Raw genomic sequence first — 72089 nt, 5'->3', positions numbered from 1 at the left:
CTGGGAAGAGTTCAGGGAGACTGGTTGTAAGACTAGGTTACGGCGGGATATTGGGGCTGAACTGGCAAAAGTGTAACTAGTTCACTAATGTCCTTTTTAGTAATGGAAACCTGCCGTCCTTATCTGATCTAAGCCTATATGTGACTCCAGTCACACACACCAACTTAACTGCCCCTCTGAAGTTGCCTCTCCGCTTGTATCAAATCCGCTACATAAGAAGTAGGAGCCGGCCATTCGGCCCCTCGAGCCTGCTCCGCCATTCAATGGCTGATCTTCTACCTCAAGTCCACTTTCCTGCACTATTCCCATATCCCCAGATTCCCTTTGTGGCCAAAAATCTATCGATCCCTGTCTTGAAAATCTCAATGACTGAGCCTCCACAGCCCTCTGGGGTAGAGAATTACGAAGATTCACCCCCCCCTCTGAGTGAAGAAATTCCTCTTCATCTCAGTCCTCAATGGCCGACCCCTTATCCTGAGACTGTGTGACCCCTGGTTCTAGACTCCCCAGCCCCGGGGGGGGGGAAACATCCTCCCCGCATCTACCCAGTCAATCCTTGTGAGAATGTTGCATGTTTCAATGAGACCACCTCGCATTCTTCTAAACACTAGAGAATATCGGCCTAGTCTGCTCAATCCGTCCTCATCGGACAATCCCCCCCCCCCCCCCATCCCAGGAATCAGTCTGGTGAACCTTTGCTGAACTTCCTCTTGTGGCAAGTATATCCTTCCTTAGGTAAGGAGACCCAAACTGTGCACAATACTCCAGGTGTGGGCACACCAGGGCCCGATATAATCAGCGGTTGAAAAGCAAGGCTTAGCGCCACCTTCTCAAGGGGCGACGAGGGGATAGGCAATAAATGCCAACCTCACCCGCGTCCCCACATCTCGACAATGAATTAAAAAAAAAATTCCCCACCTAATGATGGCAGGGTTGATGAGCTGCGAGTGGTTTTGATTGACATAACGTGATGTGACTTGTTCTGCTAGGAAACACACATTCCGAGTACATTGTGAATGGCTGTGGAAATTGTTTCGGACTCATCTCCTTCAACAGCGGACAATTCACTCAATTTCAGCACAGCAAGTGTTGCAGCTCAGACTTATGTAACGATGAGGTTGAACCAGGTAAGCCAGCAATCTGCACTAATACGGGGAGGGGTGGGGGTGTGGAAGAGCAGCGACAGGGATCTCCATTTGCCCATCGCCCTCTATTTCAGTTATCCTTCCTTTGAACCATTCGCAACAGCCAGAATCCCAAGTTGAAAGGATGGACTTGCATTTCTATAGCACCTGTCACGACCTCAGTGCAGCCCACGGCTCTTGATGGCCAATGAAGCATCGTTTCTGGAAGTGTGGCCACTGTTGTACTGTAAGAAACCTGGCAGCTTCCACACAGAGCAAGATCCCACAACCAGCAAGTGATATTGGTTGAGGGATAAATATTGGGCCAGAACCCCAGGGAGAACTGTCCTGCTCTTCCAACTTCTAGAGAACTAGTGGGCGGGGGTTCTGTTATGTCCACCTGAGCGGGCAGACAGGGCTCTCGGTTTCACATTTCATCTGAAAGACGGCACCTCTGACAGTGCGGCGCTCCCTCAGTACTGCCCCTCCGACAGTGCGGCGCTCCCTCAGTACTGCCCCTCCGACAGTGCGGCGCTCCCTCAGTACTGCCCCTCCGACAGTGCGGCGCTCCCTCAGTACTGCCCCTCCGACAGTGCAGTGCTCTCTCAGTACTGGCCCTCCGACAGTGCGGCGCTCCCTCAGTACTGCCCCTCCGACATTGCGGTGCTCTCTCAGTACTGCCCCTCCGACAGTCCGGTACTCTCTCAGTACTGTCCCTCCGGCAGTGCGGTGCTCCCTCAGTACTGCCCCTCCGACAGTGCGGCGCTCCCTCAGTACTGGCCCTCCGACAGTGCGGCGCTCCCTCAGTACTGCCCCTCCGACAGTGCGGCGCTCCCTCAGTACTGCCCCTCCGACAGTGCGGCGCTCCCTCAGTACTGCCCCTCCGACAGTGCGGCGCTCCCTCAGTACTGCCCCTCCGACAGTGCGGCACTCCCTCAGTACTGCCCCTCCGACATTGCGGTGCTCTCTCAGTACTGCCCCTCCGACAGTCCGGTACTCTCTCAGTACTGTCCCTCCGGCAGTGCGGTGCTCCCTCAGTACTGCCCCTCCGACAGTGCGGTGCTCCCTCAGTACTGCCCCTCCCGACAGTGCGGCACTCCCTCAGTACTGCCCCTCCCGACAGTGCGGCGCTCCCTCGGTACTTGGACAGTGCGGCACTCCCTCCGCACTGGCACTGAGAGTGCTGGCCTGGATGTTTTGAGCTCAAGTCTCTGGAGTGGGACTATGAACCCACAACCTTCTGACTCTGAGGTGAGAGTGCGAGCCATTGAGCCACGGCTGACTCCAGTTATTTTTGTTTCCTTTTCCTTTTACCTTTGTAGAATATCATTCCCTCACAAAGATGTTGACTGCGCTCCAAACTGTTGTTCGCCTGCCTGATTCCTCCTTTCCCTCTCGCCTTTGTTTAGCCTCTGAAGAGTTCGGCCTATCCCCTGGGCTCCCGTAGAAAGTGCCCGGAAAGCACCGTTGTTTGGGTGAGCAGAGCAGAGAATCTCTTTCCGGTGCTAACCCCAGCAGGAGGCCGAAGATTACGCCAGAAGCATTGCTGTGGCATTCCCGGGCAACATAGTGTTGGGTCATTTGGTGACGTGGTCATTTGGGTCTTGCTGTCGAGTTCGCTGATGGTCCTGGTAGGGTTGGAGCCTTGTGCGTTGCTGGTTCTTGTGCGGGGACCACAATTGGGTGACAGACCACCTTCGCTGCCTGCCATAGCTGCACGGATCTTTCACCCAGATGGTTGCTGGATGGAGGTCTGTCCTCCACCGTGGTGCTGGAGGAGGAGGGTTATAGGGGAGGTACCGTTTTATACCTAGCAGTGACCGTGCAGAGACAGTTCACTCCCTGATTTGTTTTCATATTTCAAAATATACTTTATTCATATAAAAATTTGCACGATACATTGGAAAGCAGTTCAGTATATTTGGATGCTGACGGCAGTTCCGTTCAATACATTTGCTTGCTTTACATTTCAAGGTACATTTCAGTACAATCCAGGATACACAGTAATACATTCATCAAATTACGTTACATGTGGCACTATACGGTACACGGAATGGGTGAGGTACAGTTACATTTCTTTGCAACACGCATTACTAAACATACCTTGCATTATACATGGCACTACATAGGTGTTTACAGAACATGGTGCTCTATGTATACAAAAAATTTACAAGTGCAGCCTGAGGGGAGTTTTGTACAGATTCCAGCCCCTGGGTTTTCCGTGGTGGAAGGGCTTTAAACTGTGGCCCTTCCCCACCGTGCCTTTGCGGTGACTGCACCAATTTTTAGTGCGTCCCTCAGCACGTACTCCTGGATCTTGGATTGCGCCAGTCTGCAACACGCAGACGTGGACATCTCCTTGCTCTGGAAGACCAGCAAGTTTCAGCAAGACCAAAGAGCGTCTTTGACCGAGTTGATGGCCCTCCAGCAGCTGGTGATGTCTGTCTCGGTGTGTGTCCCTGGGAACAGCCCGCAGAGCACAGAGTCCTGTGTTAGGGAGCTGCTCGGGATGAACCTCGACAGCAACCACTGCATCTCTTTCCAGACCTGCCTTGCGAAGGGGCAATCCCGAAGGAGGTGGGTGACAGTCTCGTCCGCCCCGCAGCCGGCCCGGGGGCACCGTGCCGTGTCTCTGAAACCCCGGCTGTGCATGAAGGATCTGATGGGTGGGACCCTCCTCACCACCAACCAAGCTACGTCTTGGTGCTTGTGTGAAAGCTCTGGCGATGAGACGTTTTGCCAAATAAGTTCGACAGTCCGCTCAGGAACCACCCGACAGGGTCCACCATCTCCTTCTTTTGTAGGGCGTCCAGGACCTTACGTGCTGACCACTGCTTTATGGTCTTGTGGTCAAAGGGTTTTTTTTCTGAAAAACTTTCCCACGAAGGACAGGTGGACAGGCATGGTCCAACTGGTGGGGGCGTTTCGCGGCAGCGTGGCCAGACCCATCCTTCGCAACAATGGGGACAGGTAGAACCTCAGCACGTAGTGACACTTGGTTATTGCGTACCGGGGGTCTGTGCACAGCTTGATGCAGCCGCACACAAAGGTGGCCCTCAGGATGAAGGCCACGTTCGGAACGTCCTTTCCTCCACTGTCCAGAGATTTGTACATCGTGTCTCTGCAGACACGGTCCATTTTGGACCTCCAGACAAAGTGGAAGACGGCCCGGGTGACTGCCGCGGCACAGGAGCGAGAGATGGGCCAGACCTGTGCCACGTGTAGCAACACCGAGAGCACCTCACTCCTGATGACCAGGTTCTTTCCTGCCATGGAGAGGAAGCGCATCTTCCACCATCCCAGTTTTTGTTTCACTTTGACAATATGCTCTTCCAGTTTTTGGCGCACACCCCGTCCGCTCCGACCATATTCCCAACACCTTCAGGTAATCTGGCTTAACGGTGAAGGGTATAAAGGATCGGTCAGTCCAGTTGCCAAAGAACATGGCCTCGCTCTTGCTGCGATTGACCTTTGCTCCCGAGGCCAGTTCAAACTGGTTGCAGATTGTGAGCAATCTGCGGACCGACTGCGGATCTGAGCAAAAGATGGCGACATCGTCCATGTACAGGGAGGTCTTGACCTGAGCGCCTCCGCTGCCTGGGATCGTCACCCCTCTAATGCCCGCATCCTTACTGATGGACCCGGCAAAGGGCTCGATACAACACACAAACAAGACAGAGGAGAGGGGTCAGCCTTGCCTGACTCCAGATCTGATCGGAAAGCTTTCAGTTTCCCACCCGTTGATTAGAACTGTGCTACTAATGTCTGCGTAGAGCAGTTGGATCCAATTGCGGATACCCTCCTCAAACTCCATTTTGGAGAGGAGGGTACATGTGCGATATCCTGTCAAAGGCCTTCTCCTGGTCTAAGCTGATTAAGCAGGTGTCCACCCCCCTGTCCCGCACATAGGCGATCGTATCTCTGAGTAGCGCGAGGCTATCAGAGACCTTCCTGCCAGGTACAGCGCAGGTCTGGTCCGGGTGAATCACCAGCTCCAGAGCAGACTAGACCCTGTTGGCGATGACCTTTGATAGGAACTTGTCGTCCACATTGAGCAGCGAAATGGGCCGCCAGTTTTTGATTTCCTCCCTCTCCCCCTTCTGCTTGTAGATGAGGGTGATGATGCCTTTCCTCATCGATTCTGACATGCTGCCGGCCAGAAACATACCTCCGTACATTTCCAGCAGGTCTGGGCCTATCCAGTCCCACAGAGCCGAATACAACTCGACCGGTAAGCCGTCGCTTCCGGGAGTTTTACTCGTCGCAAGGGACCGGACGGTCTTTGTCAGCTCGTCCAGAGTTAGCGGGTGGTCCAGACTCTCTCGCTCGCTGTCGTCTAAGACCTCCGAGATAGACGACAGGAAAGACTGGGAGGCCGCTCGGTCTGTGGGCTTGACGTCATACAGCCTGGCATAGAAGGATTCGCTGATCCTCTGCATGTCAGGCTGTGAAGACGACACAGAACCGTCTTCTTCCTTTAGGCTGGTGATCACAGAGCTCCCCCTGTGTACCTTCTGGAAGAAGAAATGCGAACATGTCTCATCCTGCTCGACGGAGCGGACTCTGGATCGGAAGATGATTTTGGAGGACTCTGAGACAAAGAGCGAGGCTTGCTGGCCCTTCACCTCTTCGAGTTCCTCCGCGACATCGACCCCCATCGACTGCAGCAGGAGCAGGTTTTGCATATTCGTCTGGAGTTGGGACAATTCCCTCTGTCTCCCTCTCGCCTCCTGAACATCTTTGAGGATGAAGAACCTCTTGATGTTCATCTTAATTGTTTCCCACCAGTGCATCGGGGAATTGCAGAGGGGTTTTACGGTTCTCCAACCTTTGTAATCCCTCTTGAGTTCCTCAACGTTTCCAGAGTCAACAGTTTCACGTTCAGCTTCCATATCCCTCTGCCAACTTTCTGGTTTTCCTGTGGGCGACAGACGGCCAGTAGGAGGCAGTGGTCAGAGAAATCAAAAACTAGCGGCCCATTTCGCTGCTCAATGTGGACTATAAGATCCTCTCAAAGGTCATCGTGGCTTTCAAAAGGGAGTTGGGTAAGTCCCTGAAGGAGAGAGATTTGCAGGGCTCCGGGGAAAGGGCGGGGGGGAGTGGGACTGGCTGAGGTGCTCTTGCAGAGAGCCGGCACGGGCGGAGGGGCAGAATGGGCTCCACCTGTGCTGTGACCGTGCTGTGATTCTAAAACTCTGTGCGGTGGACTCATTAATGTTGGTGTCCATTCACATTACAGAGAAAGAAGACCCCACACTTAATGGCCTGGAATGCAAGGGATGTTTCACGTTAACTGAGGCCGGTTGTATGAAGACGATGACCACAGTGAAATGTCGGGGACAACAAGACCACTGTATCCACACCTCAGGCTCACTCCGATGGGGTAGGTTCAAGTCTTGACTCAGCAGCTCATTGAAGCACATTGAAAAACTGACATAAATGAGATATTACGGGCCCACCGCTCTGTGCCGGGATTTATGCTTCACACAAGCCCCCTCCCACCCCTCTTCATCTCACCCCATCACCCTATCCTTCTATTCCTTTCTCCGTCATATGATTATCCAGCTTCCTCTTAAATATATCTCTGCTCCTCGCCTCAACCCCTCCCTGTGGGAGCGAGTTCCATATTCTCACCCCTCTCTGGGTGAAGACGTTTTACAAAAAAAAGAATTTGCAGGGTTGGTAACCAGAACTGAGAGGCGATACCTATCAGCAAAGACTGAACAGGCTGGGCCCTTTTCTCTTGAAAAGGGATGAATCTGTAAGATTATGAAAGGGCTTGAAAGGGTAGGTGTAGAAAAGATGTTTCCACTTGTGGGGGGAGACCAGTACTAAGGGGCCAATGGGGAATTCAGAGAAACCTCTTTATCCAGAGAGTGGTAAGACTGTGGAACTCGCTCCCACAGGGAGGGGTCAAGGCGAGGAGCAGAGATACATTTAAGGAGAAGCTGGATAAACACATGAGGGAGAAAGGAATAGAAGGATATGGTGAGGGGGTGAGATGGAGAGGGGTGGGAGGGGGCTGGTGTGGAGCATAAACACCGGCACGGAGCGCTGGGGGCCAATGGCCTGTTCCTGTAATGTGAATTGTATGTAATTCTATGAAGAGTAACTCAATATCATTCGGAGTTTGTAGATGGTGAAAGGTTAGACTGATATAGGACCCAAATTATACAGAAAACAATTGGAGGTGGATGTCATGTATCTTACATTATTATATATAACTGTATCCTAACATGCTATACACGTCTGTAATAAGATATGACCTGTAACCACCAGCATACCTTTCCACCGGGGATGCACTTGCAAGAGACAGGTATATAAGGACAGGTCTCAGGCAAGTGCAGCATTCCAGAGCTGTGAAATAAAGGTGCAGGTCCAGAGTGACCTTGACTTCACTACATGCCTCGTGTGAATCTGTACTGAGGGGACAGGACTTTACAGTGGCGACGAGTTACGGGATTACAGAATCCACAGAATGGCGAACAACGGATCAGATGAAAAGTACAATGCGGGAGATAATTGGGAGGACTTTATAGAAAGGCTCCAGCAAAGCTTTGTAACCAAAGACTGGTTAGGCGACAATAAGGCAGACAAGAGAAGAGCCCATTTCTTGACCAGCTGTGGCTCGAAAACATACGCTTTAATGAAGGATCTGTTGGCACGTGAGAAACCAGCAAGCAAGTCGTTTGAAGAATTGAGCACATTGGTAAGAGACCACCTGAAGCCAGCGAGCAGCCTACACATGGCCAGACACAGGTTCTACAACTACAGACGCTATGTGGGCCAGAGCATACCCGACTTCGTGGCGGAACTTCGGAGGTTGGCTAGTTTATGTGAGTTCTCCGATGAACTGAGGAGAGAAATGCTGAGAGACTTTTTCATTGAAGGAATAGGCCACGCAGGCATATTCCAAAAACTCATAGAGACCAAGAACCTGACCTTAGAGGCAGCAGCACTGGTTGCACAGACATTCTTGGTAGGGGAAGAAGAAACGAGGTTGATTTACAATGCAGGTACGACAACTAACGAAATAATGGAACAAGGAGTTCACAGCATTAGAAAAGCTGCTACCCCCACACACAGACAAAATCAGGAGAACAGGCTCTCGACAGCAAGCAGTGGCAACAGAAGCCATCAAGGGCCACAGAAACGGCCGTTCACAACTCATCAACCCACAATGCGAGCAATCAACTACAAACTGAGAGAAGCTCAAGAGAGATCAGCCAGACTCATTCTTTGCAAGCAGTCTGTGCTGGAGGTGTGGGAGTGGGCACTCGTCAAGGGAATGTTGATTTCAGCAGGCTGTTTGCAGGAACTGTGAATATACAGGGCATTTGGCCCGCATGTGCAAAAAAACGGCAGCTCGGCTGGTATACGAATTGGATGGGTCGGAAAGCGGACCAGAAGATGGTGGGAACAGTACCCGGTACAGCGGGTCAATACGATCAATGGCCGCTGCTCCTACGACAGGACGCCTCCTATAATGATGAGGGTCCGACTCAACGGGATATCTGTCAACATGGAGTTGGATACGGGAGCGAGTCAATTTCTCATGGGCGCTCAATAATTTGAACAACTGTGGCCGCATAAAAGAGACAGACCAAAACTCACAAGGGTCAACACCAAACTAAGGACCTGTACCAAAGAAATCGTACCAGTCCTCGGCAGCGCCATGCTCTCTGTCACACACAAAGGGACAGTGAACCGACTTCCCCTGTGGATTGTCCCCGGAGATCCCCCCAGCACTGCTGGGGAGAAGCTGGCTGGCAAAACTAAACTGGAAATGGGATGATGTCCATGCCATGTCATGAGAGGAACGGACCTCCTGCTCAACAGTTATAAAGCGATTTGAACATCTCTTTCAGCCAGGTGTGGGCACTTTCAAAGGGGCCAAAGTCAAAATCTACATCACACAGGATGCTAGACCGGTCCATCACAAGGCCAGAGCTGTATCCTATGTGATGAGGGAAAAGATTGAACACGAACTAGACAGGCTTCTGCGGGAAGGCATTTTATCACCTGTGGAATTTAGCGACTGGGCAAGTCCCATCGTCCCAGTCATGAAGCCTGATGGATCTGTACGAATCTGTGGGGACTACAAATCTACCATAAACAGAGTCTCCCTACAGGACCAGTACCCGGTGCCCAGAGCGGAGGACTTATTTGTCACATTGGCTGGAGGAAAACTTTTCTCAAAATTAGACTTCACATCTGCGTATATGACGCAAGAATTGACCGAGGAATCCAAGCTACTCACCACCATCAACACACATCGAGGCTTTTTCATGTACAATCGATGCCCATTCGGCATCAGGTCGGCAGCTGCCATATTCCAGCGCAACATGGAGAGTCTGCTCAAGTCCATCCCGGGGACGGTTGTATTTCAAGACGACATACTTATCACGGGCAGGGACACCGACTCCCATCTCCGTAATTTGGAGGAAGTACTAAAGCGGTTGGATCGGGTAGGCCCACCAGTCAAGAAATGTCCGAGGCTGAATTTTTGGGCAGAAGGATTGCCGCTGATGGAATCCGCCCAACAGAGTCCAAAACAGAAGCAATTCGCCTGGCACCCAGGCCCCGAAATGTCTCAGAACTGCGCGCCTTTCTCGGGCTACTCAATTACTTTGGGAACTTTGTGCAGACCTTAAGCACGCTGCTGGAGCCTCTCCACGTGCTACTCAGGAAGGGGTGCGATTGGTTTTGGGGGGACGCCCAGGAACGCGCCTTCAATAAGGCACGCAACCTTCTGTGTTCCAACAGTGTTTTGACTTTCTTTGACCCAGGTAAAAAGCTAGTTCTTACATGTGATGCGTCAGCGTATGGAGTCGGGTGCGTTTTGCAACATGTCAATAGTGCGGGCAAATTACAACCCATAGCTTATGCCTCCAGGTCACTTTCGCGGGCGGAGCGCGGGTACGGAATGGTAGAGAAGGAGGCGCTTGCGTGCGTGTACGGTGTCAAAAAGATGCACCAATACCTTTTCGGGGCCAAGTTTGCATTAGAAACCGACCACAAGCCCCTCACGTCCCTCCTATCCGAGAGCAAGGCAATAAACGCCAACGCCTCGGTGCAAATTCAACGGTGGGCACTCATGCTGGCGTCCTACGACTATACCATAAGGCACAGACCAGGCACAGACAACTGGCCGACGTGCTCAGCAGGCTACCCCTGGCGACCACGGAAGGGTCTGACGAACAGGACTGTGAGATAGTCATGGCAATCAATGCCTTTGAGTCCACAGGTTCGCCCATGACGGCTCGACAAATCAGAGCCTGGACGGCCAGCGACCCCACGTTATCCTTAGTAAAAATATGTGTCCCAACCGGTGATTGGGCAGATGCTCGCGATGCCTGCCCCGAGGAAATAAAACCCTTTCACAGGCGCATGCATGAGCTATCACTACAAGCAGGCAGAGAGGCATTTGTCCAGGAGCTCCACCGCGAGCACCTGGGGATCATTCTCATGAAGGCCATAGCCAGATCCCACGTCTGGTGGCCTGGTATTGACGCGGACTTGGAGCTCCGCGACCGATGGTGCACCATTTGTGCCCAACTCAGCAATGCCCCCAGGGAGGCTCCACTGAGCCCCTGGCCCTGGCCTACCAAACCGTGGTCGCGGGTGCACGAAGATTATGTGGGCCCATTCATGGGCAAAATGTTCCTCGTAGTTGTAGATGCATTTTCAAAGTGGATCGAATGCACCATTTTAAACTCGAGCACAACCTCCACCACTGTGGAGAGCCTCGCAACCATGTTTGCAACGCACGGAATCCCTGACATATTAGTCAGTGACAATGGTCCGTGCTTCACCAGCGCAGAATTCCAAGACTTTATAATTGACCACGGCATAAATCACGTCAAGACGGCACCGTTCAAGCCGGCTGCCAATGGCCAGATGGAGAGAGCAGTGCAAATCATTAAACAAGGCATGTTTAAAATCCAAGGTCCCACGCTGCAGGGTCGCCTGTCGCGACTGCTGCTGGCATACAGATCTCGTCCGCACTCATTGACTGGGATCCCCCCCGCGCAACTGTTGATGAAAAGGACTTTAAAAACAAGGCTCTCATTAATCCTCCCAGACGTGCACGAAATCGTTGAGGCAATGCGCCGTAAGCTGACTGAGTACCATGACAGAAATTCGAGGGGGAGATGGAATGAGATAGGGGACAAAGTGTTTGTACTAAACTATGGCAGGGGTCCCAAATGGCTTGCAGGGACAGTAACGGGCAAGGAAGGAAACAGGCTACTGGTAGTACAAATGGACAATGGCAAAACCTGCCGGAGGCATGTAGACCAAGTCAAAAGCAGATTTACCAACAACACTGCGGAACCAGAGGCAGACTACAATGTGGAACTCGCACCACACCTGGTGGACAGACAGAGGGAACAACCTGAGGAAAGGGCAATCCCAACAGACAGCCCAGGCGAGTCAACAACAATCACACCAATCGAAACAGACAGCCCAGGCGAGATACCAGCAACCACACCCAAAGAGAAACAGACACCAAGGCAAACAACTGAACCACAACTCAGACGCTCCACGCGAGAATGTAGACCACCTGAGAGACTGAACCTATAAAGACAATAAGACCTTGGGGGAGGGTGATGTCATGTATCTTACATTATTATATATAACTGTATCCTAACATGCTATACATGACTGTAATGAAATATGACCTGTAACCACCAGCATACCGTACCACCGGGGGTGCACTTGCAAGAGACAGGTAGATAAGGACAGGTCTCAGGCAAGTGCAGCATTCCAGAGCTGTGAAATAAAAGGTGCCGGTCTAGAGTGACCTTGACTTCACTACATGCCTCGTGTGAATCTGTACTGAGGGGACAGGACTTTACAGAGGACAAGTTGTAGGAAAGGGTAGATGAATCCGCACAGTGCAGCACTCTCTCAGTATTACCCCTCCCACAGTGCAGCGTTCCCTCAGTACTGGCACTGGGAGTGTTGGCTTGGATTATGGTCTCACATTCCTATGGTAACAGGGTCGAGGGGCTGAACAGCCTTCTCCTGTTCCAGTGTAACAGGCTCGAGGGGCTGAATGGGCCTCCTCCTGTTCCAGTGTAACAGGCTCGAGGGGTTGAATGGGTCTCCTCCTGTTCCAGTGTAACAGGTTCGAGGGGCTGAATGGGCCTCCTCCTGTTCCTGTGTAACAGGCTCGAGGGGCTGAATGGGCCTTCTCCTGTTCCAGTGTAACAGGCTCGAGGGGATGAATGGGCCTCCTCCTGTTCCTGTGTAACAGGCTCGAGGGGCTGAATGGGCCCCCTCCTGTTCCTGTGTAACAGGCTCGAGGGGCTGAATGGGCCTCCTCCTGTTCCTGTGTAACAGGCTCGAGGGGCTGAACAGCCTCCTCATGTTCCTGTGTAACAGGCTCGAGGGGCTGAATGGGCCTCCTCCTGTTCCTGTGTAACAGGCTCGAGGGACTGAATGGGCCTCCTCCTGTTCCTGTGTAACAGGCTCGAGGGGCTGAATGGGTCTCCTCCTGTTCCTATGGTAACAGGCTCGAGGAGCTGAACAGCCTTCTCCTGTTCCTGTGTAACAGGCTCGAGGGACTGAATGGGCCTCATCCTGTTCCTGTGTAACAGACTCGAGGGGCTGAATGGGCATCCTCCTGTTCCAGTGTAACAGGCTTGAGGGGCTGAATGGGCCTCCTCCTGTTCCAGTGTAACAGGCTCGAGGGGTTGAATGGGTCTCCTTCTGTTCCTGTGTAACAGGCTCGAGGGGCTGAATGGGCCTTCTCCTGTTCCAGTGTAACAGGCTCGAGGGGTTGAATGGGCCTCCTCCTGTTCCTGTGTAACAGGCTCGAGGGGCTGACCAGCCTTCTCCTGTTCCTGTGTAACAGGCCCGAGGGGCTGAATGGGCCTCCTCCTGTTCCTGTGTAACAGGCTCGAGGGGCTGAACAGCCTCCTCATGTTCCTGTGTAACAGGCTCGAGGGGTTGAATGGGCCTCCTCCTGTTCCTGTGTAACAGGCTCGAGGGGCTGAATGGGCCTCCTCCTGTTCCTGTGTAACAGGCTCGAGGGGCTGAATGGGCCTCCTCCTGTTCCTGTGTAACAGGCTCGAGGGACTGAATGGGCCTCCTCCTGTTCCTATATAACAGGCTCGAGGGGCTGAATGGGCCTCCTCCTGTTCCTGTGTAACAGGCTCGAGGGACTGAATGGCCTCCTCTTGTTCCTGTGTAACAGGCTCGAGGGGTTAAATGGGCCTCCTCCTATTATGATGAAAGAAGCCTGAGGTGCTGAATGGGCCTCCTCCTGTTCATATGAAACTGGCCTGAGGGACTGAATGGGCCTCCTCCTGTTCCTGTGTAACAGGATCGAGTGGCTGAATGGGCCTCCTCCTGTTCCTGTGCAACAGGCTCGAGGGGTTGAATGGGCCTCCTCCTATTCCTGTGTAACAGGCTCGAGGGGTTGAATGGGCCTCCTCCTGTTATTATGAAACAGGCCTGAGGGACTGAATGGGCCTCCTACTGTTCCTGTGTAACATGCTCGAGGGGTTGACTGGGCCTCCTCCTGTTTCTGCGTAACAGGCTCGAGAGGCTGAAAAGCCTCCTCCTGTTCCTGTGTAACAGGCTCGAGGGGCTGTATGGGCATCCTCCTGTTCCTGTGTATCTGGCTCGAGGGGCTGAATGGGCCTCCTCCTGTTCGTGTGTAACAGGCTCGAGGGGTTGAATGGGCCTCCTCCTGTTCCTGTGTAACAGGCTCGAGGGGTTGAATGGGCCTCCTCCTGTTTCTGTGTAACAGGCTCGAGGGGCTGAATGGGCCTCCTCCTGTTCCTGTGTAACAGGCTCGAGGGGCTGAATGGGCCTCCTCCTGTTCCTGTGTAACAGGCTCGAGGGGCTGAATGGGCCTCCTCCTGTTCCTGTGTAACAGGCTCGAGGGGCTGAATGGGCCTCCTCCTGTTCCTGTGTAACAGGCTCGAGGGGCTGAATGGGCCCCCTCCTGTTCCTGTGTAACAGGCTCGAGGGGCTGAATGGGCCTCCTCCTGTTCCTGTGTAACAGGCTCGAGGGGCTGAATGGGCCTCCTCCTGTTCCTGTGTAACAGGCTCGAGGGGCTGAATGGGCCTCCTCCTGTTCCTGTGTAACAGGCTCGAGGGGCTGAATGGGCCTCCTCCTGTCCCTGTGTAACAGGCTCGAGGGGCTGAATGGGCCTCCTCCTGTTCCTGTGTGGTCACCTGTACAGTTGAGATGATGAGAAAGGTTAATCTGCTAAATTAGAAAATGATGTCACATTGGATTTGGTGGACAATGCAATCGAGATGATGATGTCAAAATGACAAATTTTTTTCACATTTCAACAGCGGACAGTTCAACGTACGTCTTCAAAGGCTGTGCTTCTGATTTCGTCTGCCAAGAAACAGGTACTTTCGAAGTCTACGGCCTCTATCCGACCAACGCCTACTACTGCTGCAAGGACAACATATGCAACTTGGAGTCACGGAATTTCACCCGCTCCACCACACCGCTCCCTGCAACCACCAACAACGCGGACATTACCACCCCGCTCAGTGCCTCCATTGGCACCACCCTCTTGCTGGTCTTTCTAAAAGTGGTGCTGTAAAGGGAACGCATCATCTCACCAGCTCTCCTTGACAGTTGCGCGGTGCGGGCATTGCTGGGAGAGAGAGAATCAAAGCTTGCACGCATTGTTGGTTTTAGGGACTCACTCACTCTCCTGCAGCCAGCATTTCTTCACCCCATTCCGCTCCCCAACCGCTGCCCCACCTCACCCCAGTTGTACCCCAGCTGTGTCAATGCAAATGGATTCCAGCACCAGACGGAGGCCATTCGGCCCATCGTGTCTGTGTCGGCTTTGTCCGAGCAAGGCCAAACCTAATCCCACTGCCCCCCTCTCTCCCCATAGTCCTGTATCAATCCGCAAACTAATCCCACTGCCCCGCCCTCTCCCCATAGTCCTGTATCAATCCGCAAACTAATCCCACTGCCCCGCCCTCTCCCCATAGCCCTGTATCAATCCGCAAACTAATCCCACTGCCCCGCCCTCTCCCCATAGTCCTGTATCAATCCGCAAACTAATCCCACTGCCCCGCTCTCTCCCCATAGCCCTGTATCAATCCCCAACTAATCCCACTGCCCCGCTCTCTCCCCATAGTCCTGTATCAATCCCAAACTAATCCCACTGCCCCGCCCTCTCCCCATAGTCCTGTATCAATCCGCAAACTAATCCCACTGCCCCGCTCTCTCCCCATAGCCCTGTATCAATCCCCAAACTAATCCCACTGCCCCGCTCTCTCCCCATAGCCCTGTATCAATCCCAAACTAATCCCACTGCCCTGCTCTCGCCACATAGCCCTGTATCAATCCCAAACTAATCCCACTGCCCCGCTCTCTCCCCATAGCCCTGTATCAATCCCCAAACTAATCCCACTGCCCCGCTCTCTCCCCATAGCCCTGTATCAATCCCAAACTAATCCCACTGCCCCGCTCTCTCCCCATAGCCCTGTATCAATCCCAAACTAATCCCACTGCCCTGCTCTCTCCACACAGCCCTGTACCAATCCCAAACTAATCCCACCGTCCCACTTGTTCTTTGCAGGGAGAAATATATTAACACCTCAATGAAAGGCTGTAGGCAGCCATTGTTTAATAATTCATTTCTTATGTTTCTCTGATTACAAATTCAGAGCTGCTGCTGGTGTCTGATATCTATCTTAACTCTTTAAATAGACCTACTGTACATGGATTTCTTCAGAAGAATATTTCCTGATTCACAGTCCCATTGTTGTGGGATTGAATGTCGTCAGTTGCACGGCTCTCTATTTCCCTCTGCTGGTATCTCTCTGTATCACAGGACACGGTATTTGTTGAGCCGAAATGACACATCCATGCAAGTATCATCAGAGTCAATAAAAAATATAAAACAGTCCTCACATAATTAAAATTAATTGAAATTAAAGCTAATAACTGTCTTCGAAAAAAACAATATTTTTCCGATATTTTGTAATTCGGGTTAAAAATAAACTTACCTTAGTGGGCAGAGATTTTAACAATAAAATGTGTTTATTTAATTTAATTATATTTGTCTATGTTTTTAAACACTTTACACCTGTAAAAGCAGGCTATGCACCTGCTTTTTCAGGCGCAAGTATTTTGAGGACATTTGCTGGGCAAGATCCCGCAATCCTGCCCAAGCAAATGTCCTCGCTCCCGAGATGCGGATCATTTTGTCAGGCTCCAGCTTGACAGATCGGAAAAGCCGGTTTTCAGCCAATGTGCATTGTGCGCTGAAAACCGACTTTTCCGATGTCTTCCCGGGTCCGTAGAAACTTTGTACGGACCTGGGTAGGCCGCGATTTCTGGGCCTATGTGTATATGGGCAGGTTCGAGTAAAAATAATGGGGCAGATGTTGGACAAGCAGCATGGAACTGGCACTATCGCATTGACCCATTGTGGAAACGAGTATCGACTGGGGCGTATAATAGGCAGGGATATAATGGGCAAGGTAAATAATGGGCGGCGTGGAGTCGAAGGGGTGGGGAGGGGTGTAATGGGCAGCTTCACGATGCCTCCACAGTCGAATTTCCGCCCCGATTTCGGCGCCTATCGGGGTCTGTGCTTTTTATCGATCCCGAACGCAATAATTCCTGGTTGTGGGAAAGCCTCGGGAGCGAATCGAGACTGGGGAAAGCAGCAACGCTGCAAAGTGGGACCGGAGGCTGGATGCAGCCAAAGGACCAGGTTAGCAGAGGGAAACCCACCCAGAACAAACCGGGCCAGCGGCCTCTTAACGCAGAGGGCCGTACGGACTGCCGCGTTCACAGAACATGAGCCAACACTACCGACCTGCCTCAGTACCTGTGATGGCTACAGACTGACGTCTGACAGCCACAGCTGACCGAACTGACGACTGCTTTATAAAGACTTACGCCCACAGTTAAAGGACCACGGGCTTTGGTGGTGCATGTGCATTCATTCTCAGATCTTAATAGTTTCTCGATTATAATAAATTGAAAAGAACTTCAAAACCGACGTCTTTCTTTCTGCGTACCTCGGGCGTTAGATTACTGCTGTTAACCCGATTAAAATACGCCGCACTGTCAGAGGGGCAGTACTGAGGGAGCGCCGCACTGTCGGAGGGGCAGTACTGAGGGAGTGCCGCACTGTCGGAGGGGCAGTACTGAGGGAGTGCCGCACTGTCAGAGGGGCAGTACTGAGGGAGCGCCGCACTGTCGGAGGGGCAGTACTGAGGAAGTGCCGTCATGTCGGAGGGGCAGTACGGAGGGAGCGCCCCACTGTCGGAGGGACAGTACTGAGGGAGTGCCGCACTGTCGGAGAGGCAGTACTGAGGGAGTGCCGCACTGTCGGAGGGGCAGTACGGAGGGAGCGCCGCACTGTCGGAGAGGCAGTACTGAGGGAGTGCCGCACTGTTGGAGGGGCAGTACTGAGGGAGCGCCGCACTGTCGGAGGGGCAGTACTGAGGGAGTGCCGCCCTGTCAGAGGAGCAGTACTTCTCCATGCACTATCAGAGGGGCAGTAAAGAGGGAGTGCACAACATGACTAGCGGCCATGAAACCACCCTATGTCAGCGATTGCACAGCGATGCGACTCTGGCCCCAGGAGATAGAATGCTCTCCCGGCCACTGTGCATGTTCGGATAAGATCCATTTTGAAAATATATAGACTTGCGACAAATGGACAGCCCGTAAGGTGTGGGCAATTTGCAGTTTTAACTGCATTATTGCACAACAGCTGAAGGTTCCGTTCTGAGTTCTGGTTGACGGAACTTATGTAACAGGATTTATCGGTCTCGGTCTCTGCCATTTCCTGCCTCGTGCAATTTCCATTGTTAGGCAGCCTAGGGAGTTCAGAGAACACACAACACACACTCCCGAGTTCAGAGAACACACAGCGCTCACACTCCCTAGTTCAGAGAACACACAGCACTCACACTCCCGAGTTAACACACAGTGCTCACACTCCCGAGTTCAGGGAACACACAGCGCTCACACTTCCCAGTTCAGAGAACACACAGCGCTCACACTCCCGAGTTAACACACAGCGCTCACACTCCCGAGTTCAGGGAACACACAGCGCTCACACTTCCCAGTTCAGAGAACACACAGCGCTCACACTCCCGAGTTCAGGGAACACACAGCGCTCACACTCCCGAGTTCAGAGAACACACAGCGCTCACACTCCCGAGTTCAGGAAACACACAGTGCTCACACTCCCGGGTTTAGGGAACACACAGCTCTCACACTCCCGAGTTCAGGGAACACACAGCTCTCACACTCCCGAGTTCAGGGAACAGACAGCGCTCACACTCCCGAGTTCAGGAAACACACAGTGCTCACACTCCCGAGTTCAGGAAACACACAGTGCTCACACTCCCGGGTTTAGGGAACACACAGCTCTCACACTCCCGAGTTCAGGGAACACACAGCTCTCACACTCCCGAGTTCAGGGAACAGACAGCGCTCACACTCCCGAGTTCAGAGAACACACAGCACTCACACTCCCGAGGTCACACAACGCACAGCGCTCACACTCCCGAGTTCAGAGAACACACAGCGCTCACACTCCCGAGTTCAGAGAACATACAGCGCTCACACTCCCGAGTTCAGAGAACACACAGCGCTCACACTCCCAGGTTCAGACAACATACAGCGCTCACACTCCCGAGTTCAGGGAACACACAGTGCCCACACTCCCCAGTTCACACAGCGCTCACGCTCCCTGTAAAGTCCTTACTCTGCAGCATGAAACCACACGAGGTACATTCTGGGGACAAGGCCACTCTGTGACCTGCTCTTTATGTACAGGACTCCAAAAGTGATGATCCTGCGTGGGACCTCCCTTTATAATACCTGGAAGGACAGGTATGGGCCGTCTCCCACAAGTTCAACCCTTGTGGTCAAGGTGTGCATCTAGGTTGAGTATATACAATAATACAGTGGTGTTACATTGTGGTTACATACATGACATCACCTTCCCCCCAAAGTCTTATTAGGATCATAGGTTTGGTCTTTCAGGTGGTCTACGCTCCCTCGTGGAGTGCCGCAGTTGGGGGACATGAGTGTTGTCACCTGTGGTGATGCCTGTCCGGGCTGACCGCAGGGACTGTGCATTCTTATGATTGCTCCTGTTGCTCATTCACTGGCGGTGGTGTGAGCTTCATCTCACGGTCTTCTTCAGGTTCCTCCGTATCAATGCTGAAACTTTTGAAAAAAAAATTTGGTCCAGATGCTTGCGGCATATCTGACCATTGTTGAGTTTTACCACGATGACCCTATTCCCCTCTTTGTCAATTATGGTACCCTCAGGCCATTTAGGCCTCATGGCGTGATTGAGGACAAATACAGGATCATTTAACTCTATACATCTCCCCCTCGAATTACGATCATGGTACTCGTTTTGGGACCGGCGCTTGCCCTCAACTATGTCGGTCAGGACTGGGTGAATGAGGGACAGCCGAGTTTTGAGTGTCCGTTTCATTAGTTGCTCTGCAGGCGGGACCCCCGTAAGCAAGTGCGGTCAGGATCTATAGGCCAGCAGGAGGCGCGATAGGCAGCATTGTAGGGAGGGTCCTTGGATCCTGAGCATGCCTTGCTTAATGATTTGGACCGCACGTTCCGCCTGACCATTGGAGGCCGGCTTGAATGGCGCTGTCCTGACGTGGTTGATGCCATTACCCAACATAAACTCCTGGAATTCGTAGCTTGTGAAACATGGGCCATTATCACTGACCATTATGTCCGGCAAGCCATGGGTTGCAAAGATCGCACGTAGGCTTTCCACAGTGGTGGATGTCGTGCATGAATTTAGAATGATGCACTCGATCCATTTCGAGTACGCATCCACTACAATAAGGAACATCTTTCCCATGAACGGGCCCGCGTAGTCTACATGGTGGGCCAGGGCCACGGGCTGAGCGGGGCCTCCCTGGGGGCATTACCCAGTTGGGCACATGTCGTGCACCTGTGAACACAGTGTTCCAGGTCTGAATCAATTCCAGGCCCCTCGTGCGACCGGGCAATGGCCTTCATCAGCACGATACCTGGGTGCTCGCTGTGGAGTTGCCTGATAAATGCCTCCTTGCCCTTCTGGGGCATAACTACCCAGCTGACCCATAGTAGGCAGTCAGCTTGGATGGGGGGCTCATCCATCTGCCTGTGAAACGGTCTGACCTCCTCAGGTCATGCTCCGTGTGTGGGCACCCAATCCCCAGTCAGGACACATTTCTTAATCAGGGATAGTAGGAGGGGATTTCTGTTTGTCCAGATTTTGATCTGGCGGGCTGTGATGGGAGAGCCGGCACTGTCAAAGGCATTGACGGCCATGACCATCTCAGCGCTTTGCTCCGCTGCCCCCTCAGTGGTGGCCAGTGGAAGCCTGCTGAGCGCTTTAGCACAATTCTCAGTGTTGGGCCGGTGCCAGATGGAGTAGTCATAAGCAGCCAGTGTGAGAGCCCATCGCTGTATGCGAGCTGATGCGTTGGCATTGACAGCCTTGCTGTCTGACAACAGGGATGTTAAGGGCTTGTGGTCCGTCTCTATTCGAACTTCCTACCAAAGAGGTACTGATGCATTTTTTTTACACCATAGACACATACAAGGGTTTCTTTCTCGACCATCCCATATCCCCGTTCAGCTTGGTAGAATGACCTGGAGGCATAAGCCACAGGTTGTAGTTGACCCTCAGCATTGCCCTGCTGCAACACGCACCCAACCCCATAGGATGATGCATCACATGTCAGAACCAATTTTTTTACAGGGGTTGTACAGGGTCAACAACTTGTTTGAACAAACTAGGTTCAGCGCCCGATCAAAAGCCCATTCCTGACAGTCCCCCCAAAACCAATCGCAACCCTTACGCAGGAGCACGTGTAGCGGCTCCAACAACGTGCTCAAGTTCAGCAGAAAGTTCCCGAAGTAGTTCAACAGTCCCAGGAATGAACGCTGCTCCGATGTGTTGCCGGGCCTGGGTGCTCGACAAATCACCTCTGTTTTGGATTCGGTGGGCCGAATCCCATCTGCAGCAATGCTCCTGCCCAGAAACTCAACCTCAGGAGCGAAGACCAAACATTTAGACTTCTTGAGTCACAGGCCTACCCAGTCTAGTCGACATAGCACCTTCTCCAGGTTGTGGAGGTGTTCCTCGGTGTCTCGACTCGTGATGAGGATGTCGTCCTGGAATACAATCGTTCCAGGAATGGATTTGAGCAAGTTTTCCATGTTTCATTGAATAATCGCGGCCGCTGATTGAATGCCAAACGGGCACCTGTTATAAACGATCAGTCCCTTGTGTATGGTGATGGTGGTCAGTAGTTTAGATTTGTCGGCCAGTTCCTGGGTCATATAGGCTGAAGTGAGGTCCAACTTGGTGAACAGCTTGCCGCCTGCCAGTGTCCTCCGCTCTCGGGAGCGGGTATTGATCTTGTAGGGACACCCGATTGATGGTGGCCATGTAGTTGCCACAGATCCTGACAGAGCCATCCGCTTTTAGGACAGGGACGATGGGGCTCGCCCAGTCGCTTAATTCAACAGGCGAGATGATGCCCTCTCTCAACAGCCGGTCCAATTCGCTCTCGATTTTTTCTCGCATCACATACGGCACCGCTCTGGCTTTGTGGTGCACTGGCCTGGCGTCCGGGGTGATGTGTATCACTACTTTAGTGCCTTTGAAAATCCCGACGCCAGGTAGGAATAGAGAATCGAATTGTTGTGGGACTTGTGAGCACGAACTTCATTCCACAGATGACATTGCGGGAACATCCCCCCATTTCCAGTTCATCTCGGCTAACCAGCTCCTCCCCAACAGTGCGGGACCATTGCCCGGAACAATCCAGAGCGGCAGCCGATTCACTAGCCCATTGTGTGTGACAGCCAACATTGCACTGCCCAGCACCGGAATGATTTCTTTAGTGTAAGTCCATAATTGTGTCTCAATATGTTCTAATTTGGGTCTGTTAGCTTTAAGTGGCCATAGCTTCTCAAATTGCTGAACGCCCATGAGTGACTGACTAGCCCCCGTGTCCAGCTCCATGTGTACTGGGATACCGTTCAATAAAACCCTCATCATCATTGGTGGCGTTTTGGTGTATGAACTGTGAATGTTCGCCACATGGACCCGCTGAACCTCAGCATCCATCGATTTGCCCCAGAAGCCTTCCTGCCCCAAAGAACCCTCTTCTGGTCCATCCGCTTCATATAATAGTCTGGTTGCAGGCTTCCGGCACATGCAAGCTCAATGGCCACTGAGATTGCAGTTTCTGCAGACAAACTGTTGAAATCTGCAAGATCTAGCAGAGTGTTTTCCCCCACACCTCCAGCATGAGTTAAAGTTTCCATTGTTTGGAACAAAAGGACTATGGCCAGGCATTCCGTGCTGACTGTCCCTTTGACTACTCTTACATAAGAACATAAGAATTTGGAACAGGAGTAGGCCATCTAGCCCCTCGAGCCTGCTCCGCCACTCAACAAGATCATGGCTGATCTTGAGTACTCTATTAGTGGGTGTCAATGGCCCCATCCCGGGCCTCATTGTCCACTGTGATGGTGTAAATGTCCGTTCAGCCTGCCATTGTCTCTGTTGAAGTCTTACTCTGAGGGCTATTGCTGCCTGGGGAGTGTCGGACTGCCCCTGCCTGCCTGCGGGGCTCTGAGTCGCATTAATGATATTGACTCCCTGATCCATCGCCGCATTGGAGGCAGACTTGCGCGCATATATATTATTTTCATCTCTTCCTCCCCCGCCATGAACGTTTAAACTAACAACGCTGCTGCTTCCAAGATCAAATCCTTGGTCTCCATTAATTTACGAAAAATTCAGGCATGACCGATGCCCTCGATAAAGAAGTCCCTTAGCATCTCCCCCCTGCAGGCGTCTGTGAACTTACAGAGGCTGGCCAAACGCCGGAGGTCCACTACAAAGTCCTGTATGCTCTGTCCTTCACGACGCCAGTGGGTGTAGAACCTGTGTCGGGCCATATGTATGCTGCTCGCTGGTTTGAGGTGCTCCCCGATCAGTTTGCTAAGTTCCTCAAAGGTTTTGTCCGCCAGCTTTTCAGGTGCTAGGAGGTCCTTCATGAGCGCGTAAGTCTTTGGTCGTAGCTGGTCAAGCAATGAGCCCTTCGCTTGTCGGCCACTGCATCCCCCAGCCATCCTTTCGTAACGAAGCTTTGCTGAAGCCTCTCGATGAAATCGTCCCAGTCTTCCCCAACACAGTACCGTTCCTCTGTGCTACCGGTGGCCATTCTCGTGTGTCGTGTAGTCCCGTTTCTCGTCGCCAATTTAAAGTCCTTACTCTACAGCATGAAACCACATGAGGCACATTCTGGGGACAAGACAACTCTGTGACCTGCTCTTTATTTACAGGACTCCAAAAGTGATGACCCTGCGCGGGACCTCCCTTTATATACCTGGAAGGACAGGTATGGGCAGTCCCCCGCAAGTTCACCCCTTGTGGTCAAGGTGTGCATCTAGGTTGAGTGTATACAATAATACAGTGGTGTTATTTTGTGGTTACATACATGACACTCCCGAGTTCAGAGAACGCACAGCGCTCACACTGCCAGGTTCAGACAACACACAGCGCTCACACTCCCGAGTTCAGAGAACACACAGCGCTCACACTCCCGAGTTCAGGGAACACCCAGTGCTCACACTCCCGAGTTCAGAGCACTCACAGCTCTCACACTCCCGAGTTCAGGGAACACACAGCGCTCACACTCCCGAGTTCAGAGAACACACAGCGCTCACACTCCCGAGTTCAGGGAGCACACAGCGCTCACACTCCCGAGTTCAGAGAACACACAAAGCTCACACTCCCGAGTTCAGAGAACACACAGCGCTCACACTCCCGAGTTCAGGGAACACACAGCGCTCACACTCCCGAGTTCAGGGAACACACAGCGCTCACACTCCCGAGTTCAGGGAACACACAGTGCTAACACTCCCGAGTTCAGAGAACACACAAAGCTCACACTCCCGAGTTCAGAGAACACACAGCGCTCACACTCCCGAGTTCAGGGAACACCCAGTGCTCACACTCCCGAGTTCAGAGAACACACAAAGCTCACACTCCCGAGTTCAGAGAACACACAGCGCTCACACTCCCGAGTTCAGAGAACACACAGCGCTCACACTCTCGAGTTCAGAGAACACACAGCGCTCACACTCCCGAGTTCAGAGAACACACAGCGCTCACACTCCCGAGTTCAGAGAACACACAGCGCTCACACTCCCGAGTTCAGAGAACACACAGCGCTCACACTCTCGAGTTCAGAGAACACACAGCGCTCACACTCCCGAGTTCAGAGAACACACAGCGCTCACACTCTCGAGTTCAGAGAACACACAGCGCTCACACTCCCGAGTTCAGAGAACACACAGCGCTCACACTCCCGAGTTCAGGGAACACCCAGTGCTCACACTCCCGAGTTCAGAGCACTCACAGCTCTCACACTCCCGAGTTCAGGGAACACACAGCGCTCACACTCCCGAGTTCAGAGAACACACAGAGCTCACACTCCCGAGTTCAGGGAGCACACAGCGCTCACACTCCCGAGTTCAGAGAACACACAAAGCTCACACTCCCGAGTTCAGAGAACACACAGCGCTCACACTCCCGAGTTCAGGGAACACACAGCGCTCACACTCCCGAGTTCAGGGAACACACAGTGCTAACACTCCCGAGTTCAGAGAACACACAAAGCTCACACTCCCGAGTTCAGAGAACACACAGCGCTCACACTCCCGAGTTCAGGGAACACCCAGTGCTCACACTCCCGAGTTCAGGGAACACACAGCGCTCACACTCCTGAGTTCAGGGAACACACAGCGCTCACACTCCCGAGTTCAGGGAACACACAGGGCTCACATTCCCGAGTTCAGGGAACACACAGTGCTAACACACTGGAGTTCAGAGAACCTTATTTCAGGGAACACAGAGCGCTCACACTACTGATTCCAGAAAATGCGCGGCACAATTCAGTGCTTGCATCGTACAGAAGCTAAGTGGGAGAAATTGGAGTAGCTTGCACCTCTGTCAGTGCCCCCAGGGACCCAAATGACTTTTCACCCGGGCATGTCGCCGCTGACGACTCCTGCTAAATTTGGCGGGAGTTTAGTGCCGGCGGTAGCGGTTAGCGCCCCGCTCCGCCAGCAATGACGATGCCATTACTGTGCGCAGTGCCCCGGACCCTAAATTGGGTTATCGGCCCCTGAAGCTGCGCGGGGCGATGCCAGCGACAGCCTCAGGAGACGCATAGCGGGCGGCCGGCCGCTCACAGGGGGAAGCTTAAAGGGACGGTGTGCTGCGGTAAAAATAAAAACGGTCCGGTTTTGTCCTGCGTCCCATCGCCACTTCGAACGCGGGGTCCATGCCGCGATCGGACGGCCCGGCGCTCTGCTGGTGTGGCGGACTGATGCCACAGCGCCCCCCGTAGCCCTGAGCCCCTCTCCCGGATCGTCCGCTCCACTACTCCCACCCCCCGCCCCCACCAGAAAGGAAGTGGAGCGCCGGATTCAGTGTGCTCCGTTTCCTTCCGGGGGGGCAGTAACCCCAATTTCCTGGACGACGCGAGATTTCTGCGTCTGCCGCTAAACCAAGTGTTGGAGACGCTATCCAATTTTTCCCTGTGTCTTTCACGGTAACCCGCGGTGCGTGCATTCTCCTGGGTTTTGGTCACCTAGTGGGGTCCTTTACCTGTTTTGTTGCCTCTCCCAGGAGCGGGTGGGCGGGGTGGGGTGTGCACGGAGCGGGGGGGAGTCGGAGAAGGTGCATTAAGCCGTCATGGACAAGCCCTGTGTGGGGCTAGGTTTGAAGGATAAGCTGGCCTTTCCCTGCCCGTCATTTTCGTACATTGGCTGTAAGGGCCAGAAGGAACCTTGCGTCAAGGGGTTAATTAGCCCTGACAGAGCATGAAATGCTGAAGTACAAAACACAGCGGAAGTGCGATGATTCATCATGTTCGAGGTAACTTTGGGCGGGGTTACTTGTCAACAGGGAAGTGTCTCAGAGCACACAGTGAGACCTGGTCTCATCGCTGAGGACTATGCCATGGGGAAAGGAGGAAACGTTCTTTGCAATCTTCACTTTCTGCATGATGCTTGCTGAAGGTACAATTATCTGTAGTTCACAAACATTTTATGTTGTCAATCGGGAAAGTTAATTAGACACCGGCTGAACTCCTGTAACATTACACAGTGTTACAGAAGAGCGGGGGAGTTCTCCTCTGGAGTCCTGGGCCAATATTTATGACTCAAAGCAACATCACTAAAAACAGATGAAGCGATCTTGTTGTTAGTGGGAGCTTGCTGTGCGCAATATGGCTGCTGTGCCTTCTCCATTTCAACAGTGACCACACTTCAAAAGTAGTCCATTGGCTGTGAGGCGCTTTGGGAAATCATGAGGTGGTGAAAGGCGCTATAGAAATGCAGGTCTTTCTCTCGTGCTTAACACAGAGTTTTACAGCACAGATACAGGCCACTTGGCCTGAATGGCCCCTGCCACTGTTTATGCTCCACACGAGCCTCCTCCCGCCCAACTTCACTTCACCCCATCACCTTTTCTTCCCTCCCTTATGTTCTGATCACTTCATGTGGCTCGCTGTGTGAATGGCCTCCTTCTGTGCAGTACGAGCCTAGCCCCCATGGGAGCAGAGATTGGAGAGTCTTGGGAGGAGGAATTTGGTAACGCCCTGCTTGGGGCGTTGTGAACATACCGAATTGGGTGTTAGTGCCCCAGGAAGGATGTGGAGCGCTAAATCAAGCACGAATGATCTTAGTGGGGCACTATAGGGGTGCTACCAGCAAAGCGATAATAAATTTCAGGTGCAACGTCTTCACACTGGTTCCGTTCAGCTCTGAAAGGGGAGGTTGTGTCATGCGCAGATGCTCATTTTCAGCACTGGTGGCTCTGAAGATGACATGCGAGCAACTGAATCCCCTGATGGCAATGGCTGATCCCACTCCCAGAGAGAGAGCTCGTCAGTTCACAGACGCGGCATCGGAGGCATTGGTGGCTGCAGTGAAGCGAAGGAGGGCAGTGCTGGTCCCGGCCACTGTAAAGAGGCCATTTCCCCAGGCAATGTGGGGGGGACAGGGCCCAGGAGGCCTCGGCCAGTAGTGTGGTGCAACAAAGCCTGACACAATGCTGGAGAAATTCAACGACCTCAAGGAGCATGGAGGAGTCACTCTGCAGAGGATGGTGGACTCCCAGGGAGATGGTGCAGTTCCAGACCACATGATGCATGTCCCGGCCGATGTGGCAGCTTCCATTGCAGCACAGGCAGAAGCCACACACCGTCTTAGTGCTGTGATGCAGACAATGGTTGCTGGCATCAAATCTCAGACTGCCATCGTGCAATCTTAGCTGGATGCCACGCAAGCTCTGACCGCTGCCATCATCGCTGGGTCCACCACAGCCCACTGGGGATCTCACGGTGTCGCACAGGCCACCAATCTGTGCTCCAGCAGATTGATAGGGATGCTGAGGTGCTGCCCCGGGGGAGTGGCAGTGGGTCAGTGGAACAGGAACCCGCTGTCCTCTCTCAGGATGTTAGCATTCCTGATCCCACCACTGCCACTCCGCCATTGCACTTGTCACTGCTTGTCATCCAGCCAACCCCCGACTGCTGCTGCCCAGCCTGAGATGGTGCAGTCTACAGCCGGGCCTTCCAGGCCCAGAGCTGGTCGAGGGCCTCCTGCAAGGCCATCTGTAGTCTCTGGCCCTGACACTCAACAGCCTTCCATCAGCCTTTCTGCAGCCACAGGGGAGACACTATGTAGGAGCAGTAAAGTCAGAAAGGGCACTGTGAATAGGGGAGGTAAGGGTATTCAGATACAAACATAGAAAATAGGAGCAGTAGTCGGTCATTCGGCCCCTCGAGTCTGCACCACCATTCAATATGATCGTGGCTGATCCTCTATCTCAACACCATATTCCCGTTTTTTCCCCATACTCCTCGATGTCTTTTGTTTCTAGAAATCTATCTATCTCCCTCTTAAATATATTCAATGATTTGGCCTCCACAGCCTTCTGTGGTAGAGAATTCCACAGGTTCACCACCCTCTGAGTGAAAACATTTCTCCTCCTCTCGGTCCTACATTTCCTACCCCGTATCCTGAGACTGTGTGACCCCTTGTTCTAGACTTCCCAGCCCGGGGAAACATCCTCCCCACATCCAGTCTGTCCAACCCCGTCAGAACTTAATACGTTTCAATGAGATCCCCTCTCATTCTTCTAAACTCTAGTGAATGCAGGTCTAAACAACCCAATCTCTCCACAATCTCTCCTGGTGAACCTTCGCTGCACTCCCTCTATGGCAAGTATACCCTTTCTTCGGTAAGGAGACCAAAACTACACACAATACTCGAGGTGCGGCCTCACCAAGGCCCTGTATAACTAGAGTAAGACATCCTTGCTCCTGTACTCAAATCCTCTTGCAATGAAGGCCAACAGACCATTTGCCTTCCGAACTGCTCGCTGCACTGGCATGTTTGCTTTCAGTGACTGGTGTACAAGGTCACCCAGATCCCTCTGTACATCGACACTTCCCAAGATATCACCATTTAAATAATACTTTGTCCTTATGTTTACATTTATCTTTACATTTATCCACATTATACTGCATCTGCCATGTGTTTGCCCACTCACTCAACCTATCTAAATCGCCTTGCAGTGTCTTTGCATCCTCCTCACAACTCACAATCCCACCGAGTTTTGTGTCATAGCAAACTAGGAAATATTACATTTTGTTCCCTCATTCAAATCATTTATATATATATTGTGAATAGCTGGGGCCCAAGCACTGATCCCTGTGGTACCCCACTAGTCACTGCCCGCCACCCCGAGGGTGATTAGTCAATATTGTTTTTGTGTATATATGTGGTTAATGTTTTTTGATAAATTTATTTCTGGCATGTTGCACATTTGGTGCTGTCTCTCATTTCAGTTTTGGGGTGTGTTATGGGATGACAAATTGATGCAATGCTGGGGATGTGCCGAACAAGTGGGAAGTGACCTGGAATTCACTGGAACCAAAGTTTGATGAGGCGGTGACGGACTGCCCTTCCACAAGGCCGATTGAGTGGCTGCCTCCTCCATCGCTGCTGTTCCTGCTCCTGTTCCTCCTCCTCCACCTTCTGAGGTGATGGAGCTCTGCCTGATGGCAATGGCTGCGCCCTCAGGATGGCCAAGGTGTGCAGCATGTAGCAGACGACAACAAAAAGTTTCAAATCTCCCCTCAATGAAACTCAAGAACCTTTGTGAGCCAGAACACTCGTTAAATTTCAAAACGATCAAATCGGTCAAAGGGCCTGTTTCCCGATGCGAAAGCAACAATGCAGCACTGCTGGCCGACCAAAACCAAATCGGATGTTGACGCCATTAAACAGCGCTCGGCCAGCCGATATCCGACTGAAAGCGTCCTCCTCTACCTGTCGTTGTTAACAGCAGGCGCACAAGCCGGGGGCGAGAGGGAATTTAGCTTCCGGGGTGCTACCGGGGAGCTGCGTTCAGCAATGACGTCAAGATCTCCGGGCGCAGGAGATCAGGGTGCAACGTCTTATAGCCGCAGCAAAACTCCCGCCGAATTCAGCGGGAGCCGCTGATCTCGCCGCGCATGGTTGAGCCCCAGTTATCGACCCCCAGAAGTGTAAACGGGAGGCGCAAAGCAGCCCGATTTCATCCCCTTGGTTCTCTACATGATCCTGGGGCCGGAGGGCTGGACCGAGAGGCTTATGTTGCTGACCTCAGCTGAGAATTCTTAACGTGACTCAACGCGGTTCATTGTTTTTCTCTCCGCAGTGCGACCTCTGACCTGTTACCAATGTACCGCCCCTTCTGGTCACTGTGATCCACAAGAAGTGATCTGCCTATCAGCCATCACCACCTGCAGGACCATTTCAACCACGCAAGTCACAGGTAACAGTCCCTCGTTTTTCTCCAACATTTTCTATTTCATCCTTCCTTTCTCGCTTTTTTTTCTCTCTTTCTTTCTCTCTTTCCTTATATCTTTCTCTCCCTTTCCTTCCTTGTTATCACGAAAAAATGTTAAAAATCAGCTCTGACCTGTGATTGTTTTCAGAGCGAGTGAGCAGCAGTCGGATTATTAATTCCTGTGGGTCGTGCTCTGATCCCTTATCTTTCAGCACTGGAGTTGTGTCCATCTCCCAGGCCAGCACATGCTGTGACTCTGATCTCTGCAATAAACAGACGGTTGCTGGTAAGCTTACAGAGCGTGATAATCCGATTCGAATCCAGTAGATTCATTTGATAATAAGTCTGTCCCATTCAATTATGATGCGATTGAGCATCATTGATCCACACCCCCATCGCCACCCCCCCTCCCCCCCGATGCTTTCTCAACACTGTCCCATCAAACACTCCCAGGCAGGTACAGCACGGGGTTAGATACAGAGTAAAGCTCCCTCTACACTGTCCCATCAAACACTCCCAGGGCAGGTACAGTGTGGGGTTAGATACAGAGTAAAGCTCCCTCTACACTGTCAGATCAAACACTCTCAGGACAGGTACAGGGGGTTAGATCCAGAGTAACGCTCCCTCTGTACTGTCCCATCAAACACTCCCAGGGCAGGTACAGTGTGGGGTTAGATACAGAGTAAAGCTCCCTCTACACTGACCCATCAAACACTCCCAGGGCAGGTACAGTGTGGGGTTAGATACAGAGTAAAGCTCCCTCTATACTGTCAAATCAAACACTCTCAGGACAGGTACAGGGGGTTAGATACAGAGTAAAGCTCCCTCTGTACTGTCCCATCAAACACTCCCAGGGCAGGTACAGGGGGTTAGATACAGAGTATAGCTCCCTCTACACTGTCCCATCAAACACTCTCAGGACAGGTACAGGGGGTTAGATACAGAGTAAAGCTCCCTCTGTACTGTCCCATCAAACACTCCCAGGGCAGGTACAGGGGGTTAGATACAGAGTAAAGCTCCCTCTACACTGTCCCATCAAACACTCCCAGGGCAGGTACAGTGTGGGGTTAGATACAGAGTAAAGCTCCGTCTACACTGTCCCATCAAACATTCCCAGGGCAGGTACAGTGTGGGGTTAAATACAGAGTAAAGCTCCCTCTACACTGACCCATCAAACACTCCCAGGGCAGGTACAGTGTGGGGTTAGATACAGAGTAAAGCTCCCTCTATACTGTCAAATCAAACACTCTCAGGACAGGTACAGGGGGTTAGATACAGAGTAAAGCTCCCTCTGTACTGTCCCATCAAACACTCCCAGGGCAGGTACAGGGGGTTAGATACGGAGTAAAGCTCCCTCTACACTGTCCCATCAAACACTCTCAGGACAGGTACAGGGGGTTAGATACAGAGTAAAGCTCCCTCTGTACTGTCCCATCAAACACTCCCAGGGCAGGTACAGGGGGTTAGATACAGAGTAAAGCTCCCTCTACACTGTCCCATCAAACACTCCCAGGGCAGGTACAGTGTGGGGTTAGATACAGAGTAAAGCTCCCTCTACACTGTCCCATCAAACACTCCCAGGGCAGGTACAGGGGGTTAGATACAGAGTAAAGCTCCCTCTACACTGTCCCATCAAACACTCCCAGGGCAGGTACAGTGTGGGGTTAGATACAGAGTAAAGCTCCCTCTACACTGTCAAATCAAACACTCTCAGGACAGGTACAGGGGGTTAGATACAGAGTAAAGCTCCCTCTGTACTGTCCCATCAAAGACTCCCAGGGCAGGTACAGGGGGTTAGATACAGAGTAAAGCTCCCTCTATACTGTCCCATCAAACACTCCCAGGGCAGCTACAGTGTGGGGTTAGATACAGAGTAAAGCTCCCTCTACACTGTCAAATCAAACACTCTCAGGACAGGTAGAGGGGGTTAGATACAGATTAAAGCTCCCTCTACACTGTCCCATCAAACACTCCCAGGGCAGGTACAGCACGGGGTTAGATACAGAGTAAAGCTCCCTCGACACTGTCCCATCAAACACTCCCAGGGCAGGTACAGGAGGTTAGATACAGAGTAAAGTTCCCTCAACACTGTCCCATCAAACACTCCCAGGGCAGGTACAGCACGGGGTTAGATACAGAGTAAAGCTCCCTCGACACTGTCCCATCAAACACTCTCAGGGCAGGTACAGGGGGTTAGATACAGAGTAAAGCTCCCTCTACACTGTCCCATCAAACACTCCCAGGGCGGGTACAGGAGGTTAGATACAGAGTAAAGCTCCCTCTGCACTGTCCCATCAAACACTCCCAGGGCAGGTACAGCACAGGGTTAGATACAGAGTAAAGCTCCCTCTACACTGTCCCATCAAACACTCACAGGGCAGGTACAGCACGGGGTGAGATGCAGAGTAAAGCTCCCTCTACACTGTCCCATCAAACACTCCCAGGGCAGGTCCAGGAGGTTAGATACCAGAGTAAAGCTCCCTCTACACTGTCCCATCAAACACTCCCCAGGGCAGGTACAGCACGGGGTTAGATACAGAGTAAAGCTCCCTCTACACTGTCCCATCAAACACTCACAGGGCAGGTACAGCACGGGGTTAGATGCAGAGTAAAGCTCCCTCTACACTGTCCCATCAAACACTCCCAGGGCAGGTACAGCACGGGGTTAGATACAGAGTAAAGCTCCCTCTACACTGTCCCATCAAACACTCCCAGGGCGGGTACAGGGGGTTAGATACAGAGTAAAGCTCCCTCTATACTGTCCCATCAAACACTCCCAGGGCAGGTACAGGGGGTTAGATACAGAGTAAAGCTCCCTCTACACTGTCTCATCAAACACTCCCAGGGCAGGTCCAGCACGGGGTTAGATACAGAGTAAAGCTCCCTCTACACTGTCCCATCAAACACTCCCAGGGCAGGTACAGGAGGTTAGATACAGAGTAAAGCTCCCTCTGCACTGTCCCATCAAACACTCCCAGGGCAGGTACAGGGGGTTAGATACAGAGTAAAGCTCCCTCTGCACTGTCCCATCAAACACTCCCAGGGCAGGTACAGGGGGTTAGATACAGAGTAAAGCTCCCTCTACACTGTCCCATCAAACACTCCCAGGGCAGGTACAGTGTGGGGTTAGATACAGAGTAAAGCTCCCTCTACACTGTCAAATCAAACACTCTCAGGACAGGTACAGGGGGTTAGATACAGAGTAAAGCTACCTCTACACTGTCCCATCAAACACTCCCAGGGCAGGTACAGGGGGTTACATACAGAGTAAAGCTCCCTCTACACTGTCCCATCAAACACTCCCAGGGCAGCTACAGTGTGGGGTTAGAGACAGAGTAAAGCTCCCTCTACACTGTCAAATGAAACACTCTCAGGACAGGTACAGGGGGTTAGATACAGAGTAAAGCTCCCTCTACACTGTCCCATCAAACACTCCCAGGGCAGGTACAGCACGGGGTTAGATACAGAGTAAAGCTCCCTCTACACTGTCCCATCAAACACTCCCAGGGCAGGTACAGCATGGGGTTAGATACAGAGTAAAGCTCCGTCGACACTGTCCCATCAAACACTCCCAAGGCAGGTACAGGGGGTTAGATACAGAGTAAAGCTCCCTCTACACTGTCCCATCAAACACTCCCAGGGCAGGTACAGGAGCTTAGATATAGAGTAAATCTCCCTCTACACTGTCCCATCAAACACTCCCAGGGCAGGTACAGCACAGGGTTAGATACAGAGTAAAACTCCCTCTACACTGTCCCATCAAACACTCCCAAGGCAGGTACAGGGGGTTAGATACAGAGTAAAGCTCCCTCTACACTGTCCCATCAAACACTCCCAGGGCAGGTACAGGAGCTTAGATATAGAGTAAAGCTCCCTCTACACTGTCCCATCAAACACTCCCAGGGCAGGTACAGCACAGGGTTAGATGCAGAGTAAAGCTCCCTCTACACTGTCCCATCAAACACTCACAGGGCAGGTACAGGAGGTTAGATACAGAGTAAAGCTCCCTCTACACTGTCCCATCAAACACTCCCAGGGCAGGTACAGCACGGGGTTAGATACAGAGTAAAGCTCCCTCTACACTGTCCCATCAAACACTCACAGGGCAGGTACAGCACGGGGTTAGATGCAGAGTAAAGCTCCCTCTGCACTGTCCCATCAAACACTCCCAGGGCAGGTACAGCACGGGGTTAGATACAGAGTAAAGCTCCCTTTACACTGTCCCATCAAACACTCCCAGGGCGGGTACAGGGGGTTAGATACAGAGTAAAGCTCCCTCTACACTGTCCCATCAAACACTCCCAGGGCAGGTACAGGGGGTTAGATACAAAGTAAAGCTCCCTCTACACTGTCTCATCAAACACTCCCAGGGCAGGTCCAGCACGGGGTTAGATACAGAGTAAAGCTCCCTCTACACTCTCCCATCAAACACTCCCAGGGCAGGTACAGCACGGGGTTAGATACAGGGTAAAGCTCCCTATACACTGTCCCATCAAACAGTCCCAGGGCAGGTACAGGAGGTTAGATACAGAGTAAAGCTCCCTCTACACTGTCCCATCAAACACTCCCAGGGCAGGTACAGCACGGGGTTAGATACAGAGTAAAGCTCCCTCTGCACTGTCCCATCAAACACTCCCAGGGCAGGTACAGGGGGTTAGATACAGAGTAATGCTCCCTCTACACTGTCCCATCAAACACTCCCAGGGCAGGTACAGGGGGTTAGATACGGAGTAAAGCTCCCTCTACACTGTCCCATCAAACACTCTCAGGACAGGTACAGGGGGTTAGATACAAAGTAAAGCTCCCTCTACACTGTCCCATCAAACACTCCCAGGGCAGGTACAGTGTGGGGTTAGATACAGAGTAAAGCTCCCTCTACACTGTCAAATCAAACACTCTCAGGACAGGTACAGGGGGTTAGATACAGAGTAAAGCTCCCTCTACACTGTCCCATCAAACACTCTCAGGACAGGTACAGGGGGTTAGATACAGAGTAAAGCTCCCTCTGTACTGTCCCATCAAACACTCCCAGGGCAGGTACAGGGGGTTAGATACGGAGTAAAGCTCCCTCTACACTGTCCCATCAAACACTCTCAGGACAGGTACAGGGGGTTAGATACAGAGTAAAGCTACCTCTACACTGTCCCATCAAACACTCCCAGGGCAGGTACAGGGGGTTAGATACAGAGTAAAGCTCCCTCTACACTGTCCCATCAAACACTCCCAGGGCAGGTACAGTGTGGGGTTAGATACAGAGTAAAGCTCCCTCTACACTGTCAAATCAAACACTCTCAGGACAGGTACAGGGGGTTAGATACAGAGTAAAGCTCCCTCTGTACTGTCCCATCAAAGACTCCCAGGGCAGGTACAGGGGGTTAGATACAGAGTAAAGCTCCCTCTATACTGTCCCATCAAACACTCCCAGGGCAGCTACAGTGTGGGGTTAGATACAGAGTAAAGCTCCCTCTACACTGTCAAATCAAACACTCTCAGGACAGGTAGAGGGGGTTAGATACAGATTAAAGCTCCCTCTACACTGTCCCATCAAACACTCCCAGGGCAGGTACAGCACGGGGTTAGATACAGAGTAAAGCTCCCTCGACACTGTCCCATCAAACACTCCCAGGGCAGGTACAGGAGGTTAGATACAGAGTAAAGTTCCCTCAACACTGTCCCATCAAACACTCCCAGGGCAGGTACAGCACGGGGTTAGATACAGAGTAAAGCTCCCTCGACACTGTCCCATCAAACACTCTCAGGGCAGGTACAGGGGGTTAGATACAGAGTAAAGCTCCCTCTACACTGTCCCATCAAACACTCCCAGGGCGGGTACAGGAGGTTAGATACAGAGTAAAGCTCCCTCTGCACTGTCCCATCAAACACTCCCAGGGCAGGTACAGCACAGGGTTAGATACAGAGTAAAGCTCCCTCTACACTGTCCCATCAAACACTCACAGGGCAGGTACAGCACGGGGTGAGATGCAGAGTAAAGCTCCCTCTACACTGTCCCATCAAACACTCCCAGGGCAGGTCCAGGAGGTTAGATACCAGAGTAAAGCTCCCTCTACACTGTCCCATCAAACACTCCCCAGGGCAGGTACAGCACGGGGTTAGATACAGAGTAAAGCTCCCTCTACACTGTCCCATCAAACACTCACAGGGCAGGTACAGCACGGGGTTAGATGCAGAGTAAAGCTCCCTCTACACTGTCCCATCAAACACTCCCAGGGCAGGTACAGCACGGGGTGAGATGCAGAGTAAAGCTCCCTCTACACTGTCCCATCAAACACTCCCAGGGCAGGTCCAGGAGGTTAGATACCAGAGTAAAGCTCCCTCTACACTGTCCCATCAAACACTCCCCAGGGCAGGTACAGCACGGGGTTAGATACAGAGTAAAGCTCCCTCTACACTGTCCCATCAAACACTCCCAGGGCAGGTACAGCACGGGGTTAGATACAGAGTAAAGCTCCCTCTACACTGTCCCATCAAACACTCCCAGGGCGGGTACAGGGGGTTAGATACAGAGTAAAGCTCCCTCTATACTGTCCCATCAAACACTCCCAGGGCAGGTACAGGGGGTTAGATACAGAGTAAAGCTCCCTCTACACTGTCTCATCAAACACTCCCAGGGCAGGTCCAGCACGGGGTTAGATACAGAGTAAAGCTCCCTCTACACTGTCCCATCAAACACTCCCAGGGCAGGTACAGGAGGTTAGATACAGAGTAAAGCTCCCTCTGCACTGTCCCATCAAACACTCCCAGGGCAGGTACAGGGGGTTAGATACAGAGTAAAGCTCCCTCTGCACTGTCCCATCAAACACTCCCAGGGCAGGTACAGGGGGTTAGATACAGAGTAAAGCTCCCTCTACACTGTCCCATCAAACACTCCCAGGGCAGGTACAGTGTGGGGTTAGATACAGAGTAAAGCTCCCTCTACACTGTCAAATCAAACACTCTCAGGACAGGTACAGGGGGTTAGATACAGAGTAAAGCTACCTCTACACTGTCCCATCAAACACTCCCAGGGCAGGTACAGGGGGTTACATACAGAGTAAAGCTCCCTCTACACTGTCCCATCAAACACTCCCAGGGCAGCTACAGTGTGGGGTTAGAGACAGAGTAAAGCTCCCTCTACACTGTCAAATGAAACACTCTCAGGACAGGTACAGGGGGTTAGATACAGAGTAAAGCTCCCTCTACACTGTCCCATCAAACACTCCCAGGGCAGGTACAGCACGGGGTTAGATACAGAGTAAAGCTCCCTCTACACTGTCCCATCAAACACTCCCAGGGCAGGTACAGCACGGGGTTAGATACAGAGTAAAGCTCCGTCGACACTGTCCCATCAAACACTCCCAAGGCAGGTACAGGGGGTTAGATACAGAGTAAAGCTCCCTCTACACTGTCCCATCAAACACTCCCAGGGCAGGTACAGGAGCTTAGATATAGAGTAAATCTCCCTCTACACTGTCCCATCAAACACTCCCAGGGCAGGTACAGCACAGGGTTAGATACAGAGTAAAACTCCCTCTACACTGTCCCATCAAACACTCCCAAGGCAGGTACAGGGGGTTAGATACAGAGTAAAGCTCCCTCTACACTGTCCCATCAAACACTCCCAGGGCAGGTACAGGAGCTTAGATATAGAGTAAAGCTCCCTCTACACTGTCCCATCAAACACTCCCAGGGCAGGTACAGCACAGGGTTAGATGCAGAGTAAAGCTCCCTCTACACTGTCCCATCAAACACTCACAGGGCAGGTACAGGAGGTTAGATACAGAGTAAAGCTCCCTCTACACTGTCCCATCAAACACTCCCAGGGCAGGTACAGCACGGGGTTAGATACAGAGTAAAGCTCCCTCTACACTGTCCCATCAAACACTCACAGGGCAGGTACAGCACGGGGTTAGATGCAGAGTAAAGCTCCCTCTGCACTGTCCCATCAAACACTCCCAGGGCAGGTACAGCACGGGGTTAGATACAGAGTAAAGCTCCCTTTACACTGTCCCATCAAACACTCCCAGGGCGGGTACAGGGGGTTAGATACAGAGTAAAGCTCCCTCTACACTGTCCCATCAAACACTCCCAGGGCAGGTACAGGGGGTTAGATACAAAGTAAAGCTCCCTCTACACTGTCTCATCAAACACTCCCAGGGCAGGTCCAGCACGGGGTTAGATACAGAGTAAAGCTCCCTCTACACTCTCCCATCAAACACTCCCAGGGCAGGTACAGCACGGGGTTAGATACAGGGTAAAGCTCCCTATACACTGTCCCATCAAACAGTCCCAGGGCAGGTACAGGAGGTTAGATACAGAGTAAAGCTCCCTCTACACTGTCCCATCAAACACTCCCAGGGCAGGTACAGCACGGGGTTAGATACAGAGTAAAGCTCCCTCTGCACTGTCCCATCAAACACTCCCAGGGCAGGTACAGGGGGTTAGATACAGAGTAATGCTCCCTCTACACTGTCCCATCAAACACTCCCAGGGCAGGTACAGGGGGTTAGATACGGAGTAAAGCTCCCTCTACACTGTCCCATCAAACACTCTCAGGACAGGTACAGGGGGTTAGATACAAAGTAAAGCTCCCTCTACACTGTCCCATCAAACACTCCCAGGGCAGGTACAGTGTGGGGTTAGATACAGAGTAAAGCTCCCTCTACACTGTCAAATCAAACACTCTCAGGACAGGTACAGGGGGTTAGATACAGAGTAAAGCTCCCTCTACACTGTCCCATCAAACACTCCCAGGGCAGGTACAGCACAGGGTTAGATACAAAGTAAAGCTCCCTCCACACTGTCCCATCAAACACTCCCAGGGCAGGTACAGGTACAGCACGGGGTTAGATACAGAGTAAAGCTCCCTCCACACTGTCCCATCAAACACTCCCAGGGCAGGCACAGCACAGGGTTAGATACAGAGTAAAGCACCCTCTACGTTATTTCATTTGGTTCGAGAACAAGACGATGCTCAGATAAGTGGAGCTGTGAAAACTGAGAATGACAGATTGTTGCTGGGTAAGGTTGACAAGGGACATGGAGCTAAGGCGGGATAAAATGGAATACATCTGCCATGATTTAACTGAATGGTGGAACAGGCTCGAGGGGCTGAATGGCCTCCTCCTGTCGCTATGCAGACAATCAAAGGTCATGTGGCAGAATGCAGGGCTGGTTTCTAACCAAGACAATGAACCAATTCAAAAATACCCAGCCCGTGTTTCTCCTTAAGGTGAAAAGAATCTCACTTTGTGTTTTCCATTTCAGAGCCGCCGAACACCACCCAGAATGGAATGGAATGCAGAGGGTGTTTCAGTAGCTCATCCACTTCCTGCAGTGATAATGAACAAACAGTGAAGTGCGTTGGGCCGGAGACCCGCTGCATGAATGTCTCAGGCAAACAGGCTGTGTGTACGTTGAATCTTCTGTAATCTTCGGGTGTCAGCTGTGGGGAGTGCCTTTGTCTCTGAGTCAGTAGGCCGTGTGTTCGAATCTCACTCCAGAGACTTTGTCCCACAATCCAGGCCGACACATCCAGTGCCAATCCTGAGAAAGCGCCGCACTGTCGGAGGGGCAGCACTGAGGGAGTGCTGCACTGTCAGAGGGGCAGTACTGAGGGAGCGCCGCACTGTCAGAGGGGCAGTACTGAGGGAGCGCCGCACTGTCGGAGGGGCAGTACTGAGGGAGTGCCGCACTGTCGGAGGGGCAGTACTGAGGGAGCGCCGTACTGTCGGAGGGGCAGTGCTGAGGGAGCGCCGCACTGTCGGAGGGGAGGTACTGAGGGAGCGCCGTACTGTCGGAGGGGCAGTACTGAGGGAGCGCCGCACTGTCGGAGGGGCAGTGCTGAGGGAGCGCCGCACTGTCGGAGGGGCAGTACTGAGGGAGCGCCGCACTGTCGGAGGGGCAGTACTGAGGGAGCGCCGCACTGTCGGAGGGGCAGTACTGAGGGAGCGCCGCACTGTCGGAGGGGCAGTACTGAGGGAGCGCCGTACTGTCGGAGGGGCAGTACTGAGGGAGCGCCGCACTGTCGGAGGGACAGTAATGAGGGAGCGCCGCACTGTCGGAGGGGCAGTACTGAGGGAGCGCCGCACTGTCGGAGGGGCAGTACTGAGGGAGCGCCGCACTGTCGGAGGGGCAGTACTGAGGGAGCGCCGCACTGTCGGAGGGGCAGTGCTGAGGGAGTGCTGCATTGTTGGAAGACCAGTACTGATGGAGCGCTGCACTGTCGGAGGTGCCGTCTTTCAGGTGAGATGTTAAACTGAGACCTGCCCCCTCAGATGGCATGTAAAAGATCCCACGGTAACTGTTGGAAGAAGAAAAGGGGGAGTTCGGCCCGATGTCCTGGTGCTAATATTTATCCCATAACACTATCACTAAAACAAAGATTATCTTGAAAGTGCCTCATCTGATTCAAGAAAGGAGGGAGAGAGAAAACAGGGAACTACAGGCCAGTTAGCATGACATCAGTCGTTGGGAAAATGCTGGCATCCATAATTAAGGAAGTGGTAACAGGGCACTTAAAAATCATAATATGATTAGGCAGATTCAACATGGCTCTATGCAAGGGAAATCGTGTTTCACAAATGTATTAGAGTTTTTTGAGGATGTCATGGCAAATATGGGAGAACCAGTGGATGTAGTATATTTGGATTTCCAAAATGCATTTGATAAGGTGCTACTTGAAAGGTTACTACGCAAGATAAGGGCTCATGGGGTTGGGGTAATGTATTTGCGTGGATAGAGAATCGGTTAATGGACAGAAAAGGGAGGGTAGGGATAAATGGGTCATTTTCAGGTTGACAGGCTGTAGCTAGTGGGGTGCCACAAGGATCAGTGCTGGGGCCTCAGATATTTACAATCTATATTAATGACTTAGATGAAGGGACCGAGTGCAATGTAACCAACTTTGCTGACGATACAAAGCTACATGGGGAAGTAAGTTGTGATGAAGACACAAAGAGCTTGCAAAGGGATATAGACAGGTGAAGTGAGTGGCCAATAAGATAGCAGATGGAGCATATTGTGGGGAAATGTGATGTTATTCAATTTGGTGGGAAGAATGGAAAAACTGATACATTTTTATATGGTGAGAAACTTAAATGTTGGTGTTCAGGGAGATTTAGATGCCCTCATACAGTAAAAAGAGAGTTGGCATGCTGGTATAGCAAGCAATAAGGGAGGCAAATAGCATGTTGCCCTTTATTGCAAGGGGGTTAGAAAAGAGTAAGGAAGTCTTGCTACAACTGTACAGGGCGGTTGTGAGACCAAACCTGGAGTACTGCATACAGTTTTGGTCTCCCTATCTGAGGAAGGATATACTTGCCTTGGAGACGGTGCAACAAAGGTTCACTGGATTGATTCCTGGGATGAGAGAGCTGTCCTAGGAGGAGAGATTGAGTTGATTGGGCCGATACTCTCTGGAGTTTAGAAGAATGGGAGGTGATCTCATTGAAACATACCAGATTCTGAGGGGGATCGACAGGGTAGATGCAGAGAGGATGTTTCCCCCAGGCTGGGGAGCCGAGAACTAGGGGTCACAGTCTCAGGATACGGGGTCGGTCATTGAGGACTAAGATGAGGAGGAATATCTTCACTCAGAGGGTTGTGTATCTTTGGAAGAGGTGGGCACCGGAGGGACTGGAGTGCATCATCACCCCCGACAACCGAAGTTTAATTTGACCATAGTTTTTCAAAAGTATAATTTGATTATTTGTCGGTTTTAGTGCTTCTTTAAAAAGGAGGCACTTGATTTAAAGTTTACTTTAAAATAATTGTGTATCTTTTGAATTGTCTACCCCTCAGGACTTTGGATGCTGAATCGTTGAGTACATTCAAGGCTGAGATCGATAGATTTTTGGACTCTAGGGGATAAAGGGTATGGGGAACGGGCGGGAAAGTGGAGTTGAGGTTGAAGATCAGCCCATGATCTTACTGAATGGCGAAGCAGGTTCCTGCTACTAATTCTTATCTTCTTATGAAACAGCAGGTAAATGCAAATACAGTAGGGAGGAGGCTTGTGTGGATCATAGAGACTGACATAGATCTGTTGGGCTGTATAGCCTGTTGCTGTGCTGTAAAATGCGCTGTGATTGCAGCAAGTGCGATACACAGGTGTATAGACCAGTCGAGCACTGTCACAGTGCTGTCCCGTTAAACCGTCCATCGCGTAAAGTGGGCCAATGTCGTAGACACAAACCCGCCCGTTCTAACCAGTGAGGACTGTTGTATCACACTCCTGGATATCTAACCTGTTTCCCGTCTGTGTCTAGTGCCGAAAACGGGCTCGTTCTTCGCCAGGGGCTGCGCCTCGGAGCAGATCTGCCAAAGCACCAGCGCCTTGCGTGAATTCCTTATACTGGCCGATGAGAATCCCAAGTGTTGCACGGAAAACCTCTGCAACACCGACGTCGCCCGTCCTAAGCCAGGTAACGGAGAGACAATCTGCGCAGTGCAGAGCGCGACAGTTCAACACCATTGCGTGAGAGAGAGAGAGGAAGGAAGAGAGTGAGAGAGAAAGAAGGAAGCTAAAGGCGGAAAGAAACAATGAAAGAGAGAGAGAGAGAGTGAACGATAGGAAGTAAGGAAGAAAGAGAGAAACAAAAAAGGAAGAAAGCAAAAAGGAAGAAAGGGAAAGGTCAACAGGTCCTACATACCAGCATCTGAAGCTCAGCCTGTGCACATTGTGCAAAGCACCACATCCCCACCTCTCACCCACCAAACATCTGCACCTACTCAAAGTCACATCCACGGCTCACGCCTTGCCTGCAATCACAGCTATTCAACCACAGCAGGCATATCTCCCAAGCACATAGCTGGACTCTGACTCATACATTCCTTTCTTTTGCAGGCCAAGATGGCCCACAATAGAAGGGAGCAGCAGAGAACAGGCAGGGATGATGCTCAGCTCCAGCAGCCCTCGGACCTGGAGGAGTGAGTGCTGTGACTCATTGGACAGCAGGAGGTGGGTACTGTGGCCGTCGGCGACGTCGACCCTATTGGGGCAACAACGGTATCTTCATCCCCGCTCCTTTTCTCATCCCACTTCCCCCTCACACCACAATCCTTTATCACTTTCCTGCTCCTGACACTGTGGATATCTGAACGGAATATATGGAATTAAGGACAGTAAAGTAAACGGGATATATGAAAATGTATAAGCCATGGAAGAATAGCTGGGAGAATGTCAGATTGCAAATAGTGCAACATCAGCATAGCTAACAGTCTGTCTCAAGGTTTCAAGTCACTAATCCTGCCAATAATATATAATTGTAACATGAAATACATCTGCAGAATTGCAAGGTCTCAGTTAGTAGTCACACCATTAGATTGAAACATTTAGAGGCAATGCTTGAGCTTTCAAGAAGAACATCTCATATAGATTGACTAATGAGTGGCTGAGTTAGACTGTCAATCCATTTGTATTTTGTTATCTGATTTCTAAACTGTATAACTGTTAACGCTTTACGATGTAACTTCACCTATCCGTAGGGAGTGTGTACGCTCTATCCAGAGAGTATATCTTCTGTCTGATAGGTCTTACTGGCCGGTAATAAAGACTGCTTTGTTCAAAGCACAAGAGGTATTCGACTCAGTAATTTTACTGAACCAGATTGAGGTAAAAGAATCCAGGAATTAACATTTGGTGTCAGAAGTGGGATCTCAACGGACGACTGCCGAAAACTTGCAAATTAAGAGCCAGACTAGCCTTGGACGAGACGAGGGGAAAGTGGCCACTGGAGTGAGTATGATTTCAATACTGCTCCAGTTTCCCCCAGTTTCAAAAGTCTGAGGAAAGTTTAGCCACTCGCTGGTTCTCAGGTAGTGTCTGAACGAGATCCAGGACAATCTGGTGAATACCTTTCAAACTTAGAATAGGGATAGAGATAGGGAAATTGCGCGATGACGCAAACCAAGCGGCGACTTGGAAAGGGAAAGATAGTTAGAGCTAGATAGGGATAGATGATCAATCATGGATCCAAAAAAAAATTAATAGGAAAGAAAAGAGACTCTTGTGAATGTCTGTTTAAATGAGAAATGCTTCTGTGATTTTTACTGTAAAAAAAAAAAAGCCGGGGAGTTGTGGTTTGTTTTATCTCAAACAGAATGAAAGTTTGTTTTAACCCTTCGTAGTGTTGTCCTGTATGTGGGAAGTTTAAGAGTGTGAACCTTATTGAATTACGTATATTCGGATGATAAGTTACGGAGCCAGGAAATGCCCAAAGGATAGGTTTGTTTAAAAAAAAAAGTAACGTACTAAATAGGTGCTAAAAAATAAAATGTTCTGAGATTTTAAATTATGAGAAAAATTCCACTGCAGTAAAAAAAAATAAAATCACTCCTGTCCAGTTGGCAGAAAAACTCCATTAAATTAGGGCTTTCATTGACTGATTGAATTTAAACTGCGCAGTAACGCGAAAGGATAGGGAAATGTGGAGATTGAAAGAAATTAATTGAGGCTCATAAGAAATCAAAATTAGAAAATTAGGCTCACAGGGAATAAAATGGGGATTTAAGTAGAGGATAGGTGTTCAACTCAGGTACGACGAAGGGACCTTGAATATCACTTGGCCCGTCTCGGCTCTGATTGAATTTAAAAAAAAACCCCCGCAGCAACTCGGAAAGTAGGGCCGACGCGAACGCGCGGCGACGCGGGTAAGTGTCAGCATTAGTAAAGTTTGGTTATTTGGAGTTAGTTAAAGTCAGTGTTAGTTTCTGTAAAGTCTGTGTCTATTTTTAAGTTTGTTTAAATTGCACGACGACACGAACGCGTAGCGACACAGTAATACGAGGGGCAGCGTGAAAATGGGTAATCAGTTAGATAAAACCACGGATGCGGATAATCCGCTACAAAAGCTATGTGAGGAATTCCCTGAAAGAGCTGAAGACTTTAGAAAATTATCAGGAGCCCTGAACAAATTATTAGGGGATGACCCGTGGCCTCTAAGTGACACTAGAAGCGTAGAGGTAAAAAAAAAAGCACAGGGATTAATTTGGAGAAGGGGACGAGGAAAAGGGGATAAAAAAATTTAATTGCAACCTGGCGACATTATTGTCAGAAATTAAAAGATGCATCACTTCTATCGACTTGGCAAACAAATGCTATTAAATTAGGACTTGCATTGACAGAGGGAACACATGTTAAAACTGTAGACGTCTTAAAAAAAAGAGAATGTGCGCACGAGAAACTTGCTAAGAGATCCTCTGGGACCTCTGAGAAAGGTATTGATCAACTACAAGTTAAAATGGCTGGCTTTGTGTTAACCGAGGCTGATGATGAAATTGATGAGTGGCCACTGACTCAGCGCCCAACGGCGCCTCCCGCACCCCCTGGCCTCTTGCTCCAGTCCTCTTCCCAACACCCTCCACCTAACACTCCGGTAAAAAGAGTTAGGAACAACCACATATCACCAAAGCAACAAACCCAAACTGACTCCTCATCCTCTGATAGCGATTCGGATCCCCAGTTCACAGGCAATATAGCCGAAAGGACCAGATCTCACACTCGAAAGGGCAGAACTATATCTCGACATCACAAACAGTCCCGTAAATCTTCTAGTCAACCTACCAGTCCAAGTTGTGAAAGACATAGCAAACACCCCCGCCGATCGAGACGCAGAACTGTCAAGCAGTCAGACAGCTCTGAAACATCCTCCGGCCTAGAAATGATTTCCAAGATCCCAAAGTCCCGACACCAATTCCCTGTCAGACCAATGCCAAACCCTGATGCACAACAAGCTGCAGACCACCTCTCTATAGATGTCTGTGATCTTCAAACAACTATTTGATTGCTCACGCTATCCGGACAGATGGAAAGGGCAGTTAGATATTTTTGGCAGGAAAAGAAAGGGGAGGGGGGAGGTGCGCCCCCAACCCGGGTCAAGACTGAATACGTGACTAGAAAGGAAGAGCCATCTCGGGAGGAAGGATCAATAGAACCGTAGTGTTGCATACAGGATTGGATGGATAAGCAAGGATACGGTTATACTAAACAACCAAACGGCCCGAGCCCTGCTAATAAACCTCCCTATTGTCCCCGGCATGGTATGGGAAGAGGCCGGGACTGGGTAAGAGGAATTGACTGTTTTAATTGTGGGCAGGAAGGACATTGGAATAAAAATTGCCCCTACCGTCAGCATGGAAAAGGAAGAGGAGGAAGAGGAGGGGGGCAAGGGGGGAGAGGAGGATCTTACACTAACTTCTCCCAGAAACAACCCCTTTGGTCACTTGTCCCCCGATTGACTACGCAGCTTGATTGTGCAGGGATCCCCCCCGGACGACAACCCATTCTGAATGAGTGGCAACCCTTTTTGATAGATACGGGAGCCTTCATGTCTTCTGTACAATCAAAGCTTAAACTCCCTGCCTCTACTGAAACACAGGAACTTTCAGGATTCTTGGGATAAATCTCGACATTCCCGGTGTCAGAACTAGTTAAAGTGGGTTACCAAGAAGAATTGGTAGAACATCGATTTGTCATCACTACCAATCTGGACTGTAACTTGATGGCTAGAGACCTCCTTTGCAAATTCCAGTTGCATTTGGAGTGTGGAGATGATGGGATTATTGTAAAACAGGAAACCCTTAAGCGGCAGTATTATACCACTAGAACCCCTCAGTGGTGGTCTCTGGACCTGCCGCAGGCACCCTATCACGTGACCCTAGCATACGATCCCAGTGGAAAGAATCAGGACCTGCAGAACTTTTATCAGGATCACGAAGGGGAAGTGAAAGGAATTCTATTAAGGGCTAGAGTGACTGGACTGGAAAGAGAGGCAGATTTTGTGGAAGTGGATAAGAATCTGTGGAAACAGCCCCTAACAATGGCACCGCATATTGCTCGTGAAGTATTAGCCCCTCACCATGCTAAAGATTTGGGAGTTATGGTACGCAAGGCCATAGATGAGGCTGACCCTACCAGCCGGGATGTGCAAATCGTAAAACATGGCCGAACAGTCCAATTTCATGGGGACCCCGAGAAGGCCTTAACGACTCTACAGCATCATACTGGCTCGGACATACCTGATTATGTGGATCCTCATGTGTGGGCAGAGGACCCCTCCCAAGTGGGTTATACTCCCAATGATCCGATTGAGATCCAAGTGCAGGGCAATGTGGACTGGCCCTCTATCCGACAGAACCCACTGAAATCACAGGTAATCCTAAACTGACCTTTCAGCACTGTACTGCAATTAATCCGGCCTGTTTCCTTACTGAGCCACCCCAAGATGAGGAAGAACCCAGTCATGATTGCTTATCTTTAATTTAAGAGGCCACATCAGTCAGGAAAGATTTAGTCGATGGAAGATCCAGACTGTATTCTTACTGAGCCACCCCAAGATGAGGAAGAACCCAGTCATGATTGTTTATGTATGTTGACGGAAGTACTTCTATTAATCCAGAAGATACACGAATCTCAGGATACGCCATAGTAAACCAGGAGAATCAGGTCTTGGAATCTGCCGCTTTGAAACCGCCTATTCTGCTCAACAAGCTGAACTATTCGCCCTCACCCAAGCCTGTATCTTGGCGAAAGATCTCAAAGTCAATATCTATACCGACTCTAGGTATGCCTTTGGGGTGGCCCATGATTTCGGACAATTATGGAAAAATAGGGGATTCCTAACCTCACAAGGGAATGAGATATCTCTTAAACAGTTAGTATCTGATTTGTTGCAAGCCCTCATGTTCCCCAAACGCATTGCCATTGTCAAATGTACTGCCCAACCTACCGGAAATTCTCTGGTTGATATAGGGAACCACTGTGCTGACAAAGAGGCCAAACAGGCCTCTCGTGACCAACAGATGGTAGTGCCCAAAATTATGATTCAGACTAAAAATCCTGCGAAGGATAAGTTAGCCTCGGAAAAACCAATGCCAACCATCCAAGATGTTATAAAAGCACAGGAGGACGCTCCTGAAAAAGATAAACTGTTGTGGAAATATTATGCATGTACTTATGACAATGTTTCTAAACTCTGGACCACTCCTGCGGAACAGACTTGCATGTCTGACGAGTTGGCCTCATGGGTTATAGAATGTCTGCATTTTGCTACTCATTGTGGAGCAAGGACCACGAGTGACACACTTTTGGCTACTTGGTGGCACCCTAGACTCCAGGCGCTCACCCAGAACATCAGTCGTCGTTGCCTGGTTGGCCAGCAACATAATCCAGGGAAGGGAGTCCCCTGTGATTGGGGTAAAACGCCCCTACCCGAAGGTCCCTTTGAGACATTTCAGTTGGACTACATTGAGTTGCAAAAAGTTCAGTGTTACAAATATGTGTTAGTAATAGTAGATGTGTTTAGCAGATGGATTGAAGCCTACCCTAACCTGGACAATAAGACTCAGACTGTTGTTAAGGTGTTAATGAGGGAAATTATTCCTAGATATGAGATCTCAGCTAGACTGATGACCACCTATGTTCTTTCTCTGACTCAGGCTCTGCGACTAGTTCACAACCAGGTTCAAGATGCTCACCTCGACCTCCCAGTTTTACCCGAATTGTCCCTCGTGGCACCAGGGAAGTATGGATTCGGAAGGGATTAGAGCCACAATGGGAGGGGCCTTTTTAGGTGTCACTCACTACCCCCACTGCAGCCAAGGTTGAGGGGAAAAGTGCCTGGGTTCACCTGCACCACTGCAAGCTCATCACCATTTAAACAAATTTTGCTGGTTAGTCTAATTCCTGTTTCTGTTCCAGATCTCCTTCTCCCTATAGCTGAACAAGGCAGTTGAAGGAGGATCAGTTTGAACTTTTACCTGTCAGACAGCCAAAGACACTGATGGAGACCTGAAGAAGGGAAACGGGAAAACAGAACTCTTTTTATCAGCTAAATAATTGGACTATTTATAAGATGAGACTGTGTCTGTATGCCACTGTCTGCATAATAGTGTTGATATATGACAGTTTTGGCGCACAGGAAGGAAGACAAAGGCGAGAGCTCCATGTAAACACCTTTTTGTATATGTCTTACGTTTATGCGGAAAAAGGGCACTTCACTAGATGCTGGGTGTGTTCACATATCCCTGTACATTCCAAAGGGGGAATTCCTTTGCGCACCGTTCCCCTGACCCTAACTGAGACTGTTAGATGGATTCAAAGAAACGATATTGGAACAGGTAGCTAACCGCACTGCTGAGGCTCTGGAGGGCATCACAGCTGAAATGGTAGCGATAAGGACCGTAGCATTACAAAACCGAATGGCCCTCGATTACCTGTTAGCTGAGAAAGGGGGAACGTGTGCCCTGATAGGATCTGAATGTTGCACTTACATTCCTGATAGTTCAGAAAACATAACCCACCTTGCCGATCATATAAGGAGGGAGGTGAAAAAGTTATCCACACCAGCAAAAGAACTTAGCAGGTTTGATTGGTTTCTGGGTGGATCTTGGAGATCCTATCTAATACATGGGGCAATTGTTCTCATCGTAATAATTACCTGCTGTTTGATTGTTGGTTGCCTTAACCTCTGCTGTAAAGCAATGACAAGGTTAGCAGACCCTCTTGTGGTCAAGGGTTCCCGGGTTATGATCCAACAAACTAGAGAACTACTCAACAATGCAATACTCATAGAATGATCCTAAATGTTATCATAGAATGATAAAAGGAGGGATGTGGATATCTGAACGGAATATATGGAATTAAGGACAGTAAAGTAAACGGGATATATGAAAATGTATAAGCCGTGGAAGAATAGCTGGGAGAATGTCAGATTGCAAATAGTGCAACATCAGCATAGCTAACAGTCTGTCTCAAGGTTTCAAGTCACTAATCCTGCCAATAATATATAATTGTAACATGAAATACATCTGCAGAATTGCAAGGTCTCAGTTAATAGTCACACCATTAGATTGAAACATTTAGAGGCAATGCTTGAGCTTTCAAGAAGAACATCTCATATAGATTGACTAATGAGTGACTGAGTTAGACTGTCAATCCATTTGTATTTTGTTATCTGATTTCTAAACTGTATAACTGTTAACGCTTTACGATGTAACTTCACCTATCCGTAGGGAGTGTGTACGCTCTATCCAGAGAGTATATCTTCTGTCTGATAGGTCTTACTGGCCGGTAATAAAGACTGCTTTGTTCAAAGCACAAGAGGTATTCGACTCAGTAATTTTACTGAACCAGATTGAGGTAAAAGAATCCGGGAATTAACAATACTGCCTGCATTCCTTGTTCCATTGCTGCCCCCGTGCCCTCACCTGAGCGAGTCTTGTGCCATTTATGCTTTCAGATAATCAGCAACCAGATGAGCAGCCTGTCCCCGAGCCCTCCAATGAGGGTGAGGAAGGAGAAGCGGAGGAGGTGCAACGCATCGCGTCACTGCCTCTCACCCGCAGGCACCACCTCAGACACTGGCACTACGTGATCTTTACAGGCAAGTAAGGAGTGTGCAGGAGCCGGCCTCCAACATTGCACAGAGCTCTGCACACACCATGGAGCCCATTATTTGCACTCTGCAGAGGACTCCCAGAGAGATGGTGCAGTTCCAGACCACATGATGCATGTCACCGCCAATGTGGCAGCTTCCATTGCAGCACAGGCAGAAGCCACACACCGTCTTAGTGCTGTGATGCAGACAATGGTTGCTGGCATCAAATCTCAGACTGCCATCGTGCAATCTTAGCTGGATGCCACGCAAGCTCTGACCGCTGCCATCATCGCTGGGTCCACCACAGCCCACTGGGGATCTCACGGTGTCGCACAGGCCACCAATCTGTGCTCCAGCAGATTGGTAGGGATGCTGAGGTGCTGCCCCGGGGGAGTGGCAGTGGGTCAGTGGAACAGGAACCCGCTGTCCTCTCTCAAGATGTTAGCATTCCTGATCCCACCACTGCCACTCCGCCATTACACTTGTCACTGCTTGTCATCCAGCCAACCCCCGACTGCTGCTGCCCAGCCTGAGATGGTGCAGTCTACAGCCGGGCCTTCCAGGCCCAGAGCTGGTCGAGGGCCTCCTGCAAGGCCATCTGTAGTCTCTGGCCCTGACACTCAACAGCCTTCCATCAGCCTTTCTGCAGCCACAGGGGAGACACTATGTAGGAGCAGTAAAGTCAGAAAGGGCACTGTGAATAGGGGAGGTAAGGGTATTCACAAGGGTGATTAGTCAATATTGTTTTTGTGTATATTTGTGGTTAATGTTTTTTGATAAATTTATTTCTGGCAAGGTGCTGTCTCTCATTTCAGTTTTGGGGTGTGTTATGGGATGACAAATTGATGGAATGCTGGGGATGTGCCGAACAAGTGGGAAGTGACCTGGAATTCACTGGAACCAAAGTTTGATGAGGCGGTGACGGACTGCCCTTCCACAAGGCCGATTGAGTGGCTGCCTCCTCCATCGCTGCTGTTCCTGCTCCTGTTCCTCCTCCTCCACCTTCTGAGGTGATGGAGCTCTGCCTGATGGCAATGGCTGCGCCCTCAGGATGGCCAAGGTGTGCAGCATGCAGTAAACGATGACAAAAAGGGACACCCACTCAGCCCAGCACTGGAGGGCTCGTCCCCAGCGATTAAGGCAACGGAACCATTGCTTGAGCACTCCAATGGTCTGCCCAACGATGTTCCTGGTGGCAGCATGGCTCTCATTATATGAGTGCTGGGCACAAGTGTAGGGGTTGCACAGGGGAGCCATGAGCCAGGTGGAGCGCGGATAGCCCGTGTCTCTGAGCAGCCAGCCACGAGCGTGATGTGGTGGCTGGAAGAGAGCTGGCACACCAGTCTGGCGCAGGATGAAGGCATCGTGGCTATGGCCAGGATAGTGGGCACTGACCGGGAGGATTCGCCGTGTGTGGTCGCACACCAACTGTACATTAAGTCAGTGGGCAGCCTTTGGTTACGGAATACCTCAGGATTGTTATGAGGTGCCCGCAAAGCGATGTGGGTGCAGTCAATGGCGCCCTACACCATGGGGACGCCCGCCATCCTGGCAAAGCCCCATGCACAGTCATGCTGCTTCTCTCTGGTTATGGGGAAGGAAATGTACTCCCTTCTCCTTCTGTGCAGAGCATCTGTGACCAATGGACGGCAAACTGGGAGATGTTGGAGATGTCTCCTGTTGCACGCTGACTTAGAAATTGAGGGCGATGGTGACCTTGACTGCCACTGAGAGAGCCGTGCTCATTGTGGTCTGAGGCTCAAAGGTCTGGTTGCAGGAGGTGGCAGAGCTCTGTGACCACATCCTTCCTGAAGCAGAGCCTTCGAAAACACTGTTCCTCATTGAAACGAATGTGGGAGAACTGCTGTCGGATGTGGTAAGGTCTCCTGTTGAGAGCCATGTTGGCCCTCCTGCCTCTGGCCACATTTTGCATTCTTGCTCTGTGCCTCGTTGCTTCCGACGTTGATGCTGGAGGGTGAGGTCCAATGCCGGCACACGCCCCCATGAAAAGATCCAAATATTGCAGATTCAAATCTCCCCTCAATGAAACTCAAGAATCTTTGTGAGCCAGAACACTTGCTAAACCAAAACGATCAAAATCGGTCAAAGGGCCTGTTTCCCGATGCGAAAGCAACAATGCAGCACTGCTGGCTGACTAAAACTAAATCGGATGTTGACAAAGACCGTAATCTTCCCTTTTTATCATGCAGCTAGAGTTGTCATCAATTTTTTTTGATACAGCTGCTGTTGCACTCAGGGAATTGTAAATAATGATCACTTGTCAAGGTTTAAAGCTTTATTTTTGAATAAAGTCTGTATGTGGAAGTGTGATCTCTGCTTTTAATAAAGAAGTAATTAAACAGCGCTCGGCCAGCCGATATCCGACTGAAAGCGGCCTCCTCTACCTGTCGTTGTTAACAGCAGGCGCACAAGCCGGGGACGAGAGAGAATTTAGCTTCCGGGGCGCTACCGGGGAGCTGCGTTCTGCAATGACGTCACGATCTCCGGACGCAGGAGATCGTGGCCCAATGTCTCACAGCCGCAGCAAAACTCCCGCCGAATTCAGCGGGAGCCGCTGATCTCGCCGCGCACGATCGTAAACACATTTGAGCTCCATTATCGCCCCCGAGAGGCACTAATGGGAGGCGCAAAGGAGCCCAATTTCGCCCCGTTTTCCTGGGGCCGGAGGGCTGGGCCGAGAGGTTTACGTTGCTGACCTCAGTTGAGAATTCTTAACGTGACTCAACGTGGTTCATTGTTTCTCTCTCCGCAGTGCGGCCTCTGACCTGTTACCAATGTACCGCCCCTTCTGGTCACTGTGATCCACAACAAGTGACCTGCCCATCAACCATCACCACCTGCAGGACCATTTCAACCACGCAAGTCACAGGTAACAGTTCCTCGTTTTTCTCCAACATTTTCGATTGTTATTTCTTCCTTCCTTTCCCTCTTTCTTTCTCTCTTTCATTATATCTTTCTCTCTCTTTCCTCCCTTCCTTCCTGTTCCCAAGAACAAAGTGTAAAATCCCAGCTCTGACCTGTGCTTGTTTTCAGAGGGAGTGAGCAGCAGTCGGATTATTAATTCCTGTGGGTCGTGCTCTGATCCCTTATCTTTCAGCACTGGAGTTGTGTCCATCTCCCAGGCCAGCACATGCTGTGACTCTGATCTCTGCAATAAACAGACGGTTGCTGGTAAGCTTACAGTGCGTGATAATCCGATTCGAATCGAATAGAATCATTTGATAATAAGTCTCCCTCTCCCATCACTGTGCCATCAAACAGTCCCAGGGCAGGTACAGCACGGGGTTAGATATAGAGTAAAGCTCCCTCTACACTGTCCCATCAAACCCTCACAGGGATTAGATACAGAGTAAAGCTCCCTCTACACTATCCCATCAAACACTCCCAGGGCAGGTACAGCACGGGGTTAGATACAGAGTGAAGCTCCCTCTACACTGTCCCATCAAACACTCCCAGGGCAGGTACAGGGGGTTAGATACAGAGTAAAGCTCCCTCTACACTGTCCCATCAAACACTCCCAGGGCAGGTACAGGGGGTTAGATACAGAATAAAGCTCCCTCTACACTGTCCCATCAAACACTCCCAGGGCAGGTACAGCACGGGGTTAGATACAGAGTAAAGCTCCCTCTACACTGTCCCATCAAACACTCCCAGGGCTGGTACAGGTACAGCACAGGGTTAGATACAGAATAAAGCTCCCTCTACACTGTACCATCAAACACTCCCACGGCAGGTACAGCACGGGGTTAGATACAGAGTAAAGCTCCCTCTACACTGTCCCATCAAACACTCCCAGGGCAGGTACAGCACGGGGTTAGATACAGAGTAAAGCTCCCTCTACACTGTCCCATCAAACACTCCCAGGGCAGGTACAGGTACAGCACGGGTTAGATACAGAGTAAAGCTCCCTCTACACTGTCCCATCAAACACTTGCAGGGCAGGTACAGGTACAGCACGGGGTTAGATACAGAGTAAAGCTCCCTCTACACTGTCCCATCAAACACTCCCAGGGCAGGTACAGGGGGTTAGATACAGGGTAAAGCTCCCTCTACACTGTCGCATCAAACACTTCCAGGGCAGGTACAGCACGGGTTAGATACAGAGTAAAGCTCCCTCTACACTGTCCCATCAAACACTCCCAGGGCAGGTACAGCACGGGGTTAGATACAGAGTAAAGCTCCCGCTACGGTATTTCCTTTGTTGGGGGATTCGAGAACAAGACGATGCTCAGATAAGTGGAGCTGTGAAAACTGAGAACGACAGATTGTTGCTGGGTAAGGTTGACAAGGGATATGGAGCTCAGGCGGGTTAACATGGAATAGATCAGCCGTGATTTAATTGAATGGCGGAACAGGCTCGAGGGGCTGAATGGCCTCCTCCTGTAGCTATGCAGACAATCAAAGGTCATGTTGCAGAATGCAGGGCTGGTTTCTAACCAAGACAATGAACGAATTCAAAAATACCCAGCCCGTGTTTCTCCTTAAGGTGAAAAGAATCTCACTTTGTGTTTTCCATTTCAGAGCCGCCGAACACCACCCAGAATGGAATGGAATGCAGAGGGTGTTTTAACAGCTCATCCACTTCCTGCAGTGATAATGAACAAACAGTGAAGTGCGTTGGGCCGGAGACCCGCTGCATGAATGTCTCAGGCAAACAGGCTGTGTGTACGTTGAATCTTCTGTAATCTTCGGGTGTTAGCTGTGGCTCATTGGGGAGCGCGTTTGCCTCTGAGTCAGTAGGTCATGCGTTCGAATCTCTCTCCAGAGACTTTGTCCCGTAATCCAGGCCGACACATCCAGTGCCAATCCTGAGAAAGCGCCGCACTGTCGGAGGGGCAGTACTGAGGGAGCACCGCACTGTCGGAGGGGCAGTACTGAGGGAGTGCTGCATTGTGGGAGGGGCAGTACTGATGGAGTGCTGCACTGTCGAACGGGCAGTACTGAGGGAGCGCCGCACTGTCGGAGGGGCAGTACTGAGGGAGTGCCGCACTGTCGGAGGGGCATACTGAGGGAGTGCTGCACTGTCGAACGGGCAGTACTGAGGGAGTGCCGCGATGTCGGAGGGGCAGTACTGTGGGAGTGCCGCACTGTGGGAGGGGCAGTACTGAGGGAGTGCTGCACTGTCGAACGGGCGGTACTGAGGGAGTGCCGCACTGTTGGAGGGGCAGTACTGAGGGAGTGCTGCACTGTTGATCGGGCAGTACTGAGGGAGTGCCGCACTGTGGGAGGGGCAGTACTGAGGGAGTGCTGCACTGTCGATCGGGCAGTACTGAGGGAGTGCCGCACTGTCGGAGGGGCAGTACTGAGGGAGTGCCGCACTGTGGGAGGGGCAGTAGTGAGGGAGTGCTGCACTGTCGAACGGGCGGTACTGAGGGAGTGCCGCACTGTGGAAGGGGTAGTACTGAGGGAGTGCCGCACTGTCGGAGGGGCAGTACTGAGGGAGTGCCGCACTGTCGGAGGGGCAGTACTGAGGGAGCGCCGCACTGTCGGAGGGGCAGTACTGAGGGAGTGCCGCACTGTCGGAGGGGCATACTGAGGGAGTGCTGCACTGTCGAACGGGCAGTACTGAGGGAGTGCCGCGATGTCGGAGGGGCAGTACTGTGGGAGTGCCGCACTGTGGGAGGGGCAGTACTGAGGGAGTGCTGCACTGTCGAACGGGCGGTACTGAGGGAGTGCCGCACTGTTGGAGGGGCAGTACTGAGGGAGTGCTGCACTGTCGATCGGGCAGTACTGAGGGAGTGCCGCACTGTGGGAGGGGCAGTACTGAGGGAGTGCTGCACTGTCGATCGGGCAGTACTGAGGGAGTGCCGCACTGTCGGAGGGGCAGTACTGAGGGAGTGCCGCACTGTGGGAGGGGCAGTAGTGAGGGAGTGCTGCACTGTCGAACGGGCGGTACTGAGGGAGTGCCGCACTGTGGAAGGGGTAGTACTGAGGGAGTGCCGCACTGTCGGAGGGGCAGTACTGAGGGAGTGCCGCACTGTCGGAGGGGCAGTACTGAGGGAGTGCCGCACTGTCGGATGGGCAGTACTGATGGAGCGCTGCACTGTCGGAGGTTCAGTGCTGAGGGAGCGCCGCACAGTCAGAAGTGCAGTACTGATGGAGCGCTGAACTGTTGGAGGTGCCGTCTTTCAGGTGAAATGTTAAACTGAGACCTGCCCTCTCAGATTCCATGTATTAGATCCCACGGTCAATGTTAGAAGAAGAGCGAGGGGAGTTCTCCCCGATGTCCTGGAGCTAATATAACAACATCACTAAAACAGAGATTATCTTGAAAGTGCCTCATCTGATTCAAGAAAGGAGGGAGAGAGAAAACAGGGAACTACAGACCAGTTAGCATGACATCAGTCGTTGGGAAAATGCTGGCATCCATAATTAAGGAAGTGGTAACAGGGCACTTAAAAATCATAATATGATTAGGCAGATTCAACATGGCTCTATGCAAGGGAAATCGTGTTTCACAAATTTATGAGAGTTTTTTAAGGATGTAACTAGCATGGTAAATAAGGGAACCAGTGGATGTAGTATATTTGGATTTCTAAAATGCATTTGATAAGGTGCTACTTGAAAGCTCCTACACAAGATAAGGGCTCATGGGGTTGGGGTAATGTATTTGCGTGGATAGAGAATCGGTTAATGGACAGAAAACGGAGGGTAGGGATAAATGGGTCATTTTCAGGTTGACAGGCTGTAGCTAGTGGGGTGCCACAAGGATCAGTGCTGGGGCCTCAGATATTTACAATCTATATTAATGACTTAGATGAAGGGACCGAGTGCAATGTAACCAACTTTGCTGACGATACAAAGCTACATGGGGAAGTAAGTTGTGATGAAGACACAAAGAGCTTGCAAAGGGATATAGACAGGTTAAGTGAGTGGCCAATAAGGTAGCAGATGGAGTATATTGTGGGGAAATGTGAGTTTATTCAATTTGGTGGGAAGAATGGAAAAACTGATACATTTTTATATGCTGAGAAACTTAAATGTTGGTGTTCAGGGAGATTTAGATGCCCACATACAGGAAACAGAGAGAGTTGGCATGCTGGTACAGCAAGCAATTAGGAAAGCAAATGGCATGTTGGCCTTTATTGCAAGGAGGTTGGAGTACAAGAGTAAGGAAGTCTTACTACAATTGTACAGGGCTTTTGTTCGATCACACCTGGAGTACTGCGTACAGTTTTGGTCTCCTTATCTGAGAAAGGATATAATTGCTTTATAGGCGGAGCAACAAAGGTTCACTAGGTTGAATACTGGGATGAGAGGGTTGTCCGAGGGGGAGAGATTGGGTTGATTGGACCGATACTCTCTGGAGTTTAGAAGAATGGGAGGTGATCTCATTGAAACATGTAAGATTCTGAGGGGGATTGACAGGGTAGATGTAGGGAGGATGTTTCCCCCGGGTTGGGGAGTGTAGAATCAGGCGTCACACATTCTCAGAATAAGGGGTCGGACATTGAGGACTGAGGTAAGGAGGAATTTCTTCACTCAGAGGGTGGTGTATCTTTGGAATTGTCTCCCCCACAGGACTGAGGATGCGGAGTCATTGAGTATAAACAAGGCTAAGAATGATACATTTTTGGATTCTTAGAGAATCAAGGGTATGGGGATCGGGCGGGAAAGTGGAGTTGAAGTTGAAAATCAGCCCATGATCTTACTGAATTGCGGAGCTGAATTGAGGGGCCGAATGGCCGACTTCTGCTACTAATTCTTGTGTTCTTATGAAACTGCAGGTAAAAGCAAATACAGTAGGGAGGAGGCTTGTGTGGATCATGGAGACTGACATAGATCTGTTGGGCTGAATAGCCTGTTGCTGTGCTGTAAAATGCGCTGTGATTGCAGCAAGTGCGATACACAGGTGTATAGACCAGTCGAGCACTGTCACAGTGCTGTCCCGTTAAACCGTCCATCGTAGACACAAACCCGTCCGTTCTAACCAGTGAGGACTGTTGTCTCACACTCCTGGATATCTAACCTGTTTCCCATCTGTGTCTAGTGCCGAAAACGGGCTCGTTCTTCGCCAGGGGCTGCGCCTCGGAGCAGATCTGCCAAAGCACCAGCGCCTTGCGGGAATTCAATATACAGGCCAATGAGATTCCCAATTGTTGCACGGGAAACCTCTGCAACACCGACGTCGCCCGTCCTAAGCCAGGTAACGGAGAGACAATCTGCGCAGTGCAGAGTGCAACAGTTCAACACCATTGCGTGAGAGAGAAAGGAAGAGAGTGAGAGAGAAAGAAAGAAAGATCACAACAGGGAACTCTGGTAACAGGTTCGAGGGGCTGAATGGGCCCCCTCCTGTTCCTGTGTAACAGGCTCGAGGGGCTGAATGGGCCTCCTCCTGTTCCAGTGTAACAGGCTCGAGGGGCTGAATGGGCCTCCTCCTGTTCCTGTGTAACAGGCTCGAGGGGCTGAATGGGCCTCCTCCTGTTCCTGTGTAACAGGCTCGAGGGGCTGAATAGGCCTCCTCCTGTTCCTGTGTAACAGGCTCGAGGGGCTGAATGGGCCTCCTCCTGTTCCTGTGTAACAGGCTCGAGAGGCTGAATGGGCCTCCTCCTGTTATTATGAAAGAAGCCTGAGGTGCTGAATGGGCCTCCTCCTGTTCATATGAAACAGGCCCGAGGGACTGAATGGGTTTCCTACTGTTACTATGTTCCTGTTTAAAAGGGGGTGGGTCTGGCTGCAGAGAGGACAGGGTGCGCCCTACACTGACCTCTGACCTGTGCTCAGCATTGTGGAATGGGCAGCCTAGCTCTGGTCAGCATTAATCTTTTTTAATCTCCATTCTTATTCATCCTGCAGCAAGCCTTGGATGTATCTTGGGATCAATATTTGGAGCCGTAGCTGGAATCCTGATACTATTGGTGATATGTTGCTTTTGCTGTCGAAAGAATAGAGGTCAGTATGACAGACATTCAGCTTGGAATCACAGAATGATGCAGCACAGATTAAGGCCACGCACCCCAGCACCGGCCCTTTCGAAATATATCCAATTAGTCCCATTCCCCCGCCCCCCAATCTGCAAATTTATCCATTTGAAGAATATATCGCATTCCTTGTTCTCCAAGTGCAGTCTGACCAGGACACCCTATCTCTGTAACCTCCTCCAGCCCCACAACCCTCCGAGATCTCTGCACTTCTCCAATTCTGGCCTCTTGCCCATCACCCGATTTCCATCGCTCCACCATTGGCAGCTGTACCTTCAGTTGCCTGGGCTCCGAGGTCTGGAATTCCCTCCCTAAACCTCTCCGCCTCTCTCTCCTCCTTTAAGACGCTCCTTAAAAGCAACCTCTTTGACCCAGCTTTTGGGCACCTGTCTAAATATCTCTTTACTGTCAAATTTTTGTCAGATTTACGCTCCCATCTTGGGCGATTGTAAAGGCGCAAAATGAGTGCAAGTTGATATTAATTTGATGCCTGTCTGAATTCCTGTCTTTTCTGACTCCAGATGCAGGCTCCGGTGTTGTGTGATTCGCTGAGCAACAAACCATGTTTTCCAGAGAACCGGGTGACATGGTGAATGAGGCCCCTGCTCCCTCTGGTGGTGAACCTAACTGATGCTCCTGCTCCCCCTGGTGGTGAACCTGACTGAGGCTCCTGCTCCCTCTGTTGGTGACCCTGACTGAGGCTCCTGCACCCCCTGGTGGTGAACCTGACTGATGCTCCTGCTCCCCCTGGTGGTGAACCTGACTGATGCTCCTGCTCCTGCTCCCTCTGGTGGTGACCCTGACTGAGGTTCCTGCACCCCTCACTGGTGGTGACCCTGACTGAGGCTCCTGCTCCCCCTGGTGGTGACCCTGACTGAGGTTCCTGCACCCCTCACTGGTGGTGACCCTGACTGAGGCTCCTGCTCCCCCTGGTGGTGACCCTGACTGAGGTTCCTGCACCCCCCCTGGTGGTGACCCTGACTGCCAACTGTGGGACAGTTTCTCTCTGCCGACTGGTATCTCTCCAGCAAGATCTGATTGCAACGGGACAGTCAATTCCTGGCTGAGGATTTGACGACACTTGTCTGGGGTTGCTGATTTTCGGATTGTAATCTCGGTGATTGGTGCCATAAACGCTCAGTGTAACTATTTGTACTGCAATTTTTTTGACAGACATGTGTCAGTCAAGCCCTGCACCCTGTCAAGCTCTGCGCCCCCGCACCCCCCCCCCCCCACCCCTCCGGGCCCGGCCCCGAATAATTCCCTCCACGTGGTGCTGAGAAGCAGTACCTGAGGCCTGAAACTCCACTGAGGCCACGATTCTCTCCCCCCGGACTCCCCCCTCACCCCCTGACTCTCTCTCCCCCGGTTCTGTCCCCCTCGGCTCTCTCCCCCCGACTCTCTAACCCCTCCGACTCTCCCCCTCCACCCCCGACTCTTCCCTCCCGACTCTCTTCACCCCCCCCCCCGACTCTCTCTCCTCGACTCTCCCTACCTTGACTCTCTCCCCCGCCCCCAGGCACTCTCCCCTCCGGCTCTCTCCCCACCCGACTCCCCCCCCCGAATCTCTCCCCTCAACTCTCCCCCTCCCCTGACTCTCCACTCCCACCAATTCTTCCCATCCCAACTATCCTCCCGACTCTCTCCCCCCCCCGACTCTCTCCCCCCGAATCTCTCCCCTCGACTAGTCCCCTCCCCTGACTCTCTCCCCCCTGACTCTCTCCCCCCTGACTCTCCCCTCCCCCCAACACTCCCCACTCTGACTGTCCCCCCGACTCTCTCCCCCCTTCCGACTCTCTCTGGCGGCAGGGGGACCGAGAGCACCCGTGGGTGGTTGCGGGGGGGGGAGGGAGAGAGAGGGGGGGGGGAAGAGAGAGAGACTGGGGTAGGGAGAGAGAGAGACAAATGTGGGAGGGGGATCGGAGGGAACTCAGGGAAGACGGATCACGTTCTTCCAACGCACTACAAGGGACATCGTTGGAGTGGATGATATCCAGATGTCACAACATTGTCACTATTCACTTCATACCCAATAACAATCCGTATACAATGCCTGCCCCATCTACGTGCGGGCTAGGAGGGAGGGCAGGATGTACTTGCGCTGGGGTAAGGCACTTCGGCTGGGGGAGCTATGCACTTGGACTGGGGTACGGCACTTTGGGTGGCCCTTGCTGTCTTCTGGGGAGCTCTGTCCTCTGTCACTTCAGGAAGTCAACGTGGATCAAGTTACAATTTGCAAAGTCAGTGAGACCTTGGGATGGGCGTTTCCAGTGACACATTCCTGTGAAACTTCAGGGTGCAGCTTATCCTCCGGGGGCACCAGGGGGACAAAGGGTGGAGAATGGTGGCCATTTTTGCAGTACAAATAAGCACAGCCACAAACATTTGCTTTTCGTTTATTGATGGAGCTTTAATCATTTCAAGTTCATGCCACTTGTGGTTTCATGTCTATTAATCTGCTGTGATCCCGCTTGTTTCACACAAGATGAACAATCTTTTAATGAATAAAAGGAAGATTTGCAATTCTACAGTGTCTTTCACAACCTCACGATGTCCCAAGATACAGAGAGACACAAATACAGAGAGAGACACACAGATACAGAGAGACACAGATAGAGAGAGACACACACAGATACAGAGAGACACAAATACAGAGAGAGACACACAGATACAGAGAGACACAGATAGAGAGAGATACTGAGAGACACAGATACAGAGAGAGACACACACAGATACAGAGAGACACAGATACAGAGAGAGACACACAGATATAGAGAGACACAGATACAGAGAGAGACACACAGATACAGAGAGAGACACAGATACAGAGAGATACTGAGAGACACAGATACAGAGAGAGACACAGATACAGAGAGAGACAAACAGATATCGAGAGACACAGATACAGAGAGAGACAGATACAGAGAGAGACACAGATAGAGAGAGACACAGATGCAGAGAGAGAGACACACAGATAGAGAGAAATACTGAGACACACAGATACAGAGAGACACAGATAGAGAGAGACACACACAGATACAGAGAGAGACACAGATACAGAGAGAGACACACAGATACAGAGAGAGACACAGATAGAGAGAGATACTGAGAGACACAGATACAGAGAGAGACACACACAGATACAGAGAGACACAGATACAGAGAGAGACACAGATATAGAGAGAGACACAGATACAGAGAGACACATATACAGAGAGAGACAGATGCAGAGAGAGACACATAGATAGAGAGAGACACAGATAAAGAGAGAGAGATACCGAGAGACACAGATGCAGAGAGAGAGACACACAGATAGAGAGAAATACTGAGAGACACAGATTCAGAGAGACACACACAGATACAGAGAGACACAGATACAGAGAGAGACACACAGATATAGAGAAATACTGAGAGACACAGATTCAGAGAGACACACAGATATAGAGAGAGAGACAGATACAGAGAGAGACACATAGATGGAGAGAGACACAGATAGAGAGAGAGATACCGAGAGACACAAATACAGAGAGAGAGACACACAGATAGAGAGAGACACAGATACAGAGAGAGACACACACAGATACAGAGAGACACAGATACAGAGAGAGGCACAGAGAGAGATACCGAGAGACACAGATACAGAGAGAGAGAAACAGAGAGAGAGAGACACAGATACAGAGAGAGACACACAGATATAGAGAGAGACACAGATACAGAGACACACAGATACAGAGAGAGACAAATACAGAGAGAGACAGATACAGAGAGAGACATAGATAGAGAGAGACACAGATAAAGAGAGAGAGATACCGAGAAACACAGATGCAGAGAGAGAGACACATAGATAGAGAGAAATACTGAGAGACACAGATTCAGAGAGAGACACACACAGATACAGAGAGACACAGATACAGAGAGAGACACAGATACAGAGAGAGACAGATACAGAAAGAGACACATAGATGGAGAGAGACATAGATAGAGAGAGAGAGATGTCGAGAGAGACACACAGATACAGAGAGAGACACATATAGAGAGAGAGAGAAATACTGAGAGACACAGATTCAGAGAGAGACACACACAGATACAGAGAGACACAGATACAGAGAGAGACACACAGATATAGAGAGAGACACAGATACAGGGAGACACAGATAGAGAGAGAGAGATACCGAGAGACACAGATAGAGAGAGACACAGATACAGAGAGAGACACACACAGATACAGAGAGAGACACATATATAGAGAGAGAGAGATACTGAGAGACACAGATACAGAGAGAGACACACACAGATATAGAGAGACACAGATACAGAGAGAGACACACAGATACAGAGAGAGACACAGATAGAGAGAGAGATACCGAGAGACACAGATAGAGAGAGAGAGACACACAGATACAGAGAGAGAGACACACACACACAGATACAGAGAGAGAGACAGATACAGAAAGACAGAGACCGATACAGAGGGACACACACAGATACAGAGAGAAACACATATAGAGAGAGAGAGAGATACTGAGAGACACAGATACAGAGAAAGAGACACACAGATACAGAGACACAGATAGAGAGAGACACACACAGATACAGAGAGAGACACAGATAGAGAGAGAGACACACAGATACAGAGAGAGACACAGATAGAGAGAGAGATACCGAGAGACACAGATACAGAGAGAGAGACACAAAGAGAGAGAGACACAGATACAGAGAGAGAGACACACACACACAGATACAGAGAGAGAGAGAGAGAGAGAGACAGATACAGAAAAACAGAGACCGATACAGAGGGACACACACAGATGCAGAGAGAAACAGAGATACAGAGAGCGAGAGAGAGAGATACAGATACAGAAAGAGTCACAGATACAGAGAGAGAGAGAGAGACAGAGATACAGAGAGAGAGACACATATACAGGTACAGATAGAGAGACACACACAGACATAGAGAGGGAGACACAGGTACAGAGAGACACAAAGATAGAGAGAGAGAGACAGATACAGAGGGAAAGAGAGAGAGATACAGAGAGACAGAGAGAGAGAGAGAGAGAGATACAGACAGAGAAACAGATAGATAGAGAGAGAGACAGATAGAGAGAGAGAGAGAGACAGACAGAGAGAGAGAGAGAGAGACAGATACAGAGAGAAACATAGAAAATAGGTGCAGGAGTAGGCCATTTGGCCCTTCGATCCTACACCACCATTCAATATGATCATGGCTCATCATGCAACTTCAGTACCCCATTCCTGCTTTCTCTCCATAGCCCTTGATCCCTTTAGCCGTAAAGGCCACATCTAACTCCCTTTTGAATATGTCTAATGAACTGGCCTCAACAACTTTCTGTGGTAGAGAATTCCACAGGTTCACAATTCTCTGAGTGAAGAAGTTTCTCCTCATCTCGGTTCTAAATGGTTACGCCTTATCCTTAGACTGTGACCTCTGGTTCTGGACTTCCCCAACATCGGAAACATTCTTCCTGCATCTAACCTGTCCAGTCCCGTCAGAATTTTATATGTTTCTATGAGATCCCCTCTCATTTTTCTAAATTCCAGTGAATATAAGCCTAGTCGATCCAGTCTTTCTTCATATGTCAGTCCTGCCATCCTGGGAATCAGTCTGGTGAACCTTTGCTGCACTCCCTCAATAACAAGAATGTCCTTCCTCAGATTAGGAGACCAAAACTGTACACAATATTCAAGGTGTGGACTCACCAAGGCCCTGTACAATTGCAGTAAGACCTCCCTATTCCTGTACTCAAATCCTCTCGCTATGAAGGCCAACATGCCATTTGCCTTCTTCACCGCCTGCTGTACCTGCATGCCAACTTTCAATGACTGATGTACCATGACACCCAGGTCTCATTGCCACTTTTACTAATCTGCCACCATTCAGATAATATTCTGCCTTCCTGTTGTTACCACAAAGTGGATAACCTCACATTTATCCACATTATACTGCATCTGCCATGCATTTGCCCACTCTCCTAACTTGTCCAAGTCACCCTGCAGCCTCTTAGCATCCTCCTCACAGCTCACACCGCCACCCAGCTTAGTGTCATCTGCAAACTTGGAGATATTACATTCAATTCCTTCGTCTAAATCATTAATATATATTGTAAATAGCTGGGGTCCCAGCACTGAACCTTGCGGTACCCCACTAGTCACTGCCTGCCATTCTGAGAAGGACCCGTTTCCTACTCTTTGCTTCCTGTGCCAACCAGCTCTCTATCCATGTCAATACATTACCCCCAATACCATGTGCTTTCATTTTGCAAACTAATCTCTTGTGTGGAACCTTGTCAAAAGCCTTTTGAAAGTCCAAATACACCACAACCACTGGTTCTCCCTTATCCACTCTGCTAGCTACATCCTCAGAAAGAGAGAGAGAGAGAGACACACACAGATACACAGCTACGGAGAGAGAATGACAGATAGAGAGAGAGAGACACACAGATACAGAGAGAGAGAGAGAGTGACAGATAGAGAGAGACAGATACACAGAGAGAGAGAGAGAGAGAGAGATACAGAGAGTGAGAGAGAGAGAGAGAGACAGATACAGAGAGAGACACCGATACAGAGAGAGAGAGAGAGAGAGAGAGTGACAGATACAGAGAGACAGATATATATATATATAGAGAGAGAGAGAGATACAGAGAGTGAGAGAGAGAGAGAGAGAGAGAGAGATACAGATACAGAGAGAGACACCGATACATAAGAACATAAGAATTAGGAACAGGCCATCTAGCCCCTCGAGCCTGCTTCGCCATTCAACAAGATCATGGCTGATCTGGCCATGGACTCAGCTCCACTTACCCGGCCGCTCCCCTTAACCCTTAATTCCCTTATTGGTTAAAAATCTATCTATCTGTGACTTGAATACATTCAATGAGCTAGCCTCAACTGCTTCCTTGGGCAGAGAATTCCACAGATTCACAACCCTCTGGGAGAAGAAATTCCTTCTCAACTCGGTTTTAAATTGGCTCCCCCGTATTTTGAGGCTGTGCCCCCTAGTTCTAGTCTCCCCGACCAGTGGAAACAACCTCTCTGCCTCTATCTTGTCTATCCCTTTCATTATTTTAAATGTTTCTATAAGATCACCCCTCATCCTTCTGAACTTCAACGAGTAAAGACCCAGTCTACTCAATCTATCATCATAAGGTAACCCTCTCATCTCCGGAATCAGCCTAGTGAATCGTCTCTGTACTACCCTCCAAAGCTAGTATATCCTTCCTTAAGAAAGGTGACCAAAACTGCACGCAGTACTCCAGGTGCGGCCTCACCAATACCCTATACAGTTGCAGCAGGACCTCCCTGCTTTTGTACTCCATCCCTCTCGCAATGAAGGCCAACATTCCATTCGCCTTCCTGATTACCTGCTGCACCTGCAAACTAACTTTTTGGGATTCATGCACAAGGACCCCCAGGTCCCTCTGCACCTCAGCATGTTGTAATTTCTCCCCATTCAAATAATATTCCCTTTTATTGTTTTTTTTCCCAAAGTGGATGACCTCACACTTTCCGACATTATATTCCATCTGCCAAACCTTAGCCCATTGGCTTAACCTATCTAAATCTCTTTGCAGCCTCTCTGTGTCCTCTATACAACCCTCTTTCCCACTAATCTTTGTGTCATCTGCAAATTCTGTTACACTACACTCCGTCCCCTCTTCCAGGTCATCTATGTATATTGGAAACAGTTGTGGTCCCAGCACCGATCCCTGTGGCACACCACTAACCACCGATTTCCAACCCGAAAAGGACCCATTTATCCCGACTCTCTGCTTTCTGTTAGCCAGCCAATTCTCGATCCATGCTAATATATTTCCTCTGACTCCGCGTACCTTTATCTTCTGCAGTAACCTTTTGTGTGGCACCTTATCGAATGTCTTTTGGAAATCTAAATACACCACATCCATCGGTACACCTCTATCCACCATGCTCGTTATATCCACAAAGAATTCCAGTAAATTAGTTTAACATGATTTCCCCTTCATGAATCCATGCTGCGTCTGCTTGAATGCACTATTCCTATTTAGATGTCCCGCTATTTCTTCCTTAATGATAGTTTCAAGCATTTTCCCCACTACAGATGTTAAACCAACCGGCCTATAGTTACCTGCCTTTTGTCTGCCCCTTTTTTAAACAGAGGCGTTACATTAGCTGCTTTCCAATCCGCTGGTACCTCCCCAGAGTCCAGAGAATTTTGGTAGATTATAACGAATGCATCTGCTATAACTTCCGCCATCTCTTTTAATACCCTGGGATACATTTCATCAGGACCAGGGGACTTGTCTACCTTGAGTCTCATTAGCCTGTCCAGCACTACCGCCCTAGTGATAGTGATTGTCTCAAGGTCCTCCCTTCCCACATTCCTGTGGCCTGCAAATTTTGGCATGGTTTTTGTGTCTTCCACTGTGAAGACGGAAGCAAAATAATTGTTTAAGGTCTCAGCCATTTCCACATTTCCCATTATTAAATCCCCCTTCTCATCTTCTAAGGGACCAACATTTACTTTAGTCACCCTTTTCGGTTTTATATTTCTGTAAAAGCTTTTACTATCTGTTTTTATGTTTTGTGCAAGTTTATCTTTGTAATCTATCTTTCCTTTCTTTATTGCTTTCTTAGTCATTCTTTGCTGTTGTTTAAAATTTTCCCAATCTTCTAGTTTCCCACTAACCTTGGCCACCTTATACGCATTGGTCTTTAATTTGATACTCTCCTTTATTTCCTTGGTTATCCACGGCTGGTTATCCCTTCTCTTACCACCCTTCTTTTTCACTGGAATATATTTTTGTTGAGCACTATGAAAGAGCTCCTTAAAAGTCCTCCACTGTTCCTCAATTGTGCCACTGTTTAGTCTGTGTTTCCAGTCTACTTTAGCCAACTCTGCCCTCATCCCACTGTAGTCCCCTTTGTTTAAGCATAGTATGCTCATTTGAGACGCTACTTCCTCACCCTCAATCTGTATTACAAATTCAACCATACTGTGATCATTCATTCTGAGAGGATCTTTTACGAGGAGATTGTTTATTTTTCCTGTCTCATCACACAGGACCAGATCTAAGATAGCTTGCTCCCTTGTAGGTTCTGTAACATACTGTTCTAAGAAACAATCCCGTATGCATTCTATGAATTCCTCCTCCAGGCTACCCCATGCGATTTGATTTGACCAATCGATATGTAGGTTAAAATCCCCCATGATTACTGCCGTTCCTTTTTCACATGCCTCCATTATTCCCTTGATTATTGCCCGCCCTACCGTGAAGTTATTATTTGGAGGCCCATAAACTACGCCCACCAGTGACTTTTTCCCCTTACTATCTCTAATCTCCACCCACAATGATTCAACATTTTGTTCATTAGAGCCAATATCGTCTCTCACAACTGACCTGATATCATCCTTTATTAACAGAGCTACCCCACCTCCTTTCTCTTCTTGTCTATCTTTCAGATACCCTTGTATGTTTAATTCCTAGTCTTGGCCACTCTGCAACCACGTTTCTGTAATGGCCACCAAATCATACCCATTTGTAATGATTTGTGCCGTCACCTCATTTACTTTATTTCGAATACTGCGTGCGTTTAGGTAGAGTGTTTTAATCCTAGTTTTTAAACCATGATTTTTAGTTTTGACCCCTCCTGCAGCCCCTTTATATTCAGTGGCCTTTTTGTTTTTTGCCTTGGGTTACTCTGCCCTCCACTTTTACTCATCTCCTTTCTGTCTTTTGCTTTTGTCTCCTTTTTGTTTCGCTCTGTCTCCCTGCATTTGTTCCCATTCCCCTGCCATATTAGTTTAACTCATCCCCAACAGCACTAGCAAACACTCCCCCTTGGACATTGGTTCCAGTCCTGTCCAGGTGCAGACCGTCCGGTTTGTACTGGTCCCACCTCCCCCAGAACCGGTTCCAATGCCCCAGGAATTTGAATCCCTCCCTACTGCAACACTGCTCAAGCCACGTATTCAACTGAGCTATCCTGCGATTCCTACTCTGACTAGCACGTGGCACTGGTAGCAATCCCGAGATTACTACTTTTGAGGTCCTATGTTTTAATTTAGCTCATAGCTCCTTAAATTCGTCTCGTAGGACCTCACCCCTTTTTTTACCTACATTGTTGGTACCAATGTGCACCACGACAACTGGCTGTTCACCCTCCCTTTTCAGAATGTCCTGCAACCGCTCCAGATGCAGAGAGAGAGACAGATACAGAGAGAGAGAGAGAGACAGATACAGAGACAGAGACACAGATACAGAGAGAGAGAGACCCAGATACAGAGAGAGAGAGACCCAGATACAGAAAGGGACACAGATACAGATACAGAGAGAGAGACACACACAGATACAGAGAGACACAGATAAAGAGAGATAGACAGAGACACACACAGATACAGAGACACAGACAGACATACACAGATACAGAATGAGAGATTCAGAGAGAGACACAGATACAGAGAGAGAGAGGGAGAGACAGAGAGAGACACAGCTACAGAAAGAGAGAGACACAGATACAGAGAGAGAGGCAGACAAAAAACTACAGCACTCACACTCCCGAGTTCAGAGAACACACAGCGCTCATACTCCCTGTAAAGTCCTTACTCTAAAGCATGAAATCACACGAGGCACATTCTGGGGACAAGGTCACTCTGTGACCTGCTCTCTTTATTTACAGGACTCCAAAGACGATGACCCTGTGTGGGACCTCCCTTTTTATACCTGTGTGATCAGGTAAGGAGTGTCTCCCATAAGTTCACCCCTTGTGGTCAAGGTGTGCATCTAGGTTGAGTGTATACAGTAATACAGTGGTGTTACATTGTGGTTACATACATGACATCACCTTCCCCCCCCCACCCCCGCAAAGTCTTATTCGGATCATAGGCTTAGTCTTTCAGGTGGTCTACATTCCCTCTTGGAGCGCCGCAGTTGGGGCCCTGTTTGTTGGACACTGATGTGAGCGTCTGTCACCTGTGGTGATTCCGGCCTGTCCGGGCTGACCGCAGGGATTGTGCATTCTTCTGATTGCTCTTGTTGCTCGTTCACTGGTGGTGTGGTGAGCTCCATCTCATGGTCTTCTTCAGGTTCCTCCATGTCGGTGCTGAACCTATTTTTTACTTGGTCCAGATGCTTACGGCATATCTGACCATTGTTGAGTTTTACCACGATGACCATATATAATACGTCTAAATCCTCCAACATGAGAGTAAGCTTGCAGGGAATATAAAAACTGACTGCAAAAGCTTCTATAGATATGTGAAGAGAAAAAGATTAGTGAAGACAAATGTAGGTCCCTTGCAGTCAGAACCAGGTGAATTTATAATAGGGAACAAGGAAATGGCAGACCAATTGAACAAATACTTTGGTTCTGTCTTCACTAAGGAAGACATGAATAACATTCCGGAAAAACTAGGTGACCGAGGGACTAGCGAGAAGGAGGAACTGAGAGAAATCCTTATTAGTCAGGAAATGGTGTTAGGGAAATTGAAGGGACGGAAGGCCGATAAATCCCCAGGGCCCGATAGTCTGCATTCCAGAGTACTTAAGGAAGTGGCCCTAGAAATAGTGGATGCATTGGTGGTCATTTTCCAACATTCCATGGACTCTGGATCAGTTCCTATGGATTGGAAGGTAGCTAATGTAACCCCACTTTTTAAAAAAGGAGGGAGAGAGAAAACAGGGAATTATAGACCAATTAGCCTGACAACAGTAGTGGGGTAAATGCTGAAATCAATTATTAAAGATGTAGTAGCAGCGCATTTGGAAAGCAGTGACAGGATCGGTCCAAGCCAGCATGGATTATGAAAGGGAAATCATGCTTGACAAATCTAGAATTTTTTGGGGATGTAACTGGTAGAGTGGATAAGGGAGAACCAGTGGATGTGGTGCATTTGGACTTTCAAAAGGCTTTTGACAATGTCCCACACAAGAGATTAGTGTGCAATATTAAGGCACATGGTATTGGGGGTAATGTATTGACGTGGATAGAGAACTGGTTGGCAGACAGGAAGCAAAGAGTGGGAATAAACCGGTTCTTTTTCAGCATGGTAGGTAGTGACTAGTGGGGTATCGCAAGGTTTAGTGCTGGGACTTCAGCTATTTACAATATAAATTAATGAGTTAGACAAAGAATTGAATGTAATATCTCCAAGTTTGCAGATGACACTATGCTGGGTGACAGTGTGAACTGTGAAGAGGATGCTAAGAGGCTGCATAGTGACTTGGGCAGGTTAGGTGAGTGGGCAAATGCATGCCAGATGCAGTATAATTTGGATAAATGTGAGGTTATCCACGTTGGGGGCAAAAACAGGAAGGCAGATTATTTTCTGAATGGTGATAGATTAGTAAAAGGGGAAGTGCAACGAGACCTGGGTGTCATGGTACATCAGTCATTGAAAGTAGGCATGCAGGTACAGCAGGCAGTAAAGAAAGCAAAAGGCATGTTGGCCTTCATAGCGAGAGGATTTGAGTATAGGAGCAGGGAGGTCTTGCTGCAGTTGTACAGGGCCTTGGTGAGACCGCACCTTGAGTATTGTGTGCAGTTTTAGTCTCCTAATCTGAGGAATGTACGATTCCAAAATTCGTGGAAACCCCCCAGTGTTTGGACTCACTGAAAAGGAAATTCGATTTGGGCCTCTTGAACAGAAAGTTTGGGATCCTAAAATGCATATTGAAGAAATCTACGAGTCTTAACCAAGTTTGGGATTTTAAAAGGGATGTTTGGGCCTGT

The 72089-nt window shown here is 50.2% G+C and overlaps 2 protein-coding genes across 2 annotated transcripts in view; both read left to right on the top strand.

The window, feature by feature from the left end:
- LOC139240380 (phospholipase A2 inhibitor gamma subunit B-like) overlaps positions 1 to 14712 on the top strand; it is a 26102-nt gene extending 11390 nt beyond the window's left edge. Inside the window, exons 3-5 of the mRNA XM_070868865.1 lie at positions 990 to 1127; positions 6364 to 6507; positions 14442 to 14712. Of these exons, the coding sequence (XP_070724966.1) occupies positions 990 to 1127; positions 6364 to 6507; positions 14442 to 14701 (542 nt within the window). The 3' untranslated portion in view covers positions 14702 to 14712. The remainder of the gene's footprint in view (positions 1 to 989; positions 1128 to 6363; positions 6508 to 14441) is intronic.
- Positions 14713 to 26065: 11353 nt separating this feature from the next.
- On the top strand, positions 26066 to 61879 carry LOC139240379 (urokinase plasminogen activator surface receptor-like). The gene is made up of 11 exons (XM_070868864.1): positions 26066 to 26223; positions 29915 to 30031; positions 30195 to 30332; positions 39311 to 39454; positions 42313 to 42468; positions 53195 to 53311; positions 53476 to 53613; positions 54964 to 55107; positions 58433 to 58588; positions 59239 to 59334; positions 59885 to 61879. Exons 1-11 carry the CDS (start codon positions 26160 to 26162, stop codon positions 59905 to 59907), a joined length of 1293 nt encoding a protein of 430 aa, XP_070724965.1. The 5' UTR covers positions 26066 to 26159; the 3' UTR covers positions 59908 to 61879.
- Positions 61880 to 72089: the final 10210 nt, after the last annotated feature.

The sequence above is a fragment of the Pristiophorus japonicus genome, chromosome 31 (genome assembly GCF_044704955.1).
Source record: "Pristiophorus japonicus isolate sPriJap1 chromosome 31, sPriJap1.hap1, whole genome shotgun sequence".
Taxonomy (NCBI): domain Eukaryota; kingdom Metazoa; phylum Chordata; class Chondrichthyes; family Pristiophoridae; genus Pristiophorus; species Pristiophorus japonicus.
The sequence above is the reverse complement of the archived record's forward strand: the minus strand, read 5'-3'. Positions and strand labels throughout refer to the sequence as shown.

Coding starts and splice junctions, on each gene's coding strand:
- LOC139240379 (XM_070868864.1), top strand. CDS start 26,160: ATGCCATGGGGAAAGGAGGAAACGTTCTTTGCAATCTTCACTTTCTGC. Junction 39,455..42,312: donor CTCAGGCAAACAGGCTGTGT/GTACGTTGAATC, acceptor GTCTGTGTCTAG/TGCCGAAAACGGGCTCGTTC. Junction 55,108..58,432: donor CTCAGGCAAACAGGCTGTGT/GTACGTTGAATC, acceptor ATCTGTGTCTAG/TGCCGAAAACGGGCTCGTTC.